Genomic DNA, 72,089 nt, shown 5'->3' with positions numbered 1-72,089 from the left:
AGAGATATAGAAGAAATTAGTGGCATGAATCCACAAGTTATTCCGTCGGTTCTTGTTAATGCGGGGTGTTATGATCATGCTGCTAAAATGGCAATGAATTAGATCATGAGATTTTTTTATCTATTTTGGGTTCATATAGCTCATCTGCTAGATATTCAGAAGCATGCGAACTTATTGAATGCTTGAGAGGTCATGCTCAAGACGATAAAATGATCACTGAAGCACTCATCATTAGCTTGATGCAGCCTTGGAGGAGTGCAGAAGTAAAGGAGGAATCGATTTATCCACAAGTTGTACAATGTATGAATCTCTGATTCAGGAATGCATGCAGACTGAACGACCCACCACTTGTTGTTCACAATCCCGGTTCAATGTTTAGCATAGGTAAGGTGGGAACCTCTGCGAGCATGTCCTGAAAGTTATGAGCATCTATCGAAAGAGAAGGTCCATTCCGCCTTCTGTTGGCTTTTTTCAGTATCAGCAGGCTCTAAAAAATTATAACTCTGTAAGTATAATACTCACACTTAATTGGCTTTAAAATCACTCTCTTATATAAATGATACTATTATATTTTTCATTTTTTAAACTTACTAACACTCATAATAATAATAATAAGGAGAGAATTTTTTAAAACAAACACTAAGTATTTTGGTTCATGAAAAGATGGATAACAACATACATATGAAGCCTTTATATAAGCAAACTTTTATAATAAAATAATAATTCTTATAACAACCTCAGCACTAGTTGTCATAATTCAAGAAACATATACAAACTTTGACTAGTAAATTCTTTGTTCAATTTTACTTTAAATTTTTAATCATCAATCTTGAAGCTTCCAATTCGTGATTCTTTATTCTTCCAATATGGAGATGATGAGTGCAACTTGTCCAATTCAATTTGATTTTAAACTTTTTCAATGTTCTAGTATATTGTAGTTGTACTACTTTCTTGAATATTCTTGATTTAATTTTCTAACATTGTCTCCCTTAAATCAACCTTGTAGAATTTATCATTCCAAGCATCTTCTTCAACTTGTAAAATAATTCGGTCTTCAATGGCTTTGTAAATATATCTGTAACTTGTTCTTTAGTTAGACAGTACTCGATCACAACTTCTTTCTTATTTACCAATTCTCTAATTTTATGAACCCGAATATCAATATGCTTCGATATTCCATGAAATACTGGTTTTTACAAAGTGCAATAGCTGACTTGTTATCACAGAATATTGTTGTTGGAGTACTTTGTTTCTCGTTCAATTCCTCAAGAATTCTTCTTAGCCAAACTGCTTGCGTTGCACAATTTGCTGCTGCTATATATTCTGGTTTTGCTGTAGAAAGTGCTACTACTGATTGCTTTTTTGATGACCATGAAATTGCACCAGAACCAAGATGAAATACAAATTCTGAAGTACTTTTTCTTATTTCTATATCTCCAACCCAATCACTGTCAGTGTAACCGATAAGATTCACTTCATTAGTATTTTCATAATAAATACCATCATTTAAAGTACCTTTGATATATCGAAGAATTCTTTTTGCCGCTTGCAAATGGTTGGTACAAGACTCCTCCATAAATCTACTAAGCAAACCAACTCCAAACACAATATCTGGTCTGGTTGCAGTTAAGTATCCCAAACTTCTAATCAAACTTTTGTAATATGTAGAATTTACTGTTCTTCCTTTATTTTCTCTCAGCAACTTGAACTTCTCTTTGATTGGAGTAGAAACTGGCTTTAAATGCTCCATTTGAAATTTCTTCAAAATATCATTTGCATATTTCTTCTGAGAAATGAAAATACCATCATCTCTTTGAACCACTTCAATGCCAAGAACGTAAGATATCAAGCCCATATCTGTCATTTTAAAGTGCTTTATCATAGCCTCTCTGAATTCTGCAATTATCTTCAAACTGTTCCTAGTAAAGATCAAATCACAATATAAAGACACACGATCAAGATATCTCCAGGTTCAACGAACTTGATATAAAGAGTATGCTCAAACGGACATCTTCTGAAACCATTCTCAATGAAATAAGAATCAATCTTCTTGTGCCACGCTCTTGGTGCTTGCTTTAACCCGTACAAAGCTTTCTTCAATTTGTAAACTTTATCTTCTTTTCCAAAAACTTCATATCCTACAGGTTGCTCAACATACACTTCTTCTTCTAAAGTGTCATTTAGAAATGCAGACTTAACATCCATTTGATGTATTTTTCACTTATTTTGAGCCGAGAGTAAAATAATCATACGAATAGTGTCTAATCTTGCAACAGGAGCAAATACTTCAAAATAATCGACACTTGACTTTTGTTTCTATCCTTTAGCAACTAATCTTGCTTTGAAACGATCAACTTCACCACTTTGTTTGTACTTAGTCTTATAAATCCATTTTACTCCAATTGGCTTATTATCTGCTGGTAAATCTGTCAACTCCCATGTGTCATTCTTCTCAATGGCATGAATCTCCTCATCCATTGATTTCTTCTAATTGTTGTTTTTAGAGGCTTCTTCAAAGTTCAATGACTCACAATCTAAAAATAGAGCAAAGTTTATGATTTTTTCATCGGACGGATCGTTGTCATTGCCAACTTCATAATCTGCTAATCTAGCATGTAGTCTCCACTCTCTTTGTGATCTTCTAGTTGATTCTGGTTGTTTGGTTGTGTCGGTTGCCTTTCTTCTACTTCATCACATGTATTTGGAATTATAGTCAGCTGCTTTTCTGTCTTTGTGTTCCAGTCCCACATGTCTTTCTCGTCGAATGTCACGTCTCTGCTAATGATTACTTTCTTTATTTCTGGATTCTACAACTTGTATGCTTTTGAGTCTGTGCTATAACTAATAAAGATACACTTCTTGCCTTTGTCATCTAACTTCTCCCTTAATTGATCTGGTACGTGGGCATAAGCAATACACCCAAAGACTCTGAAATGATGAATGGAAGGCCGCTTTTCACTCCAAGCTTGCTCTGGAGTTTTATCACGAACACTCTTTGTTGGACACCTATTTAAAATATGAACTGCTATTGTGATTGTTTCTTCCTAAAACTCTTTAGGCATTTGTTTTTACTTGAGCATGCATATGACCAAATCCATGATGGTTCCATTCTTTCTTTCAGCAACTCCATTTTGTTGAGAAGTATATCTAGTTGTTAGTTGATGTTGAATTCTGTGTTGCTTAAAGTATTCTGAACATATAAGATATTCTGTTCCTCTGTCTGTTCTGAGAATTTTGATTTTATAGCCACTTTGTTTTTCGACAAACGCCTTGAATGTCTTAAAGACATCACATGCTTCTGATTTCTGCTTCAGAAAGTATACCCATGTATATCTACTAAAATCATCAATAAAAGTGATAAAGTATCTGCAACCACTATTACTTGGAACTTCTACAGAACAGATATCTGAATGCACAATTTCAAGTAATCTTCTAGCTCTCCGTGAATTTTCTGTAGTGAATGGATCTCTGTGCTTCTTTCCCAGTTGACAAATCTCACAAATACAATTGAGAATATGAATCCGTGGTAGGCCAAAAACAAGTTCTTTCCTTGACAGATAGTTTAGGCCAGAAAAAATGAAAGTGTCTAAAACGCATGTGCCACAGCCAGTTATCATCAAGTATCACAGAGCTCATGCAAGAGAGATTAACATGTTGAATTTTTAATGGAAACATTCTGTTTGAAGTCATCTTTGCTTTATCTATGAACCTTCCGTTGTTGTCAAACACAGTGCAATATCCATGATAAGTTATCATCTTGTATCCCTTCTAAAATAATTGCCCCATACTCAATAAATTGTAATCAAGTTTAGGAGCATAGTAAACATCAGAAATATAACTCAGAGAACCATCCTTCAATCTAATTGGTATGTGCCCTTTTTCTTCAATAGGGATCTTTGTACTATTACCAAACTTCAATAATAGTTTAACAGAATCATCTAATGAAGAAAAGAACTACTTTCTACCAGACATATGATTACTATAAGCATTATCTAAGTACCATATATTTCCATCTTCAGCACATGAATTACTTGTAAAAAATAAAGTTTGAGTACCCGGATTATCATCAGTATTTTTATGTTGATTTTCTGCAACATGTGCTTGATTGTTATTCACCATTTTGAATCTGCAATCTGCTGCTTTGTGTCCATACTTTCCACAATGAAAGCAGTTGAAATTGATTCTTTTTTTATAAAAATTGTCTCGACCTCTTCCTTGGTTGACAGGCCTAAAATTCGTTCCACCTCTTCCTTGATTAGGTGGTGTAAAATTATTGTAACTTCCTTGGTTGTAATTGCCATGACCTCTATCTCTGAAACTTCCTTTGCCTCTATTTTGAAAATTAAAACCACGACCTCGTCCTTCTTGTGTACGACTTGATTATGCAACATTGTTTAAATTCACCCGACTTTTTAGGGCTTCTTCGGTTGATTTTTCTGACTTCTCTAGTATTCTACTGATGTGGCTTTCCATAGTTCCTTGCAACTCTGTAATTGTCATGGTATTCATATCGTGGGACTCTAGTATTGTAGTCACCACATGGTCATACTTCATCGGCATGGTCCAAAGAATTTGTTCCACCACTTTGCTATCAGACATATCTTCTACATAGACTCTCATCTTATTGACAAGATCTTTACCACGAGTAAAATATTGCTCAACAGTTTCTGAGCTAGACATCTCGTACCTTTCATATTCTCTTCTGAAAGACTGTAGCTTTGCTTTCTGAACTTTATCTATGCCTTTATATGACAGTTTCAATGTATTCCATGCTTCTCTTGCACCTTTGGCATTTGCTATTTTGCCAAACACACCTTGATAAATTTGAGATAGCGCCAATTGATCTCTCCTCTATTGGGCAGCATCTGCTCTTTCTTGCAAACCCGGTTCAATGAAATTCTACAAGTTTTGAGCCTTCAAATGGCTAGACATCAAAGTCTCTCAATAACTATAATCAAGTTTCCCATCTAATTTGGGACTGGACCACACAATATTGAAGGTGTTTGCCATACCGACTCTATGAATAAACAACTATGTGAGAACTCTCCCACACCTCACAAACTCTCAAACACCAAGCGCTGGATTAACCAGCTCTGATACCAAATGTAAGTATAATACCCACACTTAATTGGCCCTAGGATCACTCACTCATATAAATGACGCTATCATATTTTTCATCTCTCAAACTCACTAACACTCATAATAATAAGGAGAGAATTTTTTGAAATAAACACTAAGTATTTTGGTTCATGGAGAGATGGATAACAACATACATATGAAGCATTTATATAGGCAAACCTTCATAATAAAATGATAATTCTTCTAACAACTAAGCATTAGTGTCATAATTCAAGAAACATGTAGAAACTTTAACTAGTCAATTCCTTGTTCAATTTTGCTTCAAATTCTTAATCATCAATCTTAAAGCTTTTAATTCATGATTCTTCGTTCTTCTAATATGGAGATGATTAGTGCAACTTGTATTCAATTCCAATTCAATTTGATTTTGAACTTTTTCAATGTTCTAGTATATTGTAGTTGTACTGCTTTCTTGAATATTATTGACTTAATTTTCTAACCGACTCTTTAATTCGAGATCATGCAGTCAGTCTCCTTGGCAGTTTCTGTTTAGCAATGGTTAAATACCCTGCTTGATAAAGAAAGATCTTAATGAGAAAAGATCTGCTTAGAGACATCAAAAGTAATCTCACGTAATCAAGATCCGAAGTTAGATAATAAACAGTTTAAAATCAATGATGATATATCTCTTGATGGTGATGATTCTGATGATGCACTCAAGTTGTAGGTTGTCACAACAATGAAAATGGGATCCCATCTGAGAGGGTTAGAGAAGGCAGTCTACCTGCTGACATGGACGTTGATCTATCATCAATTTATATGAGAATTTTTCAAGTAATGAGTTCCCAGAGAAAGCTTTCGCCACTTAAGTGAATGAGGTTTTAGCTTCGTGCGATGATAAGGATAAATAACACAATTTAGATAAAGACTGTAAAGAATATGCAATGGATGTGGATCCCCCAGTCTTAGATATCTCATCGGAAACAGCGACTGCGAAACCCATTAGAATGGGTTCAATGATGTTCCTGGAGTAATTTCTTGCAGAAAAGAAGCTGAGCCATAACATCCCTTTGATATATCCATGGATATTGACCTACAGGTTGCTGTCGAGAAACGAACTCTTGGTACAATTGAACCAAAAGTACAATCAAAGAGGGTGCGAAATTGGGTTCAAATACAATGAAAAGAACATGAATTAAAATTCATCTATTTTTGACGGTTATTAATGGTATGACCATATTTGAGGTTATCAGCCAGCCTGAAGTGTCAATACTCAATAGCAAAGGATTCAGAACGAATTGCTGATGTGATCGTATCGAGTGGTAGATAACTGATGGTGATTCGTAAATTGAGGATTTCTTCGGATTCTCTCCTTCCGAACAAACTACTAGAGGGTAAGCATGAAACTGTTTTTATTCTTCTTATTACCAAATAATAAGAGTTTGTTCTGTTTAACTTAGCTAAATTTTTTTGTGGTGCTTCATATATACTGTAAATTTGAAGTCTGCTTATGTTATATGGAGTTCACATCTAATTAATCAAGATATTCTGATCTGTCTAGGATGAAAAAGAAAAATCTCCGGATTGCTTCATTCTTTGTTCCCTTAATTGATGGAAGCAAAGAATTTATAACCTTATTAATGTTGAGCACATCGCATGGTTTAAATTGTAAATGCGGTGGCAGTCGTGATTGTGATTGTGATTGTGATTATGGTTGTGGTTGTGATTGTGGTGGTGGTTGCTACGATGAAGGAATTGTGGGAAAAATGTGTAACAGCCACAATTGGCTCTATGATGCCCATATGGTGGACACTGCAGAAACATTGTAATAACTACTATAGTTTATTAGCCTGTTATTTCTTAGGATTTTTATTAGATCAGAGTATGTTTTGAACATAGTAAAAACTTAAAAACAATTAACTTAATGTGAAATTGATAACCGAAAGTTTGTAGATGATAATTTAGTCTAATCTGTTAAATTATTTAATGATTTTCAGCTATTAACTTCACATGAAGTTAACTACATCTGAGTTTCTATCATTACATATATCATTACACATACGTGTGGGTTGAATAGTTAATCCTATTTATTATATTGGTGTTTAATCTACTTTATTATATTTGTGCTTCACTTGTTACTTAGGATAAATATGTAAAATCGTCTAGGTTAATACTCACTTTGATTGAAAGAAAGTGGTAACAACATAAGCAAATAAATGAATTAAAATTTTTAAAGTTGTGTTTTAGGGAATTTGCAAGAGGAAACATTTTTTATACTCCAATAAAGAGTGAGGTTGTATTTGGTAAATTTTAAATGCATGGAAATTAACGTGTTTCAATTAGATTAATTTTAATTACAAAATTTTATTTTTGAATTATACATGAATTTTATACATTTTTGGGTATAGATAAAAAGGTGATATTACCTCCATTGAAAAAATATTTAATTGTAATAAAATAAACTACTAAAATTATGACATCAATAATTTTGAAAAGAAATGTTCTCATTAAATATGATTTCTTTTTTTTTTTGGGAAAAAGTATATAGAATCAACTCCTAACTAACTAAAAATTGAACAACTCAATTAATTATAATTATATTAATTAATTTTATTTATTTTTAATTTTGAATATTTGTTATTAATTGCTTTTAACTCAAAATAAATATTTGAATGATACGTTCCAAAAACTGCTCCTTGGGATCATAGAAGTGAAGTCAAGCCCGATTCTTCACTCTCTCTCCCTCTTGACGGCTACGATGCATGGTTCTCTCTTTCTAACATCAATGGCGCCAACCTCTTCCATCCAACTATCCAAGCGTTGCTCCCTTCTCACGTGAAGTCAAGGCTTCTGATTCTTCACCCTTTCTCCCTCTTGGAGGCTACGGTGCATGGTTCTCTCTTCCTAACATCAACGATGCCAACCTCCTCCATCCGGCCATTTAAGCGGCGCTCCCTTCTCAAGCGTAGTCTAGGCTTCCGATTCTTCACCCTCTCTCCCTCTTGTCAAGCTACGATGCATGGTTCTCTCTTCCTAACATCAACGGCGCCAACCTCCTCCAACCAACCATCTAAGCGGCGCTCCCTTCTCGGTACTCCTCGATCTGTGCTGCCATTAGCGGTGTTGCGTTTGACCATCATACATGTTGTTCCTGATTGCAGTGCAACCTTTCCATCTTCAGCTCATCGATTGCTATCACTCTCTCCATCAAATCATTCACTTTGAATCTCCCTCGTTCCTTCTCCCCGGTGCGTGTCGCCATTGACGGTGACATTCGTGATCGTGGTTCACTGTCTTCCCAAATCGATAATCGAAACTCCCAAAAGACCATCACGCCAAGTGTTTCCTTCACAAAGAAGAGAAGGTCGCAGTGCAAGGCTTCCGGAAGAGAGCATCGTCCATGGAGTTTTCAACCCCGATAGACGGATTGATTAGCACATTAATCAATTCAACCCAAGGCGATGAAGAATTGAGTGTGGGTAAAGTAGTTATTCAAGAGCAAGAGAGGTCTAAGGTATGTTGCATAAGCTGGTCTTGCATTGTAGGAAATTTTATGACAATGTCTTATATGAATGTTTCTTATTCATGTTAATTAGATGTTTTTTAAGTTCAAAAAATTTATTCATTTGGAAAATTCTGGTACAGTGATATATTTAGTTGAGATATTATTAAAGTATGCTAAGAATTGCTATTAAATACTTACCCAGCATGTTCTAATCCTAAGAATTGCTATTATTAAAGTATGCTTGACTCCCATATGAGTTTGCAATATTTTTTTATTTTTTTATTGGAGTCATACATTATATAGTAAAGATCTTAAGGTGATAAAAGGTTTTTTTCTAATGTCTTTAATTGGAGGTCGACGAAATTACCGATGTCATTGTAACTAGAAAGGATGAGTTGGACTCGAGACATGAGGTTTGAATGTGATGTGAATGTTTCTTATTCATGCTAATTAGATGTTTTTTAAGTTCAAAAAGTTTATTTATTTGAAAAATTTTGGTACGGTGATATATTTAGTTGAGACGTTATTAAAGTATGCTAAGAATTGCTATTAAATACTTACCCAGCATGTTCTAATCCTAAGAATTGTTATTATTAAAGTATGCTTGACTCCCATATGTGTTTGCAATATTTTTTGATATTTTTTATTGGAGTCATACATTATATAGTAAAGATCTTAAGGTGATAAAAGTTTTTTCGGTGTCTTTAATTGAAAGTCGACGAAATTACCGACGTCATTATGGCTAGAAAGGATGAGTTGGACTCGAGATAGGAGATATGAATTATTCCTTATTGGTTATTATCGCGTTATATTTACTATGTTAGTAGTAGTTTTAATTCATATTTGGTTTTGTGTATTGACATTACAGTTGCTGGATCATAGTGGGGTCAGTGAAGAGAAAATCCTAGTCATAGGAATGAGTTTTGGTTCATTGCCACACAAAAATTTTATGCAAACTATACAAAGAAAGTTGGGTTCGTTACTAAAATCAGGAACGCGAATTTCAACAAGACGCGGAAGGAATCAAATATACCGGTTTATCAATCTATTCACTGCACGCGAGAAGGTTATCGAGAGTCTCGGGTGAACGCAGCAACTCGGGCAAACAGAATTACAGCCACGAGATGCAGAGCAAGGATGTATGGCATGCTGGACAAGAAGAAGGAAAGTTGAGTTGTGTCTAGATTAGAATTGAGACATTATCTAATTATTGATTATTATAGGTTTTGAGATTGTTATGGTTTTAAGATCACGAAGTGTCACTTATTTGTTGCAAAAAAAAAAAAAAACATTACATCTGCCATGAAACTTGTTAAAGAATATCTAAATAAACAAAAGGCATTGACTTTTAAATGAAGTACACGTATTCGCGAATGCTTAACGCATGAAACAAAAAAACCATATCCCAAACCATCCAATTCGCAATGAAAAGAAACATCCCTATGCCTATCAGAAGCACCATCCACTTAAAAACTTGGATAAAGTCACCAATGCCAAACGAACCTGCCGAGTAGACTGGTTACGATAGAAGGCCGTGCAATGCTTAAAGTACCAGCAACTTTACAATTTCAGCAATAGAAAACAAGGATAAAAAAAATAAACTTCCATTTTAGTTAACAGAAAACTACTTAATGGAAAGAAGTGCTACTTATATGTAGTCATAAACAAATGGGGTATATACACCAATCAGAGTAGACTAGATAATATAATAAGGCAATGTATTGCTTAATGAACTAGAGACATCCACAATTTGAGAACTAATTGCTTGACAATCGCAAATTCTTAACACATGAAACTTGCTGAGTAATATCTAAGAAAACAAAAGTAATTCACTCCTCAGTGAAGTACACGCACCCGCAAATGCATTGCACGTGATAACTCGGAAAACATATCGAGTAGCATCCAAGTACCAATCAAAAGAAACATCCTAATGCATATCAGAAGGAACATGCACTTAAAAGTTTGGATAAAGCCATCAGCAACTTCACAATTTCAGCAACAGCAACAATTGACAAACATGATGGCCTGCTTCACCGACCAATTTGGAACAAGCCTCAAGAATCCGATTTCATCAATCTCCGCAAGCTTCTCAATGAAGTTGTTTTTAGTTAGTGTACTCATTATATCATGAATATAGCTGAGCGAGCATCGCAACTCTAACAATTTCTGTCAACGGCAATAGTAGCTGTAAGTCACAAATATGATAATGTGGAATGACACGTCGATAACGGTAAATATCGTTGTACTTTTTTTTCCATCTTGATTGGCTTTTCTGCAATACAATCCTGGTGTGTGTTCACAAGAAACAGGCCCAAATGCTTTAATGGAAACTGCATACGAAATCAGAAGCAACATCAAAAGAGTACTCAATTAAACATTGTTGATGCTGTTATACAAAACCCCATCAATTAATACCATATGAGACCCAAATTAGAAGCAACATCTATCAGCTCCTTTTTTATATACAAATATTCCCACCTTTCTTATTATTAGGTTCTATTACCCAAGTCTCTCAAACGCAGCAGCGCCTCCCTCCTTTCTTTCTTTCTTTCATCATATAGTAAGGATCTTAGGTTTGATAAATCAGAAGAAACATCTATCAAATAAATTGGTCCATGTTTTCACTTGTAATGTGGTAGGAATATTTCAGCATGTAAGCAACCTAAGTGTTACAAATTCTCTGTCAATGAAAGCTTTTTTTGACCCAGCATGGAAAAATAAGCCAGCAGCTTCTAAGAATGCAACAACCAAATAAAAAGATGTTCATTTTGAATCACTTCCAAAATTAGATCATATGTTCAACATGAAGAAAAAACATCTTGAAGAGATTATTAAGTTAAAGAGTGTGCACCAGATATGGGTTTAGGATTGTAAAAGGCTGGAAAGCAATCAGGACAATTTGGCATATAGAAAAAATCATTTAACAAGTAGTAGGATAAAAGAGGCGAAGGAGAATCGATTTCAGAGCTCCAAATAAATTGAATCTCGGACCATGATTAGGATCAAACTTAACTTCGACCAAAATTAGTCTAAATTTAATATATTTTTACCATTGAAATTTCATACCACTATTAAAAAACAGCAACATTCAATCTCTAATCACATGCAATTCAACAAAATCGAACTCCTAATAACAGCAACAGTCGCTCTCTAGTTTCAGCAACATCCACTCTCTAAATATAGCAATTCAACAACATCCAAGAATTTAGCACAAGTAAATCTGTCCAAAAAATCACAGCAAATAAAGAAAGAAGTCCATATTCTAATTACAAAAACAACAATCAGTTTCAAATGTTCATCACGCCAATACTGGTTGCCGTATGCCCGAGGAACAAATTCACTGAACAGAGTCGTAAAATATTCATAACATATCATTTGCCATATACACTTGATAAATTAAGCTATGCTATTGTTCTCCAGAGATCAATTTAAACTAACTTAGCATTTATAAAGGAGCTCCCTCATTCATTTAACAAAACCTCACACCTCATCAGCTAATTACGCCAATGAAAAAGTCCTAATGCTAATGAAATGAAATCAATTCAACAAAGAAACACACTAATTGATGAAAATAGAAAGGAGAACCAATCAGCTAAGAATCTAATCAAGGTTAACGTGATAGAAATTCCTTTCCTTCACAAAAATAAATTGATGAAAATCCAAGGCAGTACCAATCAGTTTCAAATGTTCATACCCTCCAATCTATAATAATAAAAAAAACATCCAAATCCCTTTTTAAAACAATAAACCTGCAGTTAATATCGGAGGCAACATCTAAATACTTACCAATAGATTATGTGCAGGAAGGTTTCGAGGCTGGAGCAGAGTCGGGTGGTTTCAAGGGCGCTGCCAACACCGACATGCACCAGCAGCGGCGCGCCCTCCATGAGTAGGAGAACCTACTTGTTTCTCGTGCCTGGGTGGAACGACGTCGCCGCGGCCAAGATTGGGGAAGCTACGGGGGGATGAGAGCGTCGCGGCATTCTGGAACGGTCCCCGACGGTCGACTGTTTTCGCACGTGGTTGACGGCGGGGCGGCGTTCGATGGAGGCAGAGGAGAAGTTGCCCCAATGCTCCTGGTACTCTGGCGCGGCCTTGGATGGGTTTAAAAATCAGCTGCGGTAAAAGGGTGAAACAAAGGGAGAGGGTTTTGGGTAGGGTGAAATTTGTTTACCTGAGTGAATTTAGGGATGTTGCTGAAGTGATTTGGAGTTTTGGGTCCCGACCTAAGAACAGTTGGCTGGTTTTTTACTGGTATTGTAAGTATAATACTCACACTTCAATTGGCCCTAAATTCACTCACTCATATAAATGACGTTATCATATTTTTCTTCTCTCAACTTCACCAACACTCATATGAAATAATAGAATAAAGAAGGACAAGCAAAGTTTCATACTAAAAGTTCATCATTTTACTAACTTCTTAATACACATATTTATCTAACTTTGCTTCTTACTTTGGCTATTTAAATAAGTAACTTCTTGTAATTTCTAGCACATCTTGAAAATTCTTTATTAAGCTTAGTCATCAATCTTGAAGCTTTCAATGCACTTCATGATTCTTCTAGTATAGAGGTGATGAGTGCAACTTCCATTCAATTCCAATTCAATTTGATTTTGAATTTCTTCAATGTTCTAGTATATTGTAGTTGTACTACTTTCTTGAATATTCTTGATTTAATTTTCTAACATTGCCTCCCTTAAATCAAGCTCGTAGAGTTTATCATTCCAAGCATCTTCTTCAACTTGTAAAATAACTCGGTCTTCAATGGCTTTGTAAATATATCTGAAACTTGTTCTTCAGTTGGACAATACTCGATCACAACTTTTTTCTCATTTACCAACTCTCTGATTTTGTGAAATCGAATATCAATATGCTTCGATCTTCCATGGAATACTGGATTTTCGCAAAGTGCAATAGTTGACTTGTTATCACAAAATATTGTTGTTGGAGTATTTTGTTTCTCGTTCAATTCCTCAAGAATTCTTCTTAGCCAAACTGCTTGTGTTGCAGAACTTGCTGCTGCTATATATTCTGCTTCTGCTTTAGAAAGTGCTACTACTGGTTATTTCTTTGACGACCATGAAATTGTACCAGAACCAAGATGAAATACGAGAACCCTGAAGTACTTTTTCTTGTTTCTATATCTCCAGCCCAATCACTATCAATGTAACCGACAAGATTCACTTCAGTAGTATTTTCATAATAAATACCATCATTTAAAGTACTTTTGATATATTGAAGAATTCTTTTTGCCGCTTGCAAATGGTTGGTACAAGACTCCTCCATAAATCTGCTAAGCAAACCAACTCCAAACACAATATCTGGTCTAGTCGCAGTCAAGTACCTTAGACTTCAAATCAAGCTTTTGTAGTATGTGGAATTTACTGCTCCTCCTTTATCTTCTCTCAACAATTTGAACTTCTCTTCGACTGGAGTAGAAACTGGTTTTGAGTGTTCCATCTGAAATTTCTTCAAAATATCATTTGCATATTTCTTCTGAGAAATGAAAATTCTACCATCTTTTTGAATTACTTCAATGCCAAGAAAGTAAGACATCAAACCCATATCTGTCATTTCAAAGTATTTTATCATAGCCTCCCTAAATTCTGTAATTATCTTCAAATTATTGCCAGTAAAGATCAAATCGTCAATATAAAGGCACACGATCAAGATATCTCCAGGTTCAACGAACTTGATATAAAGAGTATGTTCAAACGGACATCTTTTGAAACCATTCTCAATGAAATAAGAATCAATCTTCTTGTACCACGCTCTTGGTGCTTGCTTTAATTCGTACAAAGCTTTCTTCAATTTATAAACTTTATCTTCTTTTCTAAGAACTTCATATCCTACAGGTTGCTCAATATACACTTCTTCTTCTAAAGTGCCATTTAGAAATGCAGACTTAACATCCATTTGATGTATCTTCCACTTATTTTAAGCCGAGAGTGAAATAATTAGATGAATAGTGTCTAATCTAGCAATAGGAGCAAATACTTCAAAATAGTCAATACCTGGTTTTTGTTTGTATCCTTTTGCAACTAATATTGCTTTGAAACGATCAACTTCATCACTGGGTTTGTACTTAGTCTTGTAAACCCACTTTACTCCAATCGGCTTTTTATCTGCTGGTAAATCTGTCAGCTTCCATGTGTCATTCTTCTCAATGACATGAATCTCCTCATCCATTGCTTTCTTCCAATTGTTGTCTTTAAAGGCTTCTTCAAAGTTCAACGGCTCACAATCTGAAAATAGAGGAAAATTTATGATTTCTTCATTGGACGGATCATTGTCATTGCCAACTTCATAATCTGCTAATCTAGCAGGTAGTCTCCTTTCTCTTTGAGGTCTTCTAGATGATTCTGGTTGTTCGGTTGCGTCTGGTTGTCTTTCTTCTTCATCATCACATGTATTTGAAATTACTATCGGATGTTTTTCTGTCTTTGTGTCCCAGTCCCACATGACTTTCTCGTCAAACGTCACGTCTCTACTGATGATTACTTTCTTTGTTTCTAGATTATACAACTTGTATACTTTTGAGTCTGTGTTATAGTCAATAAAGATACACTTCTCACCTTTGTCATCTAACTTCTTCCTTAATTGATCTAGTACATGGGCATAAGCGATACACCCAAAGACTCTGAAATGATAGATGGAAGGCCGCTTTCCACTCCAAGCTTCCTCTGGAGTTTTATCACGAGCACTCTTTGTTGGACACCTATTTAAAATATGAACTGCTGTTGCGACTGCTTCTGCCCAAAATTCTTTAGACATTTGTTTTGACTTGAGCATGCATCTGACCATATCCATGATGGTTCTATTCTTTCTTTCAGCAACTCCATTTTGTTGAGGAGTGTATCTAGTTGTTAGTTGGTGTTAAATTTCGTGTTGCTTAAATTATTCTGAACATGCAAGATATTCTGTTCCTCTATCTGTTCTGAGAATTTTGATTTTACAGCCACTTTATTTTTTGACAAACGCCTTGAATGTCTTAAAGACATCACATACTTCTGATTTTTGCTTCAGAAAGTATACCCATGTATATCTACTAAAATCATCAATAAAAGTGATAAAGCACCTCCTACCACCATTACTTGAAACTTCTACAGAACAGAGATCTGAATGCACAATTTCAAGTAATCTTCTAGCTCTCCAAGACTTTCCTGTAAGGAATGGATCTCTGTGCTTCTTTCCCAATTGACAAATCTCACAAACACAATTGGGAATATAAATCCATGGTAGACCAGAAACAAGTCCTTTTCTTGACAGGTAGTTTAGGCCAGAAAAATGAAAGTGGCCAAACCGCATATACCACAACCAGTTATCATCAAGTATCACAGAACTCATGCAAGAGGGATTAACATGTTGAATTTTTAACGGAAACATTCTGTTTGAAGTCATCTTTGCTTTATCAATGAACCTTCCATTGTTCTCAAATACAGTGCAATATTTACGATAAGTTATCATCTTATATCCCTTTTCAGATAATTGTCCCATACTCAGTAAATTGTAATCAAGTTCAGGAGCATAGAAAACATCAGAAATATAACTTAGAGAACCATCTTTCAATCTAATTGGTATGTGCCCTTTTCTTTCAATAGGGATCTTTGTACTATTACCAAACTTCAATAATAGTTTAACTGAATCATCTAATGAAGAAAATAACTACTTTCTACCAGACATATGATTACTGCAAGCATTATCCAAGTACCATATATTTTCATCTTCAGCACATGAATTACTTGTAAAAAATAAAGTCTGAGTACTCGGATTGTCATCAATATTTTGATGCTAATTCTCTACAACGTGTGCTTGATTATTATTCATCACTTTGAATCTGCAATCTGCTACTTTGTGTCCATACTTTTCACAATGAAAACAGTTGAAATTAGTTCTTTTCTGATAAAAATTACCTCGACCTCTTCCTCGGTTGACAGGCCTGAAATTCGTTCCACCTCTTCCTTGATTAGGTGGTGTAAAATTGTTGTAACTTTCTTGGTTGTAATTGCCACGACCTCTACCTCTTGAACTTTCTCTGCCTCTACTTTGAAAATTGAAACCACAACCTTGTCTTTCTTGTGTACGGCTTGATTCTGCAACATTGTTGAGATTCACTCGGCTTTTCAGGGCTTTCTCGGTTGATTTTTCTGATTTTTCCAGTATTCTACTGATGTGGCTTTCTATGGTTCCTTGCAACTCTGCAATCGTCATGGTATCCATATTGTGTGACTCTAGTATCGTAGTCACCACATAGTCATACTTCATTGGCATGGTGCGAAGAATTTTCTCCACTACTTTGCTATCGAGCATATCTTCTCCATAGACTCTCATCTTATTGACAAGATTTGTAACACGAGTAAAATATTTCTCAACAGTTTTTGATCTCGACATCTCGTACCTTTCATATTCTCTTCTTAAAGACTGTAGCTTTGCTTTCTGAACTTTATCTATGCCTTTGTATGACAGCTTCAACATGTTCCATGCTTCCTTTGCACTTTTGGCATTTGCTATTTTGCCAAACACCGTATAATCTACTCCTTGATGAATTTGAGATAGCGCCAATTGATCTCTCCTTTGTTGGACAGTATCTGCTCCTTCTTGCAAACCCGGTTCAATGAAATTCCACAGATTCTGGGCCTTCAAATGGGTAGACATCAAAGTCTCCCAATAACTATAATCAAGTTTTCCATCTAACTTAGGACCGGACCACACAATATTGAAAGTGTTTGCCATACCAACTCTATGAATAAACAACTATGTGAGAACTCTCTCACACCTCACAAACTCTCAAACACCAGGCGCTGGATTAACCAGCTCTGATACCAAATGTAAGTATAATACCCACACTTCAATTGGCCCTAGGATCACTCACTCATATAAATGACGCTATCATATTTTTCATCTCTCAACTTCACCAACACTCATATGAAATAATAGAACAATGAAGGACTTCATTAATCATATCTTTTTTTCATTTCATGGAACATACAAAATACATAAGGCATATGTGCCTTTATATAGGCGAAGTTTCATACTAAAAGTTCATGATTCTACTAACTTCTTAATACACATATTTATCCAACTTTGCTTCTTACTTTGGCTATTCAAATAAGTAACTTCTTGTAATTTCTAGCACATCTTGAAAATTCTTTATTAAGCTTAGTCATCAATCTTGAAACTTCCAATACACTTCATGATTCTTCTAATATGGATGTAATGAGTGCAACTTCCATTCAATTCCAATTCAATATGGTTTTGAACTTTTTCAATGTTCTAGTATATTGTAGTTGTACTACTTTTTTGAATATTCTTGATTTAATTTTCTAACAAGTATCCATCTTAGTTTCTTAATATTATTGTTTTTTTTTTGTTAGTTTTAAGTGAGATATAGAAAATGAAAAAAAATTAAAATTTTAAAAAAATGATTAAAAATCTTAACTTATCTTCTTGATTATTCTTCAAAGTTAAAAAAAGAAAGTTTTGAATTTTTTTTTATTTTTTAATGCTTTCAAAAAATAACATGTGTGTGTTCCTAAAAATATGTTTTTCATTTGTGTTTTCTTGCTTTTTTTTTTTCTCATGTTCATCTTCTTTATAATCAAGTTAATTTTATATTTTATAATGAAATATTTATCGTGATTGAAATGCTAACGTTTATATAACACTACTTAAAAATAAATTTAACAATCTAGGGCGAAATTTCTATGCACTTTGCATAAAATCTAGGAACTAAGAACTTGTGTTTGATTGATCTTGTGATTGTGATTCATATATATAATTTGAATCACATGAGTCCCATGTGCACTCAATGGGTTCCTCGTGTGTTCATGAGACATCAATTTATTTATCCAAGAATATATGTCCTTTGCAAATTTAGATATGTATAAAAGTAGTATTCTCATTGTAAAATACATGTGCCAGTTACATTTCTTAATGTCTAGTTGCTAGTTGCTAGTTGCTAGTTGCCACCTCACTCGCATAAACACATTCCTAGTTTGTCTAGTACCAATAATATAATAGCATCAATTTGAAGCAAAATATATTTTAATATAATAAATACTCAAAAAGAATTTTCTACATCAATCGATGACTAAAAAAGACTAGAGATCTTTCTGTCTTCTTGTATTTGTGTCTGATTACAAAGTCCATATTTACAAAAATGCAAAACCTATGATTAACAACGGTCGCACAGGCGAAGCTTATACCGATCTAGCAGTTAATTAAATTTTTCATCAATTCAATAAATAATGGTGACACACTATTAAAACATAAAAAATATTAAAAACAGTAATAAATAATTTACTCTTTGTATAAATGATAAGAACATGTAAGTTCAAGTATCGAAAAATGCACATATATATATCGAGAGGAAAAATAATCTTAAGTAACAATTTTTCTAAAATTATAAGAGCAATAATGTTCCTCGGGATTTTTTTTATTTATTATTTTTTAAAATGCATATGGGAAAAGAAAGAAAAGGTACCATATTAGCAGGAGACAAAACAAAAGAGTCAGATGGGAACTACTAAAAAACTCAGTTTCTAATAATTTCACTTTCACTTTCCAAAAGCTTTAGACATGTCATTCCTTCCACGAAACATTCAACAATTGTCATAGTGTAACTACCAATATTGGAGATTTGGTGTTTTTTTTTTTTTTTTACTTCTTTTCTTTTACAATAATAAAGCAATTAAAGAAAAAAGAAACATAGAAATATAGAGTAGCAGTATACTAAGTTCCAAACACTCTCTTGACTCTTCAGTCTCATAATAAAAGGAGCTCATGTGACTTGAAGCAAGTTTATTGGCTTATACTTGATCTATAAGTCAACCATGATCTTGTATTGTTTGTATCTCAATTCTGAGCCAAACAAAACATCTTCAATATCAGTATTATCCATCTAAAAGTGACATACTATTACATATACACAACATATGTAAGATATTTTTGTTTTGGATAAAGTATTTTAAAGAATATACTTTTTGAGAATTTTAATAATTTAAAAAAATATTATATTTGGATACTTAATTAGAAATATTTTCAAATGTCAAAAATTTTAAAAAGAACTTCAACTATTAAAAATATAAAAATTTTAATTTCTACCTATAATAAAGAAATTTTAATTAGGCTTTATTTTGTGTCTATAATAAAGAAATTTTAATTGTAATGATTAGTTTTTTGTAGCTTAGCTTATATTTGTTGAATTTAATTATGTTACTTTTGAATTTCTAGAAGTTTTTATTTCTTTTATTTTGTTCAGTAATTCACTTTATTTTCTGTTGAGATTGTTGTAAATTTATAATGATTCAAAAAAAAAAATTCATATCCTAATGTTTTTTTGTCATAAAAAAATTGAAGCACTCTTATTGCTTTTTCATGCATTATTTAGTATTTTTAATAGAGTTCAATAAGCAAATATTGATTTATTCCAAACAAATATATTAGGAACGCACTATTAAAATAATTATTTTTTTATTATTTATTTTATCTTTAGCAGTAATAAAAATAACCGCTAATAGTCTAATATTTTTATCGACAATTATTAGATATTAATCGTCTTATATTTTGTTACTAAAAGATTTTAGCGACAATTATATAATTTTCGATAAAAATATGTTTATGACTGATAAAGATATATAATTATCGTTATAACATATAATAATGACAATAAATATATAATCGTCACAAAAATTTACGTTAAATAAAATATATAATAATTATTATTTTATTATCACCAAAAAATATATTACTATAAAGTAATTTTATTGCAGTGACATTTCACGAATTTTAATTTTGAACTAGACATCTTTATTTAATTAACATACATATTTTTCTATCTATGGTGAATTCCATTTCACCCTTTTACCCTTATGTAGTCACTATTTGTTAACATGTATTAGGTTCTTGATTTTGAACATGTATGGACAACTATATGCCATTAATTTTGATTTGTTCTATTATAAGATAGTGATAAAAATTAAAAATACAGAAACAAAGGACAAAACACAAAAGCAAAAGGATACGGTAAAGAGAGATACTGTATTATACTTGCAAGTTGCCACTATCAAGTATCAACCATCCACCATGCAATTATTTCCCCATCTTTAACATACAAGTCACAAAATCCAAAACATTACCAAATTCTATTATTCATGACCAAGGCATGGTTTTCTGTATGTTATTTCAATAATACGAAAATTTGTGCTTGACTTCTATTTTTATGTAATTATTTAATAAATAAATAAATAATTAATTTTCATACATATATTTTTATAAATATTTAATTACATATTATCATATTAAAATTATTTTATTTAATAATTTGTTAAGCTTTTCGGTATACATATTAATTTAAATCATATAAACATAAATATGAGATTAAAATGATAATATTAAACTCTTTTATAATAATAATAATATATTACAAACATTATTTTGATCATAAATATTATAACTATATTATATACACACACAAAATTTATTATAGATATAAAATATATATTAAAATTATATAAAATGATATAAATCACAATAATTAATTTTTAGTTAACATATTCAATTGAACTCTAAATAACAATTAAGACCAGACCTTAATGGTTAAATACTTAAATCTTCTCATCTAAACTTAGGATTAAGTATTTGATTATTAATTGATTATCACACTTTCCACTTCATTAATAATAATAATAATAATAATAATAATAATAATAATAATAATAATAAAAGAACTCCACCAATGATTTCTAACTTTACACCACCTTTCTTAAAAATATTAAAAAGGTGTAAAGTAACACATGACTAATTTGATAAATGGGTTCATCTAGTATCATTCCATTTAAAACAACATTATGAATCCCACACTATACACTAGAGAGAGCAAGTAGCAACGAAACCACTCTACTCTATCTTCTTCATCAACTTCAATCATCTCTCTCTCTCTCTCTAGTAGACTAGTAATAGTAGTAGTAGAACTGTAGAAGTGAACAGGTGTTAGTGAAGAAAAGAATAGAACAAAAATGGCTAACAATACTAATAACTTCAAAAGCTTATTCCACAACTTCACTTCCAAAAGACAATACAATAAGACCTTAGTACCATTCACCAATTTTTACTTCATCACCTTCTCCATCGTCCTCTGCTCCCTCTTCTACCTCTTCGGCCTCTGGACCCACCACCGTCCCTACTCCGCCGCCACCACCCTCTCCGCCGCCACATGTTTCCAGCCTTCCACCAACACCACCACCACCACCAGTACCCCATCAACCCTACAAATCCAGCTTCCCACCCTCCACTTCGAGGCCAGACACAAACTCCAAGACCCACCTGCCACAGCGGCGCGTGAGTACCACGCACCACCATGCGACCCGAAACTCTACGAGTACACCCCATGTGAGGACTTGAAAAGATCCCTGAAATTCCCCCGACAGAGACTCGTATATCGGGAGAGGCACTGTCCGGCACCGAAGGAGATTCTCCGGTGCCGGATTCCGGCCCCGTTCGGATACCGGTTGCCGCTTCGGTGGCCGGAGAGTCGGGACTCGGCGTGGTACGCGAACGTGCCGCACAAGGAGTTAACGGTGGAGAAGAAGATGCAGAATTGGGTCCATTTCGATGGAGACAGATTCCGATTCCCCGGTGGAGGAACGATGTTTCCGCGTGGAGCTAACGCTTACATTGATGAGATTGCGAAGCTGATTAAGCTTCGAGATGGGTCCATCAGAACCGCCATTGATACGGGTTGTGGGGTACATATTTCAGTACTTGTTTTTGTTTTGCCTTTTGTTCTTTATTGACTGAACCGGTTTTTGTCTCTCTTGAACCGGTTTCATGTCTTTTGTTTTGAATTTCATAGTGGCTTAGAAATTAGGGTAAAGTTTGGTTTATATAAGTTTAATGGGTTCAAAAGAAGGCATGGCAAGCTTTTTTTTTTTTTTTAACTAAAGATAGTGAGGTTCGAATTCGCCGCCCCTTATATGATGACTCCTTTTATGATGAGTATAGAAAAATTATATCATTTAAAATATAACTAGGGATGGCATGCTTTGACAAAATATAACTAGAATAAGTAATTGTAATTGCTGGTAAAATTTAAGTTAATATTAGTTATTTTTTTAAACTCTTACCTTTTAGAAAATTTAGGATTTTAAATTAAAATTTAAAATATAAAAATTAGATTAAGATAAAAACAAAATTTGAAACAATTGACTTGATATCAACTAAAAAAAAATTAATTCGCTCTTAAAAATAACTTATATTCAAAAGTTTGAAAAAAGGTTTTCTTTTAAGAAAAGAGAGGAATAATAACTCAGCAGGTTTTATCTACTTTTATAACTAGTCGAATGAGTTGTGGATAAACCCCATTGAACAATCTAAAGCAAGATAATGCCCCATTTTCTCAGTTTCCAATAATTGAACCTCCCTCGTCGTGTTCTTTATTTCTTTCTTTCTTTTTTGTCTTCTTGTGTTGCTCTTTGAATGGTTAATTTTGGTAATAACTTGGATTTATAATTCAAATTTGAAGATATATTTGATTTATGCTTGAGTTCATAGTCATTTCCTAAAAGTGCAACGAAATTTCCTAGACTATATTTGATGAAGATGGATTGGATGTTTAAAAAGAATAATTAAGAATAAGGGAATATAGGAAAAGAAAATCTAGCTTGTGAGGTGATATTTTTTCCCCTTGCTTTGTTTATATTATTTTTAAGAAATTGGTTTTTACATAAATAAAAGGCTCATTAAATATCGTGAGAATCTTAACTTCATTATTATTTTCTTAACTTTTTTTAGGGAAGGAAAAAAAAAGAAAAAAAAAGAAAAAAAAAGATAACATCAAAATTTGGTTTGCAAATAGGAGTGACAACGAGACGGATAGAGACGGATTTTTGTTCTACCCAACCCCGCCCCGCTCAACAAAAACCCGCATCGAACTCGTCTCGCTTCTATCAGCGGGTAGTAAAATGTTAAACCTTAATCCGCCCCTGCGGGTATCCGCCCGCCCCAATAATTATTAAATCCAAAAAATAAAATAAAATTTTAAAAATTATATAACCATTATTTACATTCATAACATAAATTAAAGTAAAAATTTAAATATGATACAATATTATTAATCATTTTATTAATTATTTTATATATATTACATATATTATATATTAAAAATATATATATTTATATATCTATTATATATATCGGGGCGGGTAGAAGCGGGTTTAACCTAAACCCGACCCCGTTCCACCCCGCCCAAAAACCTGCCCACTAAAACTCGCTCCAGTATAGATACGGGTAATTACCCGCCTCGAGCGAGTAAGGGCGGAATGGGTACCTGCGAATTTGGGTAGTGTTACCACTCCTATTTGCAAAACAATCTTAGTCTTAGTACATTATTCTAAAAATTGAAGTAAAGAGTATTGATGAATGAAGTACCGAAAGTTTTATCCAATCATTCAATGTTTCGGTTAGATTTTGCATTAATATGCTACCAAACTTATTTTTAATTCACATGGTCCTCTGCTTTTGATTTTATGTTGATGGTTGAGAATAGGTAAAAAGCACAATAATAATAAATTAATAATACATTGACTAAAATTACTTACTATCAAACCGTCACAATAATCATGCCCCACTTTACCCCATTTTTTGCTTAATCAAGATTTCACACCATTAATTTCTCTCCTATTCTTGTGATATTTACTCCGGTTATTATTAACATAAACTACAATTAGAAGTAAAACAAATTAAAAGGCTCAAGAGGATTTGGAATTTGAAAGGTTCATAAGTAATTTTTTTTAACTTATAAAAAGTTATACCATTAATGTTTGGTGTAATTTTAAAATTAAATTATAACTTTTAAAAAGTTATTTAAGTGCTTATGAAGAAGTTAAAAAATGACTTTTTTTTTAATAAAATTTTTTTTATAGCTCTTATTTTAAAATAAGTATTTTTAGAACTAAAAAACTAAACACAAAATAAATTTTTTATAAACTATTTTTAGTTTAAGTATTTATTATTTAAGTTATTTTTTCAAAAGGAGTTTAATTAAACGAAATTATGAATGGGAATTATGATGTGCCATGTGCTTTGTTTTGTCGCTATATACACACAGATTTAATTACATCACAGGATCCCCACCAGGGCACTAATTTTAGTAACATGATGCATTGCATGAGTGCATGCATTGAAAGATAATAATAGACATTTTTAATCAGGAAAAAGTACGCCATACTTTATGAACTTGACTTAAAACTATAGGTCATTCATATTTTACCCCATTTTTTTTTTCTTTTTTTTCCCCTTATTTTTTGTGTTTCAGTTGCTCTAATATCTCTTAAAGATAGGAAGATAAATTATCCTTTTCATATATTATATATGAATATATGATAAGTCTAACTGTGTAACATTTAACACATGAAAAGATTACAATTTTAATCAATCCCCAATATAGCCAAAATTTAGATAAAAATAAGCTTTTGAAACATGTATTAAATTAAATATACTTTATAATTTTGTAAGTATTTCTCAAATATTATAATTTTTTGTAAGAGTAGAAATGATCTAATAAGTTAGTTATTTATAATTCAATTCTAAGTTGTGCTCTAAGTTGGAATTTTGATATCCAAAAATCAGGTTGCAAGTTTTGGAGCATATCTTTTGTCCCGTGACATATTAACAGTGTCATTTGCACCAAGAGACACACATGAGGCACAGGTTCAATTTGCGTTGGAACGAGGTGTCCCTGCTTTGATTGGAGTCATTGCCTCAAAAAGACTTCCATACCCTTCAAGAGCCTTTGACATCGCTCATTGCTCACGTTGCCTTATTCCTTGGGGCCAGTTTGGTAGGTACATCATTTTCTCTTTTAACATAAAATATTGTTCATTAGAATAATCATCCTTATGAATAATTATTTCCAAGTCATGGTATTTCATTTTGTAGTTAGATTAATTGTTAGTCTTATGATTAAATAATTTTAGTCTAAAATCTCTTAAAATTTGTGAAATTGGTTGCTAATGTCATTTCACATAAATATCATTTTCAAATGTTAATTTGAAGCATAAGTACTTAAGTACTAATCTTCGAGTTGATCTATGTAAGGATCATCATAGAAAGCAATTTTTCTAAAAATTTTTGGATCAAAATCATAAGAAAAAATTTCATAGAAACTAAAATGATAAGTTTTTCATTTGTCAAGCATTAAAAACTTATTGAATAAACTCTCGAGTTAGTTCTCAAAGAATTTTAGATCGATCAGATACTTTGGCTTCTAATAAATTAGTTCCTACACCGAAAATTAATTTCATAGACAGATTGGTTCCTACGACGTTTTGAAGTAGAGTAATTTGTCTTATACCGATTATTTTTTGGATTTAATTGTCTTATAATAAAATTCGTTAAAGATTTATCCAACATGCATATTAAAAATTTGATTAAAAGTGATAAAGAGACTGATTTATCCAACGAAAGTAATTCTCGAAGACTTATAGCAAATATAAATTTTTTAGAGACCAAAATATCCAATCTGAAATTCCTTAGATACCAATTTGAATATGTACTCAAAACTTATTTAGACTATTAAGCTATGACAATGTATTCCGATTAATTAATCAAACTAGTTCGCATTTGGGACCTAGTGAATTACCAAGAGTAATAGTGACAAAGTGAAAATAATGTAGCCATTATTATAGTGACAAAAATAGTGATTTATTGGCAGATGGAATATACTTAACTGAAGTGGATAGAGTGTTGCGTCCTGGTGGGTATTGGATCCTATCAGGACCACCAATAAACTATGCTAAACACTGGAGAGGGTGGGAGAGGACACGTCAGAGCCTCAAAGATGAACAAGAGTCCATTGAAGAAGTTGCTAAGAGTCTTTGTTGGAAGAAATTTGTTGAGAGAGGCGATCTTGCTATTTGGCAGAAACCCACCAATCATGTTCATTGCAAGATGCAGAGAAAAATCTTCAAGAATGGTAAACCCTTCTGTCAGGCACAGGATCCAGATGCAGCATGGTAATTAAGTGGTCACACTCCACATTTTTTTTTTCAGTATTGTTATATTTTTTATGTCATAAATTCATTGAGGACTTAGGACGGACTAGCTAGATTTTAACATTATTTTGCAATTATCATAAAATTATTTCAGAAGAAAAATAAATTTTTTAGATAAAAATATATTCGGTGAATTCTTACGTAAAGATCGACAGTAATACATGTTATACAAATTTAAGAATTTTTTAAAACTGACACTAAAGTCGTTTAAATATTCTTACTATAGACATGACATATGATAAAATTTAACGACTTTCTCTTATCCATGTAGCCGACTCACTTAATTGGATAATGTTTTGTTGTTGTTTGTTTGCCATTAAAATCATTCGGGATTTTTCTTTTCCCCGAATGAATAAGGCCAAAATTTTGTTTTCAAAACTTGTATTAAGCATTTTGATTTTTCTCAAAAAACTTATTTTAATCTATTCTAAAGATATTAAAACCTAATTTCACTTGCACTCTCATATTATTGTTAATATTGATTTTTGTTTTTGTTCTTTGTATTGCATTTAGCTTAGCTTTTGTAAGTGTGTTGTCTGCTAGTGAAAAAAGAAAATAAAAAAAAAAGAGAGGAAGAGAAGAGAGGTAAATTCTAAATACTCTTGCATCCGAAGAGAGTTTAGGAGTGATAGAAAGAGACTAGACACTGTAGTTTGCTATGTCTCATATTGCAGCTTTTGTTAGCAAAACCTCTCTCAAGTACCTACTACTTATTACCTACTTAATCATGAATCTTAGTTTGTGTTTCATATTATTGCTATAGATTCATGCATTTACTTTTTTTTTTTTTGGTGTCTATGTATGCATTTACTTTGTTGTCAGAAGATAATGTTACTCCAAATTTTATTTTATATTTTAAGAGATCTTCATTTATCTCACTTCTAAACCATATCAACTCTGTTTATATTAGGAGTTTCTTTTCTCATTTTTTGGTCTCTACAGAAAGTATTTATTTATTTATTTTTGGTTTTCTGTTTACTCTAAATTCTTGTAACTTTTTAGTTCAAAATTTGACAGAAATTGTAAGCAAAATTAACCTATATATATATATATATATATATATATATATATATATATATTAATTTAGAGATATATACTTATACTTATAGATATGAAGTTGATTTGTATATAAAATCACCAAGAAGAACCATTTTACTTCCGAATTATTTCTTTTATTTTTTACATGAAAAAACTTCATAAAGACCAAAATCTTAAATAGTTAATTTAATTTTGATACATTGAACAGTACAAAGAGTTTTACATAGTTTTTCAATCATATTTATGAATTTAGATGATTTTTTAAGTGATGAGTTTGAAAATTAGTTATTTTTGTTGATATATCCATATATAATTGAATGTTTGTAAAAAAAATTTTATACTGTCATAGCATACAAATTAAATTTGTTTTTATAGAAAATAAAAACAAAATTTATCCAATCCCTATGTATGCTCTTTCTTTATATTTTTATTATTTACATTATTATATTTCCTTTGGATGCTTACCCTACCATGCTTTCAATTTTGATTACAGGTACACAAAATTGGACACCTGCTTAACCCCACTACCTGATGTAAACGACATAAAAGAAGTTGCTGGTGGAAAATTACCAAAATGGCCCCAGAGGCTAACCTCAATTCCACCAAGGATAAGCAGTGGAAGTTTGGAAGGAATAAGTGGTGAGATGTTCAAAGAGGACACTGAATTATGGACAAGGAGAGTTGCATATTACAAGAAACTTGATCACCAACTAGCAGAGAAAGGGAGGTACAGAAATGTGCTTGATATGAACTCTTACTTGGGTGGATTTGCAGCTGCACTTGTTGATGATCCTGTTTGGGTCATGAATGTTGTTCCTGTTGAGGCTGAAATTAACACTCTTGGTGCCATTTATGAACGTGGATTGATTGGAACCTATCAAAACTGGTATATATACCTTACTTCCTTTTATTTAGTTACTTGATCTATTTCATTTTAGAGTATACACCCTATTTGGTCCCTAAAAAATTTTAGATCGGACACTTTAGTTCCCAACAAATTTTTATTCTCTAAGAGTCTTTGGATAAATAAGTCACTAACAAATTTTATTATAAGACAAATTAAGTTCTCAAAAAATACACTCTATGACAAGTAGTCCCTTTCAAAACGATGCAAGGATCAAATTGTCTAACAGAAGTAATTCTTGAGGACTTTTTAAGAATAAAATTTGTTGGGGATTAAAATGTTTAATTTAAAATTCCTTAGGATCAATTTGGGTATTTGTTCTTCATTTTATTGTCACTATACAGTTGTTTGATCTCTTGGTAAGTTGTTTTTTTTCAGTAATATCCCAAATCAATTTTCAAAGAATTTTTAGATATTTTAATCCTCAAAAAAATTCAATCACCAAATCAATCTCTCAACTTTTATTTTGCTAAGACAAATCAATTTTAACCGACATGCAATTGATTCAACTGGTATATATATATATATATATATATATATGAGTTATTAGTTCAAAATTTTATGTGCAGGACTTCCCACTAATAGCTGCTTTATAGGGGGAAAATGAGTGGCAATAAAATTAGTAGGATTAGTTTCATATTATATTATTTTCTGCTAAAAATAACTTCCGTTCCATCAAAATTTGTCCTCTATTGTAGACAAGAACCTGTTTCACAGATACACTTGATTCAGATTTAGTAATTTTATAATAATAAAACATGGGCCAATTCATCTTGTCATTAATATATTTTTGAGCACATGATAGTAGTTGAAATTAATTACTTACTACTCTTGTCTTCTCTTAGGTGTGAAGCCATGTCTACCTACCCAAGAACTTATGACTTCATTCATGGTGATTCAGTGTTTAACCTCTATCAAAACAGGTAATCTCATTTTGACGATGAAAAGGGAAAAAAAATGGGTGACGACATCTTCTGGTTTAGGTTAAAATTATTCTTCAAATTTCTGTAGTTTTATTCAATTTTTAGTTAGTTTTTTATATAATTTAATAATTTAAGGTTTTCAATTAAATTATTATATTAAAACATTTTTAATCCTTTATACTTTTATAAATGTTTTCCAGTCAGGTTGTCTAGTTTAAATTTTTTTTATCAAGCCCCCTATATATACTGTAGTAAATTTCTTTAAAAAAATGTGATTATCATTTAGTACAGAAATTTAGTTAGAAATATTTAAATTATAAAAACAATTAAAAATTTTACAAATAGACAAATTTGAACAGTACCTATAATAAAACAAGGTTACAATTTACTACGGTGCCTACTCTCATGCAGAATGAAATTGTGTAGAGTAAAAATAAATTATTAGATATGTGGATTTCATCACTTTTTTTAAATACAATATAATTCTATTACCAAAAATGTATATATTTATTCTGTATGTGAGTGTTGTCTTTTACAAACCTTGTAAATTCTAATCCATAAAACTAATGTTGTCACATGCATACAGATGCAACATGGAGCAGATTCTGTTAGAGATGGATAGGATTTTGAGGCCACAAGGTGGTGTCATATTGCGTGATGATGTTGATGTGTTGACCAAGATGAAGAGCTTTGCAGATGCAATGCAATGGGAAAGTAGAATCACTGACCATGAAGATGGACCTTACAACAGACAAAAGATTTTTGTAGCAGTTAAAGAATATTGGACTGCACCACCACCACAAAACCAAGATCATAATCAAGACATAAAATAGTTTTAATATCATATTTGGATTATTCAAGATTAGTCTCTTTCTTTTTTTGTGGCAAAATTTTTCTCAAGAATTCAATTCTTCCTAACACCAATTTGTAATTTGTGGCAGTAGCGGAAAATGTTAGTGATGTTATGTTGTAACTTGTAACTAAAAGAGGACATTAACAATTGGCATTCTAGTGGAATTAAAGAAATAAATATTCAATAGAAAATAAGAAAAATGTTTTATATTACTTATTTTAGAAGTGCCTTGAGTCATTGTATTGGAGACTCTGTTGGGATCACTTAATTAGTTTGTGTGAGTTGCATTAGTAAAGGTTTTTAATGGAAGGTTTTTTTGTCTCATCACTACCATATTTATTGGGGCTTTTTTATTAAAATAAATAAAGAAAAAACATTAATTCTTTAAATACGCATACATAAAATTAATTCCCACAATACGCAGCTCCATCTCAAGGGAGTCACCCACGAATTGGGTTTGACTACCAACTCCAGGAAAGCACCAACGAAATGGGGAGATTGCCTGACAAAATCTGCGTGGAACTCCAAGACAAGCATATCAGGAGAGGCGCCCACGAATTGGGCCAAGGCATGGCTGGTCCATGCGAAATGGTGCATTTTCATTGCGACGCCCACGAAATACGCACAACAATGACGACAGCAACGAAATGGTTTGGGTTTTTGATGAAGGCTGCAAGTTTCCAGTGCGTCGGTCCCGTACATGCATGCATTGGCTTGGCATGTTCACATTCTCCACCAATAATGACAGCATGAAAAAAGTCTGAGAGACCAAGCAATGAGATCATGAGTTTTGCATTAGGTCTTGGAGCATTGGTCACTGCCGCTCGCTTCAGCCCACGACTTTCAATCCATTCCCTCACTTTATCAAGGTCATTCAATGGCTTTACTTGCTCTTTTGCCAATCTGTACTGTACAGTCCATCAAGTGAATTATACTATGAATTTTAAAACATACAACAATGAGAAGGAAAATTAGATTAGCAGAGTATATGCTTCCGGAACATGTCTTCCTTGTCATCTACAAACTTTAAGCCTCGTTCAAGATCACTAGAAAAGAGAGCCAAGGCAATATCATCGTTGTGCTTGCCGGTAACAATCTCCATAAAAAATTCCTCTGTTATAGCAACTTTTTCGTGTCTGGCCTGCTACTTCCAATTCGCGTGTACCGTCATGGTGTTGATCCAATTCGCGGACGCTGGACTTGATTTGCCCATTTCATGGTTGCCGTCTTTGAAGTGGATCCTGGTCCATTTCGTGGGTCATTCCCTTGAGATGGAACTGCATATTGTGGGAATTAATTTCATGGATGCATATTTAAGGAATTAATGATTTTTTTATTTATTTTAATAAAAAAACCTATTTATTGGTATTATATGGACCATATACTTTTGTCTCTGGTTTCATTATTTGTAATGGTTGTAATAAATTTGAATTTTTATTTAGGTTTAATTGATTCAGGGGTATCTATATATATAAAAGAAGATTACAAATAAAGCAAGTTAAATTCATATTTTCAACTCTAACACTCATAAGAAAAAACATAGGAAGCTAAGGAGTTTTTCTTTCTACACCATATTCATTCTTATTCATAACTCCTATACAACACATGCACATAGAAGTTTTTTTCTTTTTTTTTTTTGTCTATAGGGATAGTATTGTTAACAAATTACTAGCCCAAAATGAAAGGTATATAACTATAATCTAGATCATTAATAAGTTGTCCAATTTGTAGCAAACTTTGATTATTCAAACTTGGTGTATTGGAGCTTCAAGAAGATTCATGCAGCAACTAACCAACTTGATTTAATTAGGTACTAACAGAAATTGTAATTATCAAAATCTAATCCTACAATCCATCATCCAAGGTCAAAAGAAAATATTTCACATGAATACAATTATAAAATCTTCATTGGAGTATCCACCAAATAAAAATGCATTTGAATATACAATAATGGGTGTGGTAACTTAAGGAGTTTTTCTCTTAGTAAAACATCTCTATGTGGAGCCTACAAATTCTGTGTGATAACAGAACGATTTCCATAGTTCTGGATCATTCCACAATCTTACCTTTTTCAGCAACCAATAACCTAAAAAGTAAGTGCAAGGAATCATGCTCAACAAATATTAAGGGAAGCAAACTCAGGTGACTTGAAAACCAGAACTTAATAAGCATCCTTTAGAGAAGACTATACCAATGGCATGCTTGAAGTTTGTCACCGAAGATAAAAGTTCAGATCTATTTTAATGCTTGCTGCTAGAATCTTCATTTATGTGCATTGAAGTTTGGACTACGTGCTGTTTGGTCTTTCATTAGTATCAATTCCAGTGTCGATAGTCCACACTTTTTCACAAAAAACTGCACAGTTTGATGAGCTGAAAGCATACCAATTTGAGACCCACAACATGATAATGAAATATCTTATATCTGTTATACCTCCCTTTAAGCTATGTATTTTTTTTCTGAAGATAGAATATGCTAGAAACTCATTTATTATGTATGAAGATCAAGAATTTTGACCTATAGAAGTCACAACAGAAAAAATAGCAACGGGGACCAAACCAAAGCTTTGATCAAACTCAATACTCCAAAATCTTATCTGATTGAATTTCAAATCTTGATTGAAAATATATCGTCTAACTTCAAAGGGGGTTATGATGTATCAAGCAACAAGGTCAACTTCATTTCGATCAGGGGAGACAACATCTAATCTCATCATGCTCTTATACTGATTTGGAACATGAGCCCCTCCATGCACACAGAGTTCCACCACAGCCGGAGCCTTGCCATAATATCTCTTCAAATTGTTATTCAGAGGAGATCCATTCAAATCGTCGACATGCCAAACAGAATTCAGACCCACAAAATCATCTATTGTTGCCTTTTGCCACGCATGTAAACCATTCCGAGACTGATGCTTTGAAGCCTTGCACATTCTTTGCACCTGAAATCATCTCAAACCATGCCTCTAGGGTATGACTACTTAAATCCCTTACTTTGTTCCGTTCTTCCTCACTCAACCAATCCAGATTGCTATTGTTCATCACTAAATTTGGGAAATTCTCTACATGCCTTGCCAGCACAGGAGATGCATTGAGAAGAGATTTGATATTTTCAGAAGAAAGTTTTATTTTATTTTCAATATCTTCCGCAACTGATTCGAAATCAACAATTCTCCCCTCAATACAGTATACGGGTTTCGTTCTCCTTTTTGTGGGATACTTTGCAAGATCTACACCGGCCTGCATACAGAGTTCAACAATGGTAGGGATGCGAGGGACACTGAACCTCTCATCATGTCCAACTCTTGGCTTACCAACACGGTCATAAAGATGAAAGCATTTTGGGAAGAGGACCACATGTGGAGCCCCTCCCCTTCTCCAAACATGCATTGCGCTCCTAGAACCACTCCTTGGTTCAGTACATGTTCGAATTTCATGACCAACATAACCAATGTGAACCTCATTGCATAACCTGATATGGAGAAACCAGTAAAAGTGAAGCCTAGTTGGTCTCATCGCATCCAAGTTTAGAGTCAAAAAATACGACGAGTACTGTTGAGTTTTGAGTTTGATGTTCTATCGGATCCGATAAGAATACTTCTCCCTATATTATCATTACTGTCATTAGCAATTATGGCGGGTTTTACATAATCATCATCTCTTAGGACATTTTCCACCATATCCGGTATTTCAACTGTCCTAGAAATCAAAATCATAATAGGAGTATTTATGTTAGCACCTTGTTCTACAATCTCGTTTTAGTGTTGATCAATTATAAAAGATGGAGATGCCACCATATTTTTCGCGCAGATACAATTACAGGTATAGATAAAGACGCAATAACAGAGGTTAAACCGAAGGCTGCTGATTGATGATTCCGGTTTGATCCTTTTGAGTTAGAGACCACATCCACAAACTTCGCCAATAGTTCAGGGCACATTCGGAAACTGTCGATGACAGTGAAATAAAACTTGCAAATCCTCGTCATTGCCTATCATAAACGAGTCGTACTTTACCCCATCCCAAAGAATAGAAATCGGAATTCCATAATATAACTTCTCGATTCGTTTCATTCCATGTAGATCCAATTCCTATAGTACGGTAGTATTATGAAAATCAACCAGGCTTATAGAAGGTCTAAAAAAGACGCTCAATGAATCTTTATTAGTAAATTTAATTTCCGATTATTTTTTTAATCGTGCATTTATAGTACACAAGAACTAGAAAATTATCCTGCGTAGTCATGTTGTGTGTCACTCTAATGAGGATTCAACATGATATTGGTATTTATACAGGTTGGACGTGTAATTTAAATCGAATTAAATTAATTTGATTTAATAAAGTTGTTTGTAAATGGTAAATCGAATTTAGTAGAATTGATTTACCCTATAATCTTGTTTCTTGTATAAATCGAATTCATCTCACTTGATTTACCTTAATGCACTCATCATTCCTGGTAAATCGAGTCTAATAAGGGCGATTTACTGCTATCAACCCTAAATCGAATGATGTTTGTTAATTTAATTTACTATGCAAATCCTAAATCGAATGTATTCAATTCGATTTATCTATGAAAATCTAAATCGACTTAAGTGAATTCGATTTACATTAAAATAGGCTATCCACGTCACGCTTCTTGGTTTAGGAAATTCATGTAAATTTGGTTTTCATTTCATTTCTTTACATTATTTGTCCTAATAAATTTAATTGATTAAGGAAGTTAAAATTATAACTTTTTTTATTTTACTTAAAAAGGATGGGATAATTACCATCTATTGTCATATATTTAGAATCGCTGACATGATATCATTAGAGAGAATAATGTGGTTTAAACTCATTATATAAAAAATTAGTATCAACTTTTATATAATAATAATAATAATAATAATAATAATAATAATAATAATAATAATAATAATAATAAGATTTAGAGCTGTGCAATGCGCAAAAATCAATTTTATACATTTTTTATTCATAATTTTTTAATAGATACATTTTTATTTTATAATTAACTCTTAAAACAAAGAATTGTATCATAATAAATTTTATGATAATAATTATAATAAAAAGATTTAATTATTCTATCGGTCTTTATAATTTTATCGAATTTTTAATTAGGTTTCTATATTTTTTCTTTTTAATTGGGTCTCTATATCGTATTAGATTTTGTAACTAAGTCCCTACTATGACAAAAAGTTAGAATTAACGGAATATTTCCTTAAATTATAGGAAATATCCAGTCAAATGTTAGACATATTGGTTTTATTTAATGAAATATTCTGTTAATTCTAACGTTTTTATCATACCAAGGATTTAGTTACAAAATCTGATATAGTATAGAAACTCAATCGAAAAAATATAAAAATCTAATTAAAAATTTAATGAAACTACATGAACCGACAGAATAATTAAATCTAATAAAAATTAATTTAGCAATTTATATTTTATATATATATTAAAGTATTTACTTGAGTAAATATTTTAATTTATAAATTGTATTCTGTTGCACAATTATATGACAACAAAGTTTGTCATATGTCATTTTTAAGCTATTTTTTAGTGTTATTGTATTTTATTATTTTTTACATATAACAAACTTATAAAGCAAATACAAATATTGGACTTATATTGAATGATGCTCTATATTGTAATTTTGATCTTGTGCTAAAATTAAAAGTGGTCAAAAAGATTTTTGACAATTTGTGTGAGAAATTATGAGATAGATAAAATAGTACTGTACTAATAATAAGAAGAGTGTTGTTGATTATATATATATATATATATATAACAATATGTAATTTAAATGTTTATAACTGAAAATTATTATTATTATTATTATTATTATTATTATTATTATTATATAAATATTAATTGTATTTAACCATTACTTTATAATTAAAATGCTTAATGATTCATAATAAATTTAAATAATTAAGGGTATTGATTAATGAAACTTTTGTAAAAAAAATAAAAAAATTATAATGCAACCTATTTAAAATGAGTGACATGATCCAATGGAAATTAAGAAGAGAGAGTTATCAAAAGGAAGAGGCTAACAACGGTATAGCGATGTTCTTTAGAACGAAGAAGACTGCGACTGTTCTCTAACGCAACGACATTCTTTTCGGCTGGAAGAGGCACACGACAAATGTTACAGTGACCTTAATAGGACGCCGTAGAGAAAGGAAGAGGGTTTCTTCGTCTTCTTTGTCCAAAAGAAGAGAAGGAAGAAAATAGAAGAAGGAGTCTATTAAAAAAAATTTAAAAAGAGAGACAAGTGTGAAGAAAAAGAGAAAATAACTATTAACAGCCAAAGAGAAGAGAATGTTTAATTAATATTTTTAAATTTGTTTATTTTGTTTGGTATAAATGATTGATTAACTTCATACAGAATCATTAATAACGTTGAAATAATTTTTTTGAATATGAGTAAATAATTAAATGTGCTTTTGTTTTTTAAATTATTTAAAATTTAAAATTATAAAATTAAACTATTTAATTAATTTAAAAAGATTATTTTTGTTTAACACAAAAAAATATTTAAATTTTTTAAAAAATTAAATAAAAAATATTTTTTATTTTTATTAAATTATAAAGATATTTTAGTAAAAGTATTGATATGTTATTATTTGTCTATATTTGTAACATATGAATTATGGATACTTATAAATTTCTCATCCTACTAAAAACAAACACCATAAAAATTAAAAAGAGAGAAATGTTGTACACGCAACATAAGCATTGAAAATTGGGAGGTAGAAAACGGAAGTTGGTGTTTGCGGTTTCTCCAATGGCGTTCTCTGCAACTACCACGCCCTCTCCCCAATTTATTCGCCTTCTCTCTGTTCCTCAAAGTCATACTCAATCTCAAACTTCACTCTCTTTCCGATTTCCACAGTCAAATCTGAATCGAACAAGGCCGCTTTCAATTCGATCAGTTTCAGCCCCAGTTTCTGGTATGCTTTAATTTTCGCGGTATTCTCTTCTTATGATGTTCTTGTTTCTTAGTGCTTGCTTATTTGTGTAGCTGGCGTTAACTATTATTATGTTAATTAATAACAAAAATAGATCGAGATTAGCAATATCATAATTATTGCTGGATTATGCGGTACTGTCTTTTTACCTGTTGCAAAATTCATGTTAGGGTTTATTGATTTCGGTTCCGTCGTGTATTATTTTGGCTTTTTGAAGGTTTCAAGTGAGTTGAGAAGGGATTGAATTAATGAACCACTTTTAATGCTTAATAAAATAGATTGTGCAGTACACTAAAACAGGAGATTATTTTTGTTTTTGTCTCCTTCTGCAGCCAGAACAAAACAAAAATGGAAGTTGCAGAGTTTTAAGAAAGAAGAAGATTAACACCACGATATATTCTGGTTTGGTCACAAAGTGCAATATGACCTACGTCTAGTCTCTACCACAACAATGATATAATTTTCACTATAATTAATAAGGATTATAAACACCAATTCTAAACTATTTCAAACTTAGTAAATCACCTAGGTGCTAACCTGACTTAGTTAAGGGGAATTAAGTGCATTCTAACCTAACACATTTTCGAAAATCAAAACACTCAAATAAAGATTAAATGGCTTTTGTATTTGGCAAAATAAGTTTGAATCTAGACAAAAGAAAAATAAGAACACACTCAAATAACAAGGAAACAAGGTTGTGTATATATTCTGACTTAAGCTCAAACGGCCGTCTTCTCTTTTGGATGAAATTTTTTTATAGTGCTTGAAATCTCTTCTTCAATATTGGAATACTTTCCTTTTTCATCAATAGTTGTTGCACACATCAATGCACTTAGCCGTTGGCTTTGAATGAGAATCCTTTCCTTGTTTAGTTTGATTATAATATGCATCAGTTATCCAATCACTCATGACTTTGATTCTTGGAGCGTATCACTTGCTGTTTTGATGGTGCAACATTTTTCCAAAATAGGGCTGATATCATCTTAATTATATTCTCATTAATATTGCTGTTTTGCACAATTCTAGCTTGCTTGATTGGTCATCCTTAATTGATTCCTACATTGCTCATCATAATAGTTAGTTAAAATAGAAAATAATCAAATATGTTTGTCATCACAAGGTAATTAATCAATACTTAACAGCTTTGATCACAGAATTGCATCAGAGTCAGTGACTCAGAGTTAAATCCAAATAATAAAACCATAGAAATAATATGCATATAATAGATTTAGGTGATGGATAATGGACTATATGAATTATCCGATGCCTTTGCTTTTTGCAAGTACTTTGTGTTCCTCCAACTCACTCCCTGAATAAGCTTAAGTTTTTCTGCTGTTGTCATGTACTTTGAATTTTCTCCATGTCTACATGTTGTCCTAATCCAATTTTTTACTTTCATTCTCAAACCCCTTTTGAAAATCTTTCAGCTGCACCTGCATCTGGGGCTGTGGCACCTGCAATATCACTTACGGATAATGCACTGAAGCACTTGAATAAGATGAGGTCTGAGCGAAATGAGGATTTATGTTTAAGAATAGGTGTCAAACAGGGTGGGTGTTCCGGTATGTCGTACACTATGGATTTTGAGGACAAGGCTAATACAAGGCCAGATGACTCCATCATTGAGTACAATGGTTTTGTAATTGGTACGGTTTCATCTTCTAGTTCTTATTAATGTTGTGTTCATAATCTCCTAATTGAGCTGTTTGACCAGCATAATATGATCTATGTGGGTTTAGGGTTTAGGCAATTGGTATGAATTCTTAATGAGTTAAGAATTTGTGAAAATCCCGATATATGATGCTGTCTATGGAACAGTTTATGGCCATTTTTTGGTGCAACATGTATCAATTAGTTGTAATTATTTTCTAGTATTATTATTTTGAAGGATTACAGGTAATTATCTGCTAGCTCTATGTTGCTCCGGTAGGCATGAATTTTAATCTTAGACTGGATTAAAATCTTGGTGTTTAACATGAACTTCTGTTTAAGCTTTGTTTGCTAGAACTTTGTCAGCTCATTTCAAACAGCAGTTAGCACTGCATTTATTTATTTATTTACTCTTTGAACGAATGTACTTTTCATTGCTTAGAAATTAGAATATTATTACTTTCTTACTGTAATGAAGATTGAAATGAACTGCATCCACCCGGTTGTATATAAGTCACCACTTGACATTTTTGGCTTCTCCATCTGTATTTGCAGTTTGCGATCCTAAGAGCCTACTCTTCATATTTGGCATGCAGTTGGATTATAGTGATGCCTTGATTGGGGGAGGTTTCTCTTTCAAGAATCCTAATGCGACACAAACTTGTGGATGTGGCAAATCCTTTGCTGCGGAAATGTAAAACCATGTTTATAGACAAAAGTTACAATATCTGATGTTTCTTCGAAGGACACTTTAGACTATGTATACTTCTTTAACGTTGGACCACTTGAACTAGCCCAATGTAATTTGTTTAGGCTATTCATAATCGCAGACACACATAATACAAAAGTACAAATAGGTGAAATTTCGCCCCATGTATTAGGCTCGTGTTGCCTCTACAGGAATGTGACGTCTCAATCTACTATTTCCCATATACTTTTACACATCCGCATATAATATATATTGAAATACAAAATATAAATTAAAAATGAGTTAAATAACGTATATATTTATATATAAATATAGCCATGTAGTGGTTGTTTTTTGGTATATATGTATTTTTGCTATTTTTATTATGTTTCTCAACACATGTGAAAGCACTTGATAGGCCAATACATTTAGCAGATTATGTTGTTCGGTAGATTATGTTGTTCGGTAGTTGAAAATTCTGATCATCTATTTATTGTAAAAAAAATAAATAAAAAAGACATTTTGAGAAAAGAAAACAAAAAATATAAAAATTCCTTTGAGTGGTTATTGACCTTTCCAATCAAGTGATGTAAAACAATACACTTAATTAGTTTGTGTGAGTTGCATTAGTAAAGGTTTTTAATGGAGGGTTTTTTGTCTCATCACTACCATATTTATTAGTATTATATGGACCATATACTTTTGTCTCTGGTTTCATTATTTGTAATAGTTGTAGTAAATTTGAATTTTTATTTAGGTTTAATTGATTCAGGGATATCTATATATATAAAGAAGATTACAAATAAAACATGTTAAATTCATATTTTCATCTCTAACACTCCTAAGAAAAAACATAGGAAGCTAAGGAGTTTTTCTTTCTACACCATATTCATTCTCATTCATAACTACTGTACAACACATGTACATAGAAGTTTTTTTTTTTTTTTTTTTTATAGGGATAGTATTGTTAACAAATTACTAGCCAAAATGAAGGGTATATTGAAACAGTTTAGGAAGTCGGCACTTTCATTAAAATCTGATCAACATTTAAACACTAATAATAACTAATTGATTACTACAATCACAAAACCTGCTGACCCCTAGTACTCCTCTAAATCTGGATCATCAATAAGTTGTCCAATTTGTAGCAAACTTTGCTTATTCAAACTTGGTGTATTGGAGCTTCAAGAAGATTCATGCAGCAACTAACCAACTTGATTTAATTAGGTACTAACAGAATTATAATTATTAAAATCTAATCTTACAATCCATCATCCAAGGGTCAAAAGAAAACATTTTCACATGAAGACTATTATAAAATCTTCATTGGAGTATCCACTAAATAAAAATGCATTTGAATATACAATAAGGGGTGTGGTAACTTAAGGAGTTTCTCTTAGGAAAACATCTCTATGTGGAGCCTACAAATTTTGTGTGATAACATAACGATTTCCATAGTTCTGGATCCTTCCACAATCAAGAATTTTGACCTATAGAAGTCACAACAGAAAAAATAGCAACGGGGACCAAATCTCATCTTTGATCAAACTCAATACTCCAAGATCTTATCTGATTGAATTTCAAATCTTGATTGAAAATATATCGTCTAACTTCAAAGGGGGTTATGATGTATCAGGCAACAAGGTCAACTTCATCTCGATCTGGGGAGACAACATCTAATCTCATCATGCTCTTATACTGATTTGGAACATGAGCCCCTCCATGCACACAAAGTTCCACCACAGCCGGAGCCTTGCCATAATATCTCTTCAAATTGTTATTTAGAGGAGATCCATTCAAATCGTGGACATGCCAAACATAATTTGGACCCACAAGATCATCTATTGTTGCCTCTTGCCACACATTTAAACCATTCCGAGACTGATGCTTTGAAGCCTTGCACATTCTCAACTGATGTCCCTTTGGACCAACCTGAACCTCGGGACAATATCCACAAGTATGCACACTGTACTTCTCCATCATCTTCTTTGCACCTGAAATCATCTCAAACCATGCCTCTAGGGTATGACTACTTAAATCCCTTACTTTGTTCCGTTCTTCCTCACTCAACCAATCCAGATTGCTATTGTTCATCACTAAATTTGGGAAATTCTCTACATGCCTTGCCAGCACAGGAGATGCATTGAAAAGAGCTTTGATATTTTCAGAAGAAAGTTTTATTTTATTTTCAATATCTTCCGCAACTGATTCAAAATCAACAATTCTCCCCTCAATACAGTATACGGGTTTCGTTCTCCTTTTTGTGGGATACTTTGCAAGATCTACACCGGCCTGTATACAGAGTTCAACAATGGCAGGGATGCGAGGGACACTGAACCTCTCATCATGTCCAACTCTTGGCTTACCAGCACGTCATAAAGATGAAAGCATTTTGGGAAGTTGACCACATGTGGAGCCCCTCCCCTTCTCCAAACATGCATTGCGCTCCTAGAAGGCTAGAACCACTCCTTGGTCCAGTACATGTTTGAATTTCATGACCAACATAACCAATGTGAACCTCATTGCATAACCTGATATGGAGAAACCAGTAAAAGTGTAGCCTAGTTCGAACGAAGAAAATAAAAATAAATAAAGAAGCACATACAATCCATAAGACCACAACACCATCTAAAAAAATATAATAATAATAAATCACACTCTTTTTTCTCTCTTCATCTCTCTAAATGTTAAATGATAACAACCAGAAAGCATATAATGCAACTCAAAACACAAAATTTCCTTAGAACATATCCATCACACAGTGCAAATCCAGGCAAAAATATACACTTCCTAACTTATTCGCTCAATCTCAGCAAGTGCAACATGTTCTATACTTTAGGACAATCAAAATAATCCATCATTACCATAAGTTCTGCACAATCCATAACCAAAGTTTGAAGATTAAATGATTATGTAAAATGGAAAAAAAAATTGAAACTCTTACTAATTAACTGGTTCCTCAATTTTGCAACATTTGGCAAAGTTTCTAGCTTAGAAATTTTGGAGTCAACATAAAAATCAAATATGCATAGTAACTTACTCGCAGTGCAGCACGGGAATGAGTCGGGCGAGTTGACTCAGACCAGATACGAGTGAATTTTGAGCTAGATATACTCGGTGAGCCACCTCAACGAGTTCTGGAACCAGCAACCCGTTATCCAGTGGTTCCTCCAGAACCCTACATGGCTGTGCCTTACGCGCTTCTCTCTCCTTTCCCTCTCTATCAACACCTTCATCGGCGTCATGTACGGCTTCCTCTTCGATTTCCTCCGGCAAGGCCTCGGCACGTCAGAGTACGTGGATTCTCTGTCGTCCCCGAACGCCACCAGGGGTGAAATCTCTGACGAGAAGGAGAGGGTTGCATTGAAGCGGTGTGGTAGTCGCTTAAGATGAGAAATTATCTCCGAAGAGATGACAATGGCACGCATCTCCGTTACGAATGGTTGACGGTGGACATGGTGGAAACCACCGTACTGGGAAATGGAGCATGTGATCGGAGCTAGTAAGCTTTTTTTCTTTTTTTTTTTTGTGTCAGGGGAGCTAGTAATCTTAGAGACGGTTTAGGAGTCAGGTGCTCAATATTGGGCCTAGTTTGGGCCTCGAACCTGTAATATGATAAGCCTGTGGAATAAAAATATCATTTTACTGACCAAAAAAAATTCATTTAGGCTAACACTTATAAATCATAGCAGTATATGACCAAAAAAATAAATAAATTAATAAATCACAGGAGTAGCAAAATGAACACTGATAAATTATATAGGCTGATTTTTTTTAATATGGTGGCATTATTGGGAAATGTTAGGGTTGGCATTATTTTCAGTTTCGGTTTTGTACTTTTTTTACAATATTTTCACTGAAATTAAAATTACCTTGAATTATCTAAACAACTATAATAATTTTTTTCACTATAATTATGATTTCCTTATCCTATAACTTATGAAGAACATCAATTCATTCTTCCAAAGCCAATATAACATCATAGAATACAAGAATCCAATTGAAACATACAGTAACAAGTACCTACATATTCTACAGGTTAATCAAAATTGGCACTTCAACGCTTTAATTTATATATGATGTATCTGAGGGGAGAATTTTATTAACAAGAGTGTCATAACTATACTAAACATCTGTAAATGTGCTATGTGAGTGATAGATTTCCTTTTTCTCTGAATTTAATTTCATATAAAACAATAAAATAAATTGGGCAATGTCAATTGGTATCAATAATATTTATTCTGAATTGTTGTGCTGCCGGATAACAAATGATTAAAGTAGACAGTGTTCGGACAAATTAGAAGAACGAACCTGAAGAGTTTCCAGACCGAGTGAGAGAGAAGAGCGAAGAGGGAGCAGAGCAGCGAACGACAGGGGAAAAGGAGGCAATAGCTGAATCGAAGGGATAGGGGGACACCGGGACAAGGGACTACAAAAGGCTTCTCACTTCTGGAAGAGGGTTGAATGATGGATTTTTTTTTTTAAAAGAGGTAATGACCAAATTAGTACCCGAAAGATTAAAACGTTGACAGTGCAGTACCTGACTATTGTAATCGATAAAATGGTACTTGGTTAATTTTAAAAACTGACAAGCGTATCCATAAGCTTGCCGGACCAAAGCTCCGGTGAGGACAATGCTTACCTGGACACCGGATTATGCTGACAAATCATGTTTTAATTGAGTTGTAATTTCTAATTAATTAATTTGTTAGCCTAGGTGGAAATTGATTTCATTTTGCCCCAAATCAAAACTCTTTGCCCTAATCCCAAATTAACAAGCTCTCTGAACTTCTGCCACTTGAATCTCTGTTTCTCTACTTCCAACATCTCGATCTGTATCTGTAATTTCTGTTCTCTGCTTCTCTACTTCCACTTCGAAACAGGAAAGGAGAGGAAGAGGAGTGGCCTCGGTTGTTCTAGGTGGAGTCCTAGCGGCGAACAGGGAGGCGAAAGAGAAGCTCGCCGTCGTGTTGGTCAGGTGAAGAGGAGGCTGTTGGTGGCTGGCGGTTAGGGAACTAATGACAGAGGGAGAGAGAGCTTCATGGAGGTGGTGGGTCTCGCACAGAGCCAAGGAGAACCGGCGGCGATGTGGTTGGAGGTTAGGTTCTGGGCTCGGCGGAGGCGAGGTGCGGCGATGGTGAAATCGCGGAGGTGAAGCGTCGAAACAGTGAAGGTGTAGAGGCGCGTTGGGTGGTCCGCGAAGGTTTGGTGGTTCTGGGCGGCGCTAGGGTACGGACATAGGAAAGATGGAGAGGCGGAAGAAGAAGAAAGAGAGAGATATGGTGGCTCTGTGTCGGTTGTGGGTACAGACGCCAGCTGCGGTGGTGATGATTAGAAGCTGAGGCGAGGCTAGGGTTCAGACAGGAGGGGAAGAAGACGGAGGCTGGACGCGAGCTGGAGGTGATATCGCGAAGAGGAGGGTCACGGTGGCTCGGCCAGTAAGAGCGAGGGAGGAGAAGGTGGCCGCCGCTGGTTGGTTGGTTTGGGCCTGAGCCTGGGCCTGGTTATGATCTGTTTTTTCTGCATATGATGTTTCCGTGGTTTCGTGTTTGTGGAGGCTGAAATTGAAGGACCTGACTCGTTCCAAAAGCGAGAATGTTCGAACGAGTTGAGGCTGAGTGAACTCGTCGGGTTCGGCAGTACTCGGCGTTGTGTCGTAGGTGTATTGATGAGTGAGTCTGAAGGATCTAACTCGTTGTAGGGAGGGAGGGTGAGCGAGTGAAAGGGTGTTGGAGTTCATGTTCTTGAATTCGGTTGTTGTGGGAGGAGGTGAAGCGGGAGGTGATGGCAATGGTGCCAATGACGAGGTTGACAAAGATGAAGAGGGAAGAAGGTGTTAACCAGCTGGCTATGAGAAGCGTCATTGAAGCTGTTGGTTCTGCCATAGAGAGCTTGTTAATTTGGAATTAGGGCAAAGAGTTTTGATTTGGGGCAAAATGAAATCAATTTCCACCTAGGCTAACAAATTAATTAATTAGAAATTACAACTCAATTAAAACATGATTTGTCAGCATAATTCGGTGTCCAGGTAAGCATTGTCCTCACCGGAGCTTTGGTCCGGCAAGCTTATGGACACGCTTGTCAGTTTTTAAAATTAACCAAGTACCATTTTGTCGATTACAATAGTCAGGTATCGCAATGTCAGCGTTTTAATCTTTCGGGTACTGATTTGGTCATTACCTCTTTTTAAAATAAATAAAATAAATTTAGTAATTACAAAATAAATAATTTTAAAAATATTTATCGATTTAAATTCTCTAGTTTTATCTCGTTTACTAAACGAAATAATATTTTATGTATTTTGTTTACAGTGTAAACTAAATAGACCACTTATCTCGTTTACAGTGTAAATGACATAAACATCTGCACCTGTCAAGATTTATTGGAGTACCTGGCACCTGCAACTCCCCCATTGAACTGCCGTTTTACATGATCAACGTGGTGAAACCGGATAATGCTGAAGTAGACTAACGGGACGACTGACAACTAGGTCCCCCACTCCTCCTTCTCACGGAACCAGTACGGACACAGAGCTTGTATCGCAGGGTCATCGTACACTCTCCATGCAAATTGAATAAAAAATATTTCCGACATCAGTAACTATACGCTATCTATCTAACTGTCGAAAATATAACGTACTACAATACAGAAAGTATTTAAAATAACAATATATTTTATTTCATGACTAACCTCATCGAACCGTAATCGGTCGATCGAAACCCTCCAATGCAGGACCCTGGCCTGATGCTGATTCCTGCTCTACTGCTGCAATCCAACCAACCTGACAGTAAAGGAAATATATACAATTCGTTAAGTAACAAACCATATGAATTGACAACAATATTTAATGCAAATACAAAAATAAACACTAGTTACCTCGTAGCCAGCGGATACTAGTAGATTCCTCTATCTGGTGGACACCACTGACAAAATCTCTGATAAATCCAGTTCATCAATAGCAGAGTGCAACCGGCGTTGTTCATGACGCCTCACTGTGCTGCCGAACAGAGTAACTAGTAAGTCCAGGCCAGCACAGCCGAGTCCCAGGATAACGACCTACACTCCCCGAAGTCCCGGAGAAGTGGTAGCCAACGTATGTGCACCAGGTTGTTGGACTTGTCTGTCATCAGATACCCTCCGATCAGTAACATAATATAGCACTTGGCGTACTGTCGAAGTCTCCGGGTCGTCGATCGAGGGCATTTGGCGGACACGATCCCGCAACCACACCAGTTTCAGTGTAAAGGACTCCTTCCTCTACACAACCTGCTGTGCCGCCACTGGAGGCCTGGCACCAAGCAGCTACTCCACCATAGCCCACGTCTCCATGCCGTACTACCTATCGAAGTCACGGAGACACCCCCCAACGGGGTTGCCGTATGCACATAGGCCTAGGTGGTACGCCACGTCTTGCAGAGTGATAGTGACCTCACCCCACGGGAGATGAAATGTGTGCGTCTCCAGACATCATCGCTCCACAAGTGCCGAAATCAGGGAATTGTCAAAAGTGAAGTCTCTGAGTGGCACCGTGTCGCCGAATCCAACTTCATCCAGATACGGGATGATGGCGTCCGGTGGAGGAAGGGTATGGCTCACTTGCCGGAGCAGTAGAAGACGAGGCCTCTGAACAATAAAATAAAAATTCAGCCTTATAAAAAGATGATCATAAATTTATGCACATTATTGAATTCTTACTCTTTTTTGTGTGTGTGTTTAGATCAGCTTAACATGTGATACACAGCAAATATTTCTATCTAACTTACAATTACTTCTAATTAAGAACATACTTCCATGTTTCTAGCCTACACATGTCTCTAAATTACATATGCCAGGATACCTTTCATAATTAGAACGTTATATATACTAACAACCTAGCACAAGAAAAAAAAAAGTTTCAAACCAATAATTAAGTCATAACAACCTTGCACAAATAAATAGAGTTCTAAATTCCTTTTAGAGAGCTATCACTAAACTATTTAACTATGTTCTTGTCAATTCAGGACTACCCTAACAATGGCCACATACTTAGATTAAACAAACAAAACGTAACTAACCTCGAAGTCGGCCACCCCGGTGTAATGCGATGTGTCGTTCAGCCTATTGATGTCTCCGTTGTTCCCTGCCTGGCGTGCCATCACCCTATCAGTCTAAAATAGGATAAGAAATGGATAAAAGATGAGAGAAAGAGGTTGACTCAGTCAAAATGGGGCCCAGACTTCTGTTGTAAACGACTTCTACTTAATGGCGCGAACAGGCCTTATCTCATTTACAGTGTAAACGAGATAGATATGTTGCAGCTGGCGTGTTTTATCTTGTTTACACTGTAAACGAGATACATGAAATGTCATATTGTTTACAGTGTAAACGAGATAAGACTAGAAAATTTAAATCGGTAAATAATTTTTAAATTATTTATTTCGGTAATTATTACATTTATTTTATTTATTTAAATAAAAAATCCGTTGAATGATAGAATAACTTGTTTTATTAAGTGCATAGGATAAAGTATATTTTTTGTGGATAAAATTTTTGAAAAGTTTTAAAAATACTCTTAAGTCTTAACAATTAATTTGTTTTAGTTTTGTGCCTAACATTTGAAATAAATTTCAACTTTATTCTTACTATCAACTTTTTATGGTGTGTTGGGTAAACACGTTGGGGAGGTGAAAAGCGCGTTTGAGCTTCTTAAAAGTTTTACTTTTATGTTTAACAATTTTTATCTTTCTGAACGCAAAAATGATTCTGCATTTGAACACACTTTCAAGAGAAACTAAAATTTATAGCTTTTGCGTTTCACGATCATGGTTGCTGAGTACCTTGAAAAATTAGGTGAAAATTTTATTTCTTTTTTATCAATCCTACCCTTCATTTTTTTCTATAAAAAGGATACCAATAACTATTACGTTTACAGTAGTTTTTTGTAATTCTTCCTACTTCTTCATAGTTCTTCGTTCCAATTTTTTTCATCAAAATCGTTCAAATATGTTTCCATCACTGGAAAATTGAATATTTTAATTTTTTTTATTATTTTTAGTATTTATTTTCATATTTTAATTTTTATGTTTTTTATTGTATATTTTTTATTCATATGATAAATATTTTTATATTATTTGTATAGTATTCTGATTTCTCATGTTATATTTTTTATGAGTTTTTTTACTATACAATTTTTTATATGTATATTTTTTATGAAATCTTTTTTTGTAATTTTTGTTTGGCTTCCTTCATATGATTTTTTGTTTATTTTATTGTATTTTTTTATTCATATGATGAATGTTGTTGACTTTTTTTATGATATTTTTATTATTTTTTATTTATATGAATTCTTTTTTTATCCTATACTGCATTGTATTTATGTTCTGTATGAAATTTTTTTATTTTTTTATTTAATTTTAATCATATTTATTTTATTTACTTTTTATTGTATTTTTTTGTTTATATGATATATGTTATTGGTTTTATAGAATTTTTATTATTTCTTATCTGTATCATTTTTTTCTATTCTTTGATGTATTTTATTTTTGTTTTGTATTAATTTTTTTTAATTTTTTATTCTGACTTTGTAAAATTTGTAATTGTAATTATTATATACTATATTTATTATCAAAATTTTGTATAACATAAATTATGATCCTATAAAGAAAAGGAAAAATAAATAAAAAATTAATTATAACTTTATAAGTAACAATAGAGCCATAAATAATAAAAATTTATAATCCAAAATAATACTAAATTAAAGAGTACTAACACTACTAGAAAAATTATAGAATATTTTTTTTTGTTTGACATTATAAAATTTATAGTACTCTCTTTCATATTTTTATTTTTTATTGTATTTATTTTATTTATATGATAAATAGTTTTTATATTATTTTTGTTAGTCTTCTGATTTTGCATGTATATAAAAAAATTATTTAAATTGATGTCTCTTTTAGTAATTTTTTATCTAAAAGTAATTTTGAAGAGTATAATCTAAACATTTATTTTACTATAACCAATTTTAATATAAAAATTATCAAATATAAATCACGTTAATTCAAATTTACTTTTCATCAAAATCAATTTTACAAAATTAATTTTATGCAAACTAATAATCCAAACACACCCTTACTAATACACCACATATCACCCCACCACCAACACCCTATCCTACCTATCCGACAATCATGTCCCCGCTACCAATATCATTATCAACATTCCATGAAAAAATTCCACTTCTTCACTCCCACGTTGAATCTTTCTTTTTGTCCTCTTCTTCCAATGTTTTTTCTCCTTCTTCTTTTTGCTGCCTTTACAAATAGAATAAAGTATTGTTTTTGTCCCCAACGTTCGGAGTAAGTTTTAAAGTTATCACTAACGTTTTAATCGTCCTATTTAAGTTCCTAACGTTTTAAAATTGACTCAATGTTGTCCTGCCGTTAGGGATCTGTTAACAGAATTGACGACAAAATTGAGACGATTTTGAAACGTTAGGGACTTAAATAGGACGAAAACGTTAGGGACAAAAACGATACATAAAAATAAATTTTAATTTAATTTTATCTTTCAATAATATTAATTTTTTACGTACATAGTACTCAATTATTTTTTAATTACATCTAAATAAATTACACTTAATCACATTACTTTCATTTTAAATAAATTTAGTTTTTTTTATAATTTTAAAGAATTTTGATACATTAGAGACAAAATATATAATTTATATTTTATTTTATATATATTTTTTTCTGCAAGTTTATATACTAGTCATTCTACAAACATTTCATGATAACTAAAAATCTTTAAGAGTAAAATTATAAAAAAAATTAATTTATTTAAAATGAAAGTAATATGATTATGTGTAATTTACTTAGATATGATTAAAAAATAATTGAATACTATGTATAGTAAAAAATTGATATTATTGAAGGATAAAATTAAAATTTATTTTTATGTATTATTTTTGTCCCCAACGTTTTCGTCCTATTTAAGTCTCTAACGTTTTAAAATTGTCTCAATTTTGTCCCGCCGTCAATTCTGTTAACGGATCCCTAACGGCAGGATAACATTGAATCAGATTTGAAATGTTAGGGACTTAAATAGGACGATTGAAACGTTAGAGACAATTTTGAAACTTATCCTAAATGTTGGGGACAAAAACAAAACTTTACTCTTACAAGTAAAATGATATCTTATTCACAATTAAAATACTAGCAACTTAGTGAGTGTAGATTGCATATTCTATTAATCTACCTTCCTCTACCACACTCACTTTTTCTTTTAGCGCATGGTGAAACTTTTTTACTATTTATTTTTCATTTAATTTCGATTTGTTTATTCGTTCGATTTCTTTCTATCTTCTGTGTGTATGCGAGCGGAAGTGCGCGCAGATGTGGGCATGTGGGGGCGTGTGTGTGCACGATGGATTTAGGATTTGTTGTGTTAGTTGAAATTGTGATGGGGAAGAAAAATAGACAGAGACAGTAGTGACAATGAAGATGAAAACCCAATGACAATGGTGAATGAGGAGGTGATAGAGATCTAGACTTGGTTTGCTAAAATTTTTTGGAGAAGAGCACAAATATCTCGTTTTGTGTTTAGTAAATTAAAAATTTTATGTGCTTATATTTGCAGTTTTAAAAGTTAAGGGTACTTTTAAAAATATTTAAGGAAAAAATTTATAAAATTGACTTATACTTATCAAAATTAAAAAGTCTAATATAATCCTATATAATAATAAATATCCAAATTACCCTTTTTACATATGTCTATTATGGTTTTTTTTATTTTTAAAATCTATTTTATCAAATACAATTATGGTATTTGTGTTTATCAAAAACCATTTTTAATTTGATTTTACCAAATTCAAAAAGTAAAAATTTTATCAAACTAAGTCTTAAGGTGATGAAAGGTGGGGTGAAAAGGGGAAAGAGGAGGGGAAGGCGGCAAAGTTGTTAATGATGATCATGTTGATACTGACGGTATTGGTGGCTCTAAGTGACGGGTAAATGTAGTTGGGTTGTGGTCAGTGTGGCGAATCCAAAAATTTTATAAGAGGGGACCAAATTAAATATAAAATAAATTAAAATAATATAATAAAAATTAACAAAATATAATTTATAGTATATAGGTCAAAATTAATAATTATATTATATAAAAATTAATATTTAACTACATATTTTAAGATTTTTGTATTTTTAAATTTGTTCTGTGATATTTTATATAACTAAAATATCAATTTATCATCTGAAATAAATTTTGAAACATTTTCTTTTTCAACATATATAATTATATAATCTACTAAAAATTTATCTTTTATCTTATTTTAAAGTCTTATTTTAATAATTTTTATTATTTAAAAAATCTATTTAATTATTACTATTGCTATAAAAAGAGTCAAAATAAAAATTTTTTTATAGTTGTTACTTTTTATATTAATACAAATCTATATTTTTAATAATCTTTTAATTATTTATATATTTATACGTTTTTATTTTTAACCCTATTTGTTAATTGCTACTAATATATTATAATACACATTATAATTTATACATATTAATTTTTTAACATGTAAATTTTTTTAATATGTTAATATATTAAAATATATTTAATCTAATATATATATATTAATTATATAATAATAATAAATTAATAATATTAATTTTTTTTAAATGGGGGACCATGGCCACCTTAGCCTCCGGGTAAATCCGCCACTAGTTATGGTGGTAGGTGAGGGATTTTGGCTAGAGAGGTGGCAATGAAATGAGAAAAGGAAGTCCAATGAAATTGTGGGTGTTGTTGAAGATGTTGGTGAAATTTATTTCAAAAGTTAAGTGAAAATTGAATCAAATTAAAGGTTAGAGATATTTTTGAAACTTTTCAAAAACTTCAAGAAAAAAAAAATATACTTTACCATTGTGAATATATAATTAAGCAATAGTCAGGCAAGGTTGCAAAAATCAAACTAGTCAAATGATTAGTTCAATGGTTCAATAGTCCAACTGAGAACAAATTGTGGTTAAATTGATTTAATTAAAAATACAATAAAATTAAAAATTTAATATACAATTTCAAATATTCAAATTCAATCATTTCTAAACTAACAAAATTCAAAATTTTATAATTTCATATAATAACTTTTTCATATTTTATCATTAAAAATTCCTAAAATGAAAATTTTCTAAATTACTTCTAAGTTTTAATCAAGTAATCAACAACAATATTCATCAGCATCACATTAGCGACAAAAATTTAGAATAACAAAAATTTCAACAATAACTTTTGATAATCAAATAATTAGCAACAATGAAAAATACAAACTTACACAAAAATTCAAACCATTAGCAACAGAATTTAGAATCACAAAAAATTCCAGCAAAGACTTCTAATCAAGTATTCAACAACAAAGACTCCAAATTCAAAAACAGAAAACTCAGCATCTAAAGCCAGAGAATAAAAAAACATAAAAATTATGCAAAGAATCCAAACTCAGCATCCAAACTAAATTCAGAATCACATCAGCAACCACCCTAACTCCGAATACAAAATTAACAACCATTCAAATCAACCATCAACCCCAACATAGAACCCCATCAACAAAACTAAATCAGACAAATTAACTCAACAAAAAAATTCAACAGAACCATTCAAATCAACCATCAACCATTATTTCAAAAATCAACAACGTAAATTGAAGCAACAGTGCTTACCGGCGGCGAGAGAGGAAGGGAAGTGAGCTCTTACACAGAGAAAGGGGGCTCGAAGATAGAGGCTTGACGACGAGGACAAAGACGACGAGTTCAGAGCCGACGACGATGACCACAGAGATAGCCGACGACGATGACCACAGAGATGGCTTGATTATGACGATGGAGACTACGATGCCAATAGCTCCGAGTAGACCTTCTAGAGAGAGAAAGAGAGGACGACGATGACGACGACTGAGCAACTCTCCATGACGGCAGCGCCACAGGCTCAACGCAGACCTTCATGTGACGGGTAGGAGAAGAGGATCGGCGACAATAGGCCCGAGAAGATGACGAGAATAGGGCGAGAGAAGAGGAACGTTGAGCAACGATGGCACTACGGTCACCCTCTACCCGAGGAGAAGAGTTCGGCGACGAGCTTGGAGTGGATGGTGGCTGGGTGCTGCTGTGGAAAAAGGTTTAGGGTTGGGTGCATAGTTGTCAGAACGGAACCGATCATGCTACTAGTTCACTGGTTCAACTGGTGAGTCACGGGTTGAACCAGTGACTCGGTTCTATATAAATAAAAAATAAAAAATAGTTAATAACTTAATATTAAAATTTGAATTAGTCATCTACAATAATATCTTAATTTAACAACAAACAAGTCTCAATTGGTCAATACTACTACAATAGTATCTTAATTTAACACACAAGAGTAACAATTCATGAATTATATCAAAGGAATAATTCAACAATTCAGTAATTCAGAAATTTTGCAATTCATAAACTAATTCAGAACTTATTCAAAACCAATCAAAAACCAATTCAACTAATTCAGCAATTGAAACCAGTTCAACATTTCAACTCTGCTAAGAAGCCAAAACTAAATGAAGAACTATGCAATAGCTTGAAGAACAAATAACAATAGAGGAACCCTTTGAGAAAACAGAACGAAAATCAATAACCTATTGTAATCTAAATATGCCTCTTTATTAGTGTAAGAAAGAAAAGTCTGAGAGGGAGAGGGAGAGTGAGAGTGTAGGGATGAAGTTGAAGGGAAGTAAAGATGGAGGGCGTAGTGGGGAACACAATAAGGAGAGAGCTTTGGGATTTGAAGACCATACCTTAACATTGACACCATTCTTGCAATCAAGAGGAGTACGGTAAAATGGAATACGCTGAGTTGAAGAATGAAGATTGAAGAGTGCTTCCACCCGAGTAAGGGTACCATCAATTATTCGAGTGAGGTAGTCTTTTACTCAAATTTTGTTTAGGTTTAAAAGAAGGGGTAATGCTATGGTGCTAAGCCTTTTAATTTTAGCAGGTAATAAAAGAGTTAAACCCTAAAATGGTCTCTGAGATTAGCGTTTTGCACTGAAATTGTCCTTGAGATTCCAATTGCACTAATTACGTTCCTGAAATTGAAAAAAATGCACCATAGTAGTCCCTGACCCATTTTCCATTAACGACGTGATGACATGGCATGATGACGTGGACTATAAGTGACACATGTCACTTTATGATTTGGCCACGTGTAATGGTAGGATGATGTGGTGACCAGTGACATGTGGCATGCTGACGTGGATAGTTGTGCTATGTGTCACAATATTATTTGGCCACGTGTCCGGATGTGCCACATGTCGCAACAGTATTCGTCCACGTGTCATGCATTATGCCATCGTTGTATATGCACCAAATTAGTCCCTCACTTTGCATTAAGTGACTCATTTTAGTCCCTGAAATTGAATGTCGTGCACCAAACTAGTCCCTTCACCAATTTTTTCTCATTTTTTTTAAATTTAAAATTTTAATATCTTGGATACACTAATTTCAATTCTATTTTTTCATATATCGTTTAAATACAAGAGCTTTTATAAAAAATTTTAAGGTTTTAGTTTTAATTATATAATTTTTTTAATAATTTAATATTGGTAAATTTTGTAATATATAAGTATGTTATTATAAAAAATAATTATATGATTGATTAGACACATTTTTTTCATAAAAAAACATGTGTTTTTAACAAGAAATTAATAATTAAAATAAATATTTTTTTCTTATGAAATACACGTTTTCGTTATGTATAAATGAGCTAGATTGAAAGCACTTCAACCACCCTCACTACCACTTTTGATCTCTGCAATCTAGACGAAAGAGGTCGGAGATGATAATGAGGGAAGCTTGAAATGCCTTCACGTCAATTCCAAGACGGTGGCTATTAGAGGTATCCGCAAGAAAAAAAATATTTTATAAAAGTACTGAAAGAGGTCGGAGATGGTAGTGAAGATGCTTGAAAAGTCTTCACTTTAACTCCAAGTCGGCGAATAGGGTATTCGCAAGAGAAAAAATATTTTATAAAAACACTTTTATTTGAAAAACGTGTGAAAAAATAGAATTGAAATTAATGCATTCAAAAATATTGAGAATTTTAAATTTATAGAAAAAATGAGAAAAAATTAATGAAGGGACTAGTTTGGTGCACGACATTCAATTTCAGGGACTAAAATGAGTCACTTAATGCAAAGTGAGGGACTAATTTGGTGCATATACAACGATGGCATAATACATGACACGTGGACAAATACTGTTGCGACACGTGGCACAATTGGAGATGTGGCCAAATAACAGTGTGACACGTGGCACAACTATCCACGTCAGCATGCCACGTGTCACTGGTCACCACATCATCCTACCATTATACGTGGCCAAATCATAAAATGACACGTGTCACTTACAGTCCACATCATCATGCCATGTCATCATGTCGTTAATGGAAAATGAGTCAGGGACTACTATGGTGCATTTTTTTCAATCTCAGGGACGTAATTGGTGCAATTAGAATCTCAGAGACGATTTCAGTGCAATACGCCAATCTCAGAGACCATTTTGAGGTTTAACTCAGTAATAAAATGTGTTAGAGCGCGCGCAGACAAAAACTGCTCATGATAGCGTTTGCAAAGAAAGTATTAGACACATTTTTGAAAATTGAGATAATTAAATATATTAATATGATATTAATAATGCTTATGCTTTTGGATTGATTTTTTTTTGTTGGTGATGCCTTGATGGTCATTTTTTATGTCATTTAAATATTTTATTTTTTATATGATATTAATAATACGTATGTGTAATGTGATATTAAAGTATGTTTAATGTGTTTAGATTTTTTTATATTGATAATGAAAAAAATTTATTTTTGGTGTTTAATATTATTTAGTTCACGTTAATAAAAAATTATATTTTTAAATTTTTAGTTGAATATTTAATTTGTGACGTTAATAATAATAATTAAAGTTTGATATATTTAATTATGAATATTGCATTGTTATTGTCCATATTAATAATGATATTTTTTATATTTAGATTTTAATTTTTTATGTTAATAAAGAATTAAATTATATTCAGAAATTAAAATATTATTATCTGATATGCTTTATTTTTTTTGTATTAAATATGTTATCGTAAGTAATTAATACAAAGTAATTAATAAATCATTAAAAGTTTAAAAAAATAGTGAATTTATGAGAAAATAAAATTATATATATATATATATATTAGATTTAAAAATAAAGATAATTTATATTAATAAATTGATTGGAGACTAAAATTATACCGATGTCTTAAATAAAAATTGATTTTATACATATCTTAAACAGATCTATATAAATCAAATCAGACAAATTTAATTTTTAGGTATTTACATATAAATCAAATTTCGATTTATTATGTACAAAATATATATAGTAAATCAAATACATACATAATAAATTAGTATAAATTAAAAGAAAATTTTAATGATAACAAATTTTTTAATATAAATTATCCTTATTTTTAAATCTAATATATATATATATATAGTTTTATTTTCTCATAAGTTCACTATTTTTTTAAACTTTTAATGATTTATTAATTACTTTGTATTTACTAAAATCTTCAAATTTTTTTAAAAAATAAAAGATCAAAATCATCAAATTACAAAATACGAACAATAATTACTTTTTTTTAATTTTTGAATATAATTTTACTTTACTTACGATAGCATATTTAATAAAAAAAATAAAGCATACCAGATAATAATATTTTGATTCTTGAATATAATTTAATTTTTTATTAACATGAAAAATTAAAATCTAAAAATAAAAATATCATTATTAGCATGGACAATAACAATGCAATATTCAAAATTAAATATATCAAACTTTAATTATTATTATTAACATCACAGATTAAATACTCAACCAAAAATATAAAAATATAATTTTTTTATTAACGTGAACTAAATAATATTAAACATTAAAAATAATTTTTTTTTCATTATCAACATAAAAAAATCTAAACACATTAAACATACTTTAATATCACATTAAACATATGCATTATTAATATCACATAAAAAATAAAATATTTGAGTGATACAAAAAAATGACCAGCACCAAAAAAAAAATCAATCCAAATTCCAAAAGCATAAGCATTGTTAATATCACATTAAACATATTTAATTATCCCAATTTTCAACTCTTCAATTAAACCTTTCTTTATAAACACCGTTAATGAGCAATTTTTGTCTGCGCGCGTGTCTCTCAACTTCAACACGTGTCCATCAGAAATGTGTCTAACACATTTCATCACCTGCTGAAATTAAAAGGCTTCAGCACCATAGCATTACCCTAAAAGAAAACGTGAATGTCAAATAAAATTAAAAGGAATAAAAGTAACAAATAAACCTATAAATGCAAAGTGTTGGTGACAAAGTAAATTGTAGAAATTGAAATAAACAAAAAATTAAAAAGAAGACGAAGAAAGAAACATGAACGTAAAAGAGAAGTAAAAGTAGAAGAATTTTATTAATAAAAACTGAAAAAAATAAAGTATAAGGTTTGAGTTCAGAGAAATTACTTAAGATTTCCAATTTTACTTTGTAATGCTAAGGGGTTGAGAGCGTTTTGGGTTTTTAAGTGTTTTCCAAAAAGAACTGAACTGCTTACAATGTGTTCGTAAAGCTTTACTTATAGACTAACCTAATGTCAGGTGACAGTTATCATTTATACACCTGTTGCAAAAAATTTAGATTGGGCCGCAACCATTCTCGCACATCTTGTGAATTTCAAAAATCAAATAGATAACAGATTGTCAAATGATCTAATTTAATTTAAAATAGATATAAATATTATATATGAAAACATCACCATGTAATTAACTATTTCTTTTTATAATTTTCTTATAAAAATTATATTTTGTCTAACATAATGCCCCCAAAATTTTTCATTTGAAGTTATACAATAATTGAAAATGAAAAGAATTTTACTTTTTATAATAATAAAAGGAGTATATACAAACATATATATATATATATATATATATATATATATATATATATATATATATATATGTCTCTTTTTTATATTATTATTGTTCATACCCTGACCCAACGCTAAGGCCCAGTTCCAAATGACAGATCCAACCTACAAGGTTGGGCTCCTCTGTACACCGACCTTCTCTCAAGAAGTCGGTGCTCCCCACGACTTGCTCTAAGGAAGTCGGGAGCACAGATTAGCTGGCAGATAATAACTGCCCCTAAAATCTCTCAACCCACTTCTAGGAGTCATATCGAAACCTCCCTAAGATAAAGGGACGGTTATCCACCTTAAAAGGTGGAACTACTCCAACGGTGGTTATTGGCTCACCACTATAAATACACTGACACCCCTCAGGTATCTTTAAGTCCCAATACTCTCTAAACCTGCTCACACTCTTGCTGACTTAGGCATCAGAGTGTCTTTGCAGGTACCACCCCCCATTCATTCACGCTCACAAGTCGGACGGAGGCCTCGAATGTGCAAATCCGCTCGAAGGCTTCCTTCCTCAGACGATTGGGCCAACCCAACGAGTCCAGCCCAACAATCTCCGGTTACCAATCGTAACATTGGCGCCGTTACTGGGGACCCGAGAGATCAACCAGTAATGGCGGACAAATCACCAATAGATGGTCATACAACGTCTGATTCCGAATAAGAAAATTCAGATATCGGAAACAATGACGCAGACCTGACCCCTCACCAAGGAACCAACGACTAGCATAGAGAAGGCACCTTTGGGCTTAAAAACCCAAAGGTAAATTCCTCGGAGGGACGAGAGTCCAGAAAGGAAGGGCCACCCCATGCAACCGAGCTAATGGGGCTGGTCCACGGCCACCAAGGTCGTTTGGAACAACTGGAATAGGAACTAAAATGACAACGAGAGGCAGAGTGAAACCTCAGGGAGGAGATAGAACGACGAAAAGAGTTGAAAGAAAAACTCTTGAAACTTGAATCCTCCCTTAAAAGTTGGAACTCCCGCGGCGACCGAGAAGAGTCTCCCCTGGGAGGAGAGGACCTGTTCAGTGAGGACATCATGAGGGCGAAAGTTCTAAGAAACTTCAAAAGCCTTGATATGAACCTCTATGATGGGACCACAGACCCGAAGCATCACTTAAGTAATTTCAAAAGTCAGATGTATCTGGCTGATGCTTCTAATGCAACTCGCTGCAAAGCTTTCCCGACCACCCTGTCGAAAGCAGCGATGAAGTGGTTTGATAGCCTCCCTCCGAGGTCGGTTACCAGTTTTGAGGATCTCTCAAGAAAATTTCTAATGCGGTTCTCCATCCAGAAGGATAAAGTAAAACACGCACCGAGTCTCATGGGAGTTAAGCAGGAGGTCAAGGAACCTCTACATGACTACATGGAAAGGTTCAACAAAGCGTGTTTAAAAATTCAAGACCTGCCCACAGAGGCAGTTATCATGGGGTTAGTAAATGGACTTAGAGAAGGCCCTTTCTCTCAGTCCATATCAAAAAGGTACCCCACCTCTTTGAGTGATGTATAAGAGAGAGTAGAAAAGTACATCAACATAGAGAAAAATGCCAAACTACGGGAGCCCAGCTGGTGACAGGGGCCCCCTCACTCAGCAAAAGAGAAAGAAAGGGAGCCCAAGAAAAAAGAGGAGGCCGGCCCCGACAGGCCGAGGAGATATCACTCCTATACTCCTCTAAATGTCTCCCTAGTGGATGTATACAGAGAAATCTGTAATACTGAAAGATTGCTGCCTCCTAGACCCATCAAAAACAAAAAAGGGGGAGTCGTGGTGACTACTGTGAGTACCATAAGATGTATGGTCACTCAACAAATGATTGCTATGACCTTAAAAATGTGATAAAAAGGTTGGCCAGGGAAGGCCGACTTGATAGATATCTCATGGAAAGGTCAGAGAATTCTGGAAAAAGAAAGCGAGATGATGAAGACAGGAGAGACCCACCACCACAAACCCCCGAGAGACACATACATATGATCTCTGGAGGATTTGCAGGAGGGAGGCTCACTAAATCATCGCACAGAAGACACCTGAAGCGAGTTTATCAAGTTGGAAACGAATCTCCTGATCTCCCAACCATCTCGTTCACCAAAGAGGACGGACAGGGGATCGTGCCCGGGCATAACGACCCGGTGGTGATAACCATGATCTTGGCAAATGCCAACCTCCATAGGACCTTGGTGGACCAAGGGAGTTCGGCTGATATACTTTTTAAGCCCGCATTCGACAAGTTAGGGTTGGATGAAAAGGAGTTAAAAGCTTACCCGGACACCCTGTATGGACTAGGAGACATGACAATTAAGCCACTGAGATACATCCCCCTCCACACGACCTTTGGAAAGGGGGAAAATTCCAAAAATCTGAGCATCGACTTTATCGTCATCGATGTCGGATCGGCGTACAACGCCTTAATCGGCAGGACTACGTTAAATCGGCTCGAAGCGGTGGTGTCAACCCCTCACCTTTGCATGAAATTCCCAACACCTAAGGGAATAGCGATAAAGCTCCTACGAGATAATTCCGACCTCTTTACGTGGAAAGCTTCCGACATGCTAGGGATAGACCCTCAGCTCATGTCCCACAAGCTGTCGGTACATCCCAGATCACGACCTGTACAGCAGCGCAGACGCAAGCTCAGAACAGAACAAGCTCAGGTGGTGGAGAAGCAAGTGCAAGCCCTCTTGGAGGCCGACTTCATCCGAGAGGTCAAATACCCGGCATGGCTAGCAAATGTAGTGCTAGTCAAAAAGCAAAACGGCAAATGGAGGATGTGCGTCGACTACACCGACCTGAACAAAGTATGCCCCAAAGATCCATATCCACTTCCCAATATTTACACCCTAGTAGATGCAAGCTCAGGGTATCAATACTTGTCGTTTATGGATGCTTACTCGGGATACAACCAAATCCCGATGTACAAGCCGGACGAGGAAAAAACTTCATTCATCACACCGAGAGCAAACTACTGCTATGTGGTGATGCCATTTGAGTTAAAAAATACCGGGGCCACAGATCAAATATTGATGAATAAGGTGTTCGCTCCCCACCTTGGGAACTTAATGGAGGTCTACGTAGATGACATGCTGGTGAAAACTAAGGAGGAAACCGATCTCTTGACAGACCTCTCGCAAGTTTTCGACACCGTAAGGTCGCACGGGATGAGACTAAATCCCACAAAATGTACCTTCGCGGTGGAGGTGAGAAAGTTTCTAAGGTTTATGCTAACACAAAGGGGAATCGAAGCAAACCCCGATAAGTACAAAGCTATCCTGGAGATGAAAAGCCCGACTTGTCTGAAGGAGGTCCAACAATTAAATGGAAGGCTTGCCGCCCTTTCCAGGTTCCTGGCGGGATTGGCATTAAGATTCCTTCAACTATTCTCCCTACTAAGAAAAGGATGCCAGTTCGAATGGACTATGGAATGCGAAGAAGCTTTCCGGGAGTTTAAAAAGTTCTTGAGCCAGCCTCCAATCCTGACCCGACCCATAGTCGGGGAAGAGCTCGTCCTATACCTGTCTGTAGCAGACAGAGCTATATCATCAGCTCTAATACGGGAAGATAAAGTTGGGCAGCATCCTGTGTATTTCACCAGCAAGGTCCTACAGGGCCCAGAACTAAAGTATCAAAAACTTAAAAAGTTTGCATACTCCTTAGTAGTGGCCTCACGCCGATTACGGCCGTATTTCCAAGCACACACGATAAAAGTTCGAACAAACCAGCCCATGAAGTAGGTCCTTCAGAAGACAGACATTGCGGGCAGAATGGTTCAATGGGCAATAGAACTCTCCGAGTTTGACTTGAAATACGAAGCCCGAACGGTAATAAAAGCTCAATGCCTCACCGACTTCCTAGCGGAACACGCGAGAGATCAAGAGGAGAAATCCACTACATGGGAGTTATATGTAGATGGGTCCTCCAATAAAGTTGGAAACGGGGCAAGCATAATATTGGTCAGCAAAGAGGGAACGCAAATTGAAGTTTTCCTCAAATTCGAGTTTCCAGCTTCCAACAATCAGGCAGAATATAAAGCCTTGACTGCAGGGTTAAAGCTGGCAGAAAAAGTCGGTGCAACAAAGGTAATGATATTCAGTGACTCTCAGGTGGTGACCTCCCAAATAAACGAGAGTATCAGGCCAAAGATCCCAACATGAAAAAGTACTTGGACAAAATCTTGGAGCACCTTAGGCGCTTTGAGGAGACCGAGGTGAAGCATATAACTCGGGACCTCAACAGTAGGGCAGATGCCATCTCCAAGCTAGCGAGTACCAAACCAGGAGAGAACAACAGAAGCCTGATTCAAGAAACTCTCCCTGAACCCTCCGTGGACAAAACGGAGGCTGTTCAAGACGTCTTCGAAATCACCGGGTTAGACCTTGGATGGATGAAGCCCTTAGTCAAATACATGAAATTCGACATCCTCCCCAAAGAGGAAAAAGAAGCCAAGAAAATCCGGAGGGAAGCACAAAACTACACGTTGGTGAAAAATATCCTCTATAAAAGGGGGATATCAACACCACTACTAAAGTGCGTCCCGACCTCAAAGACAACTGAGGTGCTAGAGGAGGTGCACAATAGAATCTGTGGGAACCATCTTGGAGCAAGGTCGTTAGCTAGAAAGGTAATTCAAGCTGGATTCTACTGGCCGACCTTACAAAAAGACTCCACGAAATTTGTGAAAAAGTGCCAGCCATGCCAAATGCATGCAAACTTCCATGTAGCCCCTCCCGAGGAACTCATTAGTATAACTTCCCCATGGCCTTTTACAAAGTAGGGATTAGACTTGCTAGGACCATTCTCACAAGCGCCGTGGCAAGTAAAATATCTAATAGTGAGAGTGGATTACTTCACAAAGTGGATAGAAGCAGAACCATTGGCCACCATCATCGCTCAGAGAAGTTGGAAGTTCCTCTACAAAAACATTATCATTAGATATGGGGTACCCCACTCCATCACCACTGATAATGGTACTCAATTCACCGACTCAACCTTCAAAAACCTGGTAGCCAGTATGAACATTAAACATCAATTTACATCGGTGGAACATCCACAAGCAAATGGACAAGTCGAGGCAGCAAACAAAGTCATATTGGCAAGGTTGAAAAAAAGGTTACAGGACGCAAAAGGAGCCTGGGCCGAGGAACTCCCACAAGTACTTTGGGCCTATCGGACCACACCTCAGTCTGCCACAGGAGAAATACCCTTTCGACTTGCTTACGGCATAGAAGCCATGATACCGGTTGAAATCAACGAGCAGAGCCCAAGGGTGAACTTCTATGACGAGGTTGGAAACGTAAAGGGACACAAATAAGAAGTTGAACTACTCCCTGAAGTCTGAGAACAAGCCCATATTAGAGAAGCAGCCTTAAAGCAAAGGATGACAAACAGATACAACCAAAAAGTCATTTGAAGAAGCTTCGCCCCATACGACTTGGTTTTAATTAGAAACGACATAGGGGTCAACAAGTATGGGGAAGGAAAGCTCGCCGCTAATTGGAAGGGACCATACAAGATTAGTGAGGTCTTAGGAAAAGGTTATTACAAAGTGACCGACTTAAATGGCACCGAGTTACCTAGGTCGTGGCATGCTTTTAAAAAGAAAAGGTACTACAGTTAAAAGCGAACTCTACTCCCTGATGTACTCTTTTCCCAACTTCATGATTTTTTCCCAAAATAAAAGGGTTTTTTTCTGAAGAAGGGTTTTTAATGAGGCATCACAGTAGAGACTAAGGGGTCATAGATAGCCCAAAAACCCTTAGTAGCGATAAGGTACCTTTGCAAATAAATAAAGATCTTTTTCAAATATCTCTTATAAATTCCTTTTCGCTTTCTACGAAACGGGCCGACTTAAGCTCGATAAAGCGTGAAAATCCCATGAACCGACCTAGATGGTCGTCAGGATAAAACGACGATGTACAAGTCGGTGTAAAGAGGTTATAAAAGTCGGTCGTGAACAAACTCAGAAATTACCTGACTAACAAGTCGAAAATTCTGAGAAGCAAAGAAACGCATCGCAAAAATAACCTAAGTTATAAAAACTCAATATATCAAAAATTGAGCACAAGGAATACCGAAAAGAGATAAGAAAACCCATAGAAAGCAATAAAGACTGTCCCAAGCCTTCAAGGAAAATTAAAAAAAAAAAACTTAGAAGAAGGGACAACCAGCCAAGAAAAGGTTTTTTCAAAACAAAAGATCAAAAAAGGGTTTCTTCTTCACCTAAAGCAGAAAAAGCATGCACACAACCAACAAAAATAACCTAAACCCTTGTCCAAAAAAGAGTATTTTTAGATATTTTGTTTACGGCCATAAAAGGCCAAGAAAGTGTCAACAGCGTACCACGACAACATAAAAATAAATAGTTTAAAAAAGTGGGGACCCACAGGCCGGGCCCCCATATAGCCAAAGATAATTTTTCAAAGGGCATCACCATCACAACCTGGAAGAGTACTCGGAGCACCACCAGAGTCAGGGAGAGAAGCATCCATAGGAGTTGGAGGGAAAATCTCAGGAGCCTTGGAAAAACTCGGAGCATCATCTGGTCAGGGAGGAGATTCTATAATTCTCTTACCCCGAGTCTTCAACTCGGATTCAGACACAGGTCAGGGAGGAGACACAATGGCCCCCATCAATCACTACCTTGTCCGGATCCAAGGGTGAGAGATCCAGGTCGGGAGCAATAACCCCGACCTGCTCCCTAAAGATCCTCCAAGCCTCCTCGGATCCCTCAGCAATAGTGTCCTCCAGCTCCGCATAAGCGTCCCGAGCTCTTGCAAGATCTTTTTTGACCTCCACAAGGTCCTAAAATAAGCTCGAGTAGCTCTGCTCTGCCTTCTCCTGTAAACCCTCCGCCATAGAGCACCGGCCCAATCAACTTCTCCCCCTTCTTCCGGAGATTATCCCTCTCTTCCCTCAGCTTGGTGACCTCCTCCCTCAGGCTCCTCTCAGCCTCTTGATATAAGAGAATCCTCCCCTTCAGCTTTTCAACCCTCTGGGATAAACCCAGAGAGCTAAGAGGGGTCTTCTAAAAAATATCAAGGAACTTGGTGCACACCCCCGTTGCCCTCATACTCTCCTGTGTCAGAATAGTAAGGTGGTTTCGAAGAGAAACATCATCCATACTTATACGAGTATAAGGATAGATATGCTCCCGGATAAACTGAGGCGCATCCACCTTGGCCTCACCTTCAAAAGGAGAGCCAGACTCTAAAGCCTTGCACTTTTTCTTTTCTGGCTCAGGAGAAGGTCGGGAAGAAGGGGGCGACAGAGAAGAGGCCGAGGAAGAAATAACAATAGGTTGGGCAGGGGTCCCTAAGTTGTGAGAAGAGGGAGGAGGGGAAGGATTGGCTGCCCTGGCACCACCAACTCTGGCGCAGGATCTCGCTTTGGCCTCCTAAACTCTCTGGTAAGATTCCCTGGAATTCTTCTTCGCCATTTCTACAAGAACAATTACGTAGCCAAAGTCGGTAAAACAAGTCGGAAGAAATAGTTGTGCAAATATCAAGTCGGAAACTACAATAAAGCAAATAAAAAACTACCTAGTTGAGCCTGGATAAAGGTCGGGGACCCCTGGAGAAACTTTCTTGTATCCAGGTAGGGGGCTCTCCCCCATACTTCTCGGAGAAACCCCACAACGGCCACCTCCACCTCATCCAAATCATCCAGACCGTATTTTTCACAAGGAGAGGCCTCTAACCAATACAGGGAAAAGCGAGGAAAAGAATTTTCATCTAGGAAAAAGGGGTGGTGACCCTCTACAGATTGAACTTTGAAAAAGAAATTTTTGAAGTCATAAAAGGATTCATCAAAAAGGGTAAAAACTATCCGACTTTGTATGGCTCGGAAAGACACCTACTGCTGCTTGTTATTTTGCCCACTGAAGGGCTTGGTCATATGAAAGAGATAAAAGAAAATCTTTAAAGAAGTCAGAAAGTCCAAAACATGGCTAATGAATTAGTAAATTTTCAAAAAACCCCAAGAATTGGGGTAGAGTTGGGTAGGAGCAACACGACAGTGACCTAAAACATCCATCTCAAAGCCAGAAAAAGGGAGAAAAATGCCTAGGCGGGTAATCATACTCTCATACATATAGAAAAAATGAGGGGCCGCCTTAGAAGCCCTCCCAAAGCAAACCCGGTCGTCCGGACCCAGGGCAATCAGTTCATATTTCGGCTCATCCTCATCAGAGGTACAAAGCCTATGATGAGTGCGGAGGTTGGTGATGAAGTCCGTGTCAACAAGGGGTTCTTTTCCCAAAACCGTAATGTCCATCCATTGAGCAAGAGTTTCAACAGAAGACATTTTATTTTTCTAAGGAAAAAACCTACAAAGGAAAAAGAAAAAAGGATAAAAAATAGGGTCTCTAAAGGGGCCTGGGGTTAGATCTTCGAATAACTAAAGCCTACGACCAACTCTCCTCTCAAATAAAAAAATGCAACTCTACAAAGAAATAGTAAGAAAAGAAACTGACCTTTTTCTCGCAGAAAGTTGGAAGCAACAGCACTCGAAAAGGAAGGAACTTTCTTCTTTCGATCAAGAAGGGGTGCAGATGGAAAGTTTTCAGAAACGAAACAAGCGAGGAGAGGAAAAAATATTTATAAACACGCTAGGGACACAAAGGTAAAACGATGCAGGCCATTTAAAAGTTGCACTGTTACCAATGTAATTGCCCCCGCGTGTGAATGCTCAAACCTCTAAGAGACGCGCCGTTTGATTAGACGCGACTGTTGAAAGCTTTTAAAAACACGTCGGTTCCGAAAAAATCACATCGGATCCCTATCAAGTCGGCTACGTCCCGAGTTATAATACTTGACCCCAACCCTTGAAAGGAATTGGGCTTGAGTAGGGGAACTGTTCTTACCCTGGCCCAACACTAAGGCCCAGGTCCAAACGACAGATCCAACCCATAAGGTTAGGCTCCTCAGTACACCGACCTTCTCTCAAGAAGTTGGTGCTCCCCACGACTTGCTCTAAGGAAGTCGGGAGCACAGATTAGCTGGCAGATAATAACTGCCCCTAAAATCTCTCAACCCACTTCCAGGAGTCATATCGAAACCTCCCTAAGATAAAGGGACGGTTATCCACCATAAAAGGTGGAACTACTCCAACGGTGGTTATTGGCTCACTACTATAAATACACTGACACCCCTCAGGTATCTCTAAGTCCCAATACTCTCTAGACCTGCTCACACCCTTGCTGACTTAGGCATTAGAGTATCTTTGCAGGTACCACCCCCATTCATTCACGCTCATAAGTCGGACGGAGGCCTCGAAGGTGCAAATCCGCTCGAAGGCTTCCTTCCTCAGACGATTGGACCAACCCAACGAGTCCAGCCCAACAATCTCAGGTTACCCATCGTAACAATTATATATATATAAATAATAATAACCCGGAGTGAACCGGTAAAAACCGGTCAAACTCGATAAATCCGGTCCTACCGAATCGTTGGAAGTTAAAATTTTTCAAAAATAGGTGGGATGAGTTTTAAACCCTTGTCTTCAATAAAAAAGGAGCAAGTCATAACCACAAGCTGTCACACTTGTAGTTAATATATTTACAAGTTATATATATATATATATATATATATATATATATCTTTTATCAAATAATTTATTTTTATTTGATTTATATTAATTTTAGTTATAAACTTACTTATTTTTAAATTAATTATATTTTTATTAAACAATAACTATAAATTTACTTATTTTTTCTTTTCGTAATTATATAATATCTATTAATATTATTTTTTTAATAAATACTTGTAGTATATAATAGTATAATAGATATAAATTAATTAATAAATTATTAAAATTTGAAAATAATTATTATTTTAATATAAAACAAAATAAAATATTTATGATAAAGTAAAATTAACAAAATACTTTTTATTCCTGTTTTATATTATTTTAGAATAGCTAGATATTCTTAAAATGTTAGTAAAAATATGTATTTTAAATTTTAATTTTAATTTTTTTTACTATTTTTTATTTTTTATTTACATAGGACTAGGTTACCCACCGGTTGAACCAATAACCCAGTTGTAAGAACCCGCGTTTTCACGTAAAACTGTTTTAATAAAATAATTTTAGTGCCTGAAATAGATTCAAAATTTATTAGTTTTAATTTGAAAATAAAAATGTGAAGTTTGAATTTAATGAATTTTTCTGAGTTGGAAAATGGATCTCTTATTAAAGGTTTTTGTAAAAATGCATACTGGCGTTTAAGCTGGCAGTACCGACTCTAGTTTGTCTAGTATCGCACATTTTAGAAAATAAGATTTTGAAAATTTATTTATTATTTTGGAAGGGTGAAAATAATTTAGAATTGAAAACCGGACACTAATCTTAAAGGTTTTGGCCCAAACTGGATCAAACGGACCAAAAACACTTAGCGGATTAGACCGGGCCCAAGTGGGCCAAAGTCCAACATATATAACCCTCATTTAATAAGTTTTCAGCTCATTCCACCCTCATTTGAAGGAGAGAGGCGCGGTTATGAGAGAAGAGAGGAAGAAAGGGGGTGGTTACTATTCACCTCCACCTTTCGGGAGCCATAACTTTTGATTCGGAGCTCCGATTGACGAGTCGTTTACGGCCACGCGAAGCTCTCATCGAGATCTACGTTTCTATTCAAGCAAATCTGGTAAGATTTTGAAGCTCTCACCCCAGTTTCCAGCCCTAGCAGTTCTGCATTTTTAAATTTGATTTTTGAGTAGATTTTGTGGTTTTGCTTGTTTTAGGTGATCTCTAGTAGCGGGTAAATATTAGATTTTATCCCTAATCATGTTGGGTAAGGTAAGGTTTTTCTAAACCCTTGTGTTTAGTTGTTTTATGTATATTAGATTTTGATGTTGGTATATATATGTGATATTAGATTGAGTTTTGGTGTTTGTTGGAGTTGGTTGAAGCTTTGGATCAAGCTTGGTGGCTTTGGTTTGGTGTTTGGTGTGGTTGAAACTTGGCCAAGGTATGGTTTCAGTTTTCTTTATGTAATATGTAATGTTCATGGACACTTAGCCTAGTGGACCATAAGATAAGATTGAATTGGATGTATGGTTGTTTGAATTAATATTGTGGTGTATGCATGTTGATGGGGATTTAAGGGATTGTATATATTGAAGTAGGATTTATGTTAATTGATGATTGATATTGATTATTGTGGTTGATGAGGATTATTGGGAATTGTGGGGTTAATGAGTATTGATGATTAGTGTTGTTGATGAGGTTGTTGGTATTTAAGGATTGATGATGAATAATGATGTTGTTGGTGCTAATTATAAATTGTGATGTTGGTTGATGTTAGTAAGTGTGTATGTTGAGTGTGGTAATATGAATATGGATAATGATTGAATATGTTGAGGATAAGTGTTGAGGATTTGAAGTAGTTGTTGATGTTCGATGTTGGTTAAAGATTATTTATGATGGTTTTAGATGTTGATGAGTAAGGAGTTTGATGGTATTGAGTAGTGTAATTGGGATTATGGATGGTTGAGTTGGAAAAGGAAGGGTGTGGGCTTTTATATTGTTTTGGTAATGTTTGGGTTGTGGTTGGTTTAGTTTTGAATTGTGAGTTTTGGAAAAATTAGAGTTTTAAGGCCTTTGGTAAAAAAGGATTTTTAGTGAACTTTGTCTGATCATAACTTTTGCCTCAGTTTTCAAAATCTAATGAAACTTATCTAGAATTAAAAATTTTTGAAAACCTTTTAAATAGATATAAAGTTTGTGAAATTTGGAATTCTGTAGAGGAAGTTATAATCATTCAAAGTTGGTGTTAAAAATATGAAATTCTGTAAAGTTGCAAAAGTTCAGAATTTTCTGATATGTGCGCACGCACAACCCTGTGAAAAGTTAGACCTATGCGGACGCACAGACCTATGCGTATGCACACGCAAGGGAAGGCTTACTGTTTTAAGCGCTGGCACGGCTGGTGCGCGCACACATCAATGAAGGATTACGACCTGTGCGGACGCACAGCCCTGTGCGCACGCACAAGTCGGGAAGGGTCGTCTGTTGAGGGTGCTCGCACAGCTTGTGCGAATGAATAGACTTTATAAATTTTAGTACCTGTGCATATGCACACCCCTATGCATACGCACACTCCTGTGCGTATGCACACTTTCAAAATCTTCCTGGGGGTGCGCACGCACACCCCTGTGCGGACGCACACGCCCTGTTTCATATTTTAAACTTTGTTTTCAACTATTTCACCTTCCCAACAAGGTTGTAAGCTTCTATAACACCATTTTAAGGCTTTCGGGCTTACAAACTAAGGAACTAATGAGCTTGGAATGGAAACGGTGAATGGCTAAGGTTGATAGAACGAGTATGAGTGGAAGTGTGTTATGAGGAGTGGCCTCAGAGATTGAATATGTAATTATACTATGCATTATTCTCCATCGTAGGGACTGTAGCAGAATCGTGCCTACGTTCGGATGTGAAAGTTAAAGCTGGGCTTCTCATTCATACTTTTCGCAACCAGAGGAAGGTGGTAGGGCACTCTCTCTCGGAATATTTTCCTCTGAAGAATAAGGTGGTAGGGCACTTATCCCTCAGAATTATTCCTCCTGAAAATGCAATTTCTCTCTGATTGCAAGGTGGTAGGGCACTAACCCATAGAATCATGCGACAACCAGTGGAAGGTGGTAGGGCACGTCCCTTCGAAATATTTCCCTTTGAAAGGAGAAGGTGGTAGGGCACTCTCCCTCAAAATTTTTCTCCTTATGCGCAATAGAGAGACTAATCCGGGAGTTGTCGACCGGATTTGCCGTCGGGTTTCGCACAATAACCGACATGTGATATCACACCCAATAGGGCAGACATTCATCATGTGCATCTTCTATATGCTTGCTTGTTTTGTTTACTTGAGTTTGCCTAATTGTATAACATGCCTATTTGCTTCTTGAACTACTTGTTGTATATGAATATTATCTGTGTTTTAGTTGTTTGTATTAATTGTGATTGACTGGTACTTAGGAGGTTAGGTAGGCAGTGGCGATGGGATCGCATGGAGGTTAGGTTGGCGATGGCTGTGGGATACAGCGGTGTTAATAGCATTAGTTAGAATTTCCCTAAGTTAGATAACCTGGTTTATGGTTTAAGTTCTTTATTTATTTATACCGTTAAGCTTGAATATCAGTATGTGATGTGAAGTTCTAGGATTGTCTTCAGCGTCCCGGGGCCTTACATCTACATCATTGGGCACTGTTACCATATTGAGAACCTCCGGTTCTCATTCCATACTTTGTTGTTATTTTTCAGATGCAGGTCGTAATCTACTTCGGTGAGATTGCAGATATAGTAACAGAGCGGAGCATGGTTTGTTCCTTGTTTATTTCTGTTTTACTTTCGTCATAGTATTCTCTCACCATCTGTATATTTATCTTTATGGCCTTAGAGGCTTACTTGAGAGATAG

General features: G+C 34.1%; 5 protein-coding genes, 1 long non-coding RNA gene and 1 pseudogene across 7 annotated transcripts; 3 read left to right on the top strand and 4 right to left on the bottom strand.

Annotated features, from left to right (window-relative positions):
- Positions 1–10,212: 10,212 nt before the first annotated feature.
- Positions 10,213–12,760, bottom strand: LOC112791218 (uncharacterized). The gene is made up of 2 exons (XR_003197177.3): positions 12,371–12,760; positions 10,213–10,914 (listed from the first exon to the last, which is right to left on the bottom strand). It is a non-coding gene; the product is annotated as an uncharacterized lncRNA (long non-coding RNA).
- Positions 12,761–15,551: 2,791 nt separating this feature from the next.
- LOC140183575 (uncharacterized) lies at positions 15,552–17,321 on the bottom strand. Its single transcript, XM_072232029.1, has 2 exons — positions 16,502–17,321; positions 15,552–16,237 (listed from the first exon to the last, which is right to left on the bottom strand). The coding sequence occupies exons 1-2, from the start codon at positions 17,319–17,321 to the stop codon at positions 15,552–15,554; spliced, it is 1,506 nt and encodes a 501-aa protein (XP_072088130.1).
- Positions 17,322–21,318: 3,997 nt separating this feature from the next.
- Positions 21,319–30,569, top strand: LOC112791216 (probable methyltransferase PMT15). Its single transcript, XM_025833953.3, has 6 exons — positions 21,319–22,333; positions 25,215–25,425; positions 26,299–26,599; positions 28,170–28,562; positions 29,426–29,503; positions 30,090–30,569. The coding sequence occupies exons 1-6, from the start codon at positions 21,605–21,607 to the stop codon at positions 30,334–30,336; spliced, it is 1,959 nt and encodes a 652-aa protein (XP_025689738.1). The 5' UTR covers positions 21,319–21,604; the 3' UTR covers positions 30,337–30,569.
- A 2,446-nt stretch (positions 30,570–33,015) lies between these two features.
- On the bottom strand, positions 33,016–33,871 carry LOC112791217 (APO protein 3, mitochondrial-like). The gene is made up of 2 exons (XM_072232028.1): positions 33,350–33,871; positions 33,016–33,297 (listed from the first exon to the last, which is right to left on the bottom strand). Exons 1-2 carry the CDS (start codon positions 33,869–33,871, stop codon positions 33,016–33,018), a joined length of 804 nt encoding a protein of 267 aa, XP_072088129.1.
- Positions 33,872–36,967: 3,096 nt separating this feature from the next.
- Positions 36,968–39,852, top strand: LOC112791215 (iron-sulfur assembly protein IscA, chloroplastic). Of its 2 annotated transcripts, none has more exons than XM_025833952.3 (3): positions 36,968–37,311; positions 38,757–38,975; positions 39,535–39,852. In XM_025833952.3, the coding sequence occupies exons 1-3, from the start codon at positions 37,146–37,148 to the stop codon at positions 39,675–39,677; spliced, it is 528 nt and encodes a 175-aa protein (XP_025689737.1). In that variant the 5' UTR covers positions 36,968–37,145; the 3' UTR covers positions 39,678–39,852. The 2 variants fall into 2 exon arrangements, with proteins under 2 accessions (XP_025689737.1, XP_072089530.1); XM_072233429.1 differs by having other exon boundaries at positions 37,050–37,311; positions 37,662–38,975.
- Positions 39,853–40,675: 823 nt separating this feature from the next.
- LOC112791214 (APO protein 3, mitochondrial-like) lies at positions 40,676–43,228 on the bottom strand (annotated as a pseudogene).
- Positions 43,229–60,653: 17,425 nt separating this feature from the next.
- Positions 60,654–62,411, top strand: LOC140183573 (uncharacterized). The gene is made up of 2 exons (XM_072232027.1): positions 60,654–61,412; positions 61,746–62,411. The coding sequence occupies exons 1-2, from the start codon at positions 60,654–60,656 to the stop codon at positions 62,409–62,411; spliced, it is 1,425 nt and encodes a 474-aa protein (XP_072088128.1).
- Positions 62,412–72,089: the final 9,678 nt, after the last annotated feature.

Source organism: Arachis hypogaea, chromosome 3 (genome assembly GCF_003086295.3).
Source record: "Arachis hypogaea cultivar Tifrunner chromosome 3, arahy.Tifrunner.gnm2.J5K5, whole genome shotgun sequence".
NCBI lineage: Eukaryota > Viridiplantae > Streptophyta > Magnoliopsida > Fabales > Fabaceae > Arachis > Arachis hypogaea.
The sequence above is the reverse complement of the archived record's forward strand: the minus strand, read 5'-3'. Positions and strand labels throughout refer to the sequence as shown.

What these genes read in the sequence shown, in the direction of transcription:
- LOC112791217 (XM_072232028.1), bottom strand. Translation starts at nt 33,871, where the DNA reads ATGAGACCAACTAGGCTTCACTTTTACTGGTTTCTCCATATCAGGTTA. An exon ending in GTGAGGAAGAACGGAACAAA is followed by an intron (nt 33,298 to 33,349) that starts GTAAGGGATTTA and finishes AGATGATTTCAG; the next exon opens with GTGCAAAGAATGTGCAAGGC.
- LOC140183573 (XM_072232027.1), top strand. Translation starts at nt 60,654, where the DNA reads ATGATCTCTGGAGGATTTGCAGGAGGGAGGCTCACTAAATCATCGCAC. An exon ending in ACCCGGCATGGCTAGCAAAT is followed by an intron (nt 61,413 to 61,745) that starts GTAGTGCTAGTC and finishes AACTTAATGGAG; the next exon opens with GTCTACGTAGATGACATGCT.
- LOC112791216 (XM_025833953.3), top strand. Translation starts at nt 21,605, where the DNA reads ATGGCTAACAATACTAATAACTTCAAAAGCTTATTCCACAACTTCACT. An exon ending in TATTCCTTGGGGCCAGTTTG is followed by an intron (nt 25,426 to 26,298) that starts GTAGGTACATCA and finishes ATTTATTGGCAG; the next exon opens with ATGGAATATACTTAACTGAA. An exon ending in ATTGGAACCTATCAAAACTG is followed by an intron (nt 28,563 to 29,425) that starts GTATATATACCT and finishes GTCTTCTCTTAG; the next exon opens with GTGTGAAGCCATGTCTACCT.
- LOC140183575 (XM_072232029.1), bottom strand. Translation starts at nt 17,321, where the DNA reads ATGGCAAACACTTTCAATATTGTGTGGTCCGGTCCTAAGTTAGATGGA. An exon ending in CAACCGAGGAAGAGGTCGAG is followed by an intron (nt 16,238 to 16,501) that starts GTAATTTTTATC and finishes TTTCTTCATTAG; the next exon opens with ATGATTCAGTTAAACTATTA.
- LOC112791215 (XM_025833952.3), top strand. Translation starts at nt 37,146, where the DNA reads ATGGCGTTCTCTGCAACTACCACGCCCTCTCCCCAATTTATTCGCCTT. An exon ending in AGTTTCAGCCCCAGTTTCTG is followed by an intron (nt 37,312 to 38,756) that starts GTATGCTTTAAT and finishes AAAATCTTTCAG; the next exon opens with CTGCACCTGCATCTGGGGCT. An exon ending in GTACAATGGTTTTGTAATTG is followed by an intron (nt 38,976 to 39,534) that starts GTACGGTTTCAT and finishes CTGTATTTGCAG; the next exon opens with TTTGCGATCCTAAGAGCCTA.